Here is a 72,089-nt window from a genome sequence, read left to right on the forward strand (position 1 = left end):
TGATAAAATAAAGATATCATTGATTCATCTAGATGACATTCTACAAATTTTTGTATGGTTGTTTCTATTTGCATTTTACAAAATTTTAGTAAAATAATACATTTGATTTCATTTAATATAAGTTTAGCATTTGATTTTGTATTACAAGGTCAGAAAATAAATCATTTAATTCCTTTCCCTTTTCTCCAATGAATGTGTAACATTGATTATAGAGTTTAACCACAGGTATCATAATATGTATGAATTTTTATGCATTTCATGTTTATGATGTACAATTGACATCTCTACTTCTAAATATATATGTAGGCAGGCATTCATTTGTAAGTTAATATGTAATTTCTTTTTGTAAGGCTATGAATTGTAGTATTTGACAGACCTTAGCATGTGTACAAGTATATCTCTGGGCTTTTCTTCTCACTTAAAAAAACAAGAAAAATGCATCTAGGAAGCTTTTAGATATAATACAATCGTGAGAAATGATATAATGTACATTTCATATATGATCAAAAAATCATCCTAATAGAAATGCATTCAAAATTTTAATACCACTCTAGAGAAAAAATTTATGTTCAAAGTTATTGGATAGATAATTTTTGTAGATGTATTGTTGCCTGTATCAAAATTGGGTGGTGTGAGTGTCTATATTTTACAAAAATATTTTAAATTAATTTTATGGTAAAAAAATAATGCAAGGAAAAATGAAAAGTACCAAAAGATCTCCACCCTATGTTCTTCATCAGCCCCACCGCTATCCATCCCCTTCCAAACAATTCATGTTACTAGTACTAGTATCACCAATAGAACGGACACAACCCCCAAACATAAAGAAATATCAAAACATAGGAATTTTGTTTGGTTAGAAAAGAAACTAGGAAAGTTTCATGGGTTGGGTCATAGAAATTAAATAATAATATTTATTATTACAAATAGGTACCTTTTCTTTTGGGAAAGACGTGCAACCATCCTCTAGCTCCTTGAAATTACTAGTACTTGATGGACATCCACAAGCACCTTAACAAGATTAAGTACTTGTGGACGTCCCTAGCAGAGATATTTTTCCCTTTCTTGTGAGAGAATTTCTATTAATATTTGATTACATGGTTTACGTCCCCAACTCTTGTGAATGGCTACCCATCCCATATAGCACTGACATACAATAGATAGTACATGCTTGGAGTTGGGTATATAGTGAATATGACTATTATCTTTCTCCCTAGCACCTTCAAGTGACCCTTCCTATATTTTAGTGTTTGCAATAGAAATTTTAGGGGTAGCATATCCTTCTCGTCATAGAATAATATTGGGTTTCCTATGAAATAGTAGAGAGATGTACCTCCCACTCACAGTATGGAATCTATGCTATTGAGCATTTTCCTATACAACCATCCATCAATCCAAATTAAGAATCCTTACCCTCACCCATTTTATTGCAAAACCTTACTATTCTAAGGGAACTTGCCTACACCCCTAGGTTTTACATCTACTCATTATCCTTTTAAAGCATGAGCTATGTCCAATTTCTTTCCTTGAGTATCTTCCCATGCCTCCCTCCCAACCCCCCTATTACATATTTAAGTGATATCCCATCAAAAAAAATTCAAAAGTAGGATATATTAAAAAAATTAGAGATGATAAATAAACAATTACACAATGGTCAAGCCTTAATCATTCCACACCCTACTCATATAAACAATCCAAAAAACAAGTGACACAACTTGCATAGAAGAAGAATATTTTTTGTATAAATTACAAAACATAGCACTTGTTGTAAGGCAATCACGATAGACTTGGGAAAATAGGGCATATAGAAGTTGTTTAACTTCAAAAAAAAACTTGTGAATTCCTAAACATCCAATTTGGCACGAGAGGAGCCAACATGGGCATCATGTACAAAGTTAATAATATAAATAGGATCTCCCTTGAAAATGACATAGTTAATGCTTATGTGACCATAAATTAAGAAGATAAGCTTATAGAATTATTTTAACAACATTAAACTACAACATTTCTGGCTTTCATACATTCTTCTACTATTCATTCATATTACAACCACAAATGGAGAGAGAGAAAGAATTTAGAAGACCAAAAACAAAGCACAAAAAATGCAAACGTTGATTCTTTATTGAGGAGGACAACCTTCTTGATGTAGATATATTCTTATTTATACGAGTTGTGTAACTAAAGTGGAGCAATTTGACACAAATCTAGGTCACCAAGAATCACATTAGTTTTCTACTCTCATAACACATATATAGGTTACTTGCATATTCATACTTTGCATAAATCCTTCATTCTAGAAAGGTCTAGTTGCCTGCATCTCGTTCTAAGAGTACATAGGAAAAATCCTTCTAGCTAGAAGGGAACAGGTCACATTGTCAGACCTCTTGGATGAATTATCCCATATTCATTCCACGATGAATCCACTTACAATGAACATGTTGAAGTGTAGGTGAAAGATCTAAGGCCTCATTTTCATGTATACCATAGGTATGTCACATCATGACAATTCCTTTTGAGCTCATGGAAAGATTTGAGACCTCAGTCTTCATAGTGCATCTTTTTCCATTACATAATAGACCTCTAGTTTTTCATGTCCTCATAATGGTTTCCTCAATGACTACTCTGATGGATACCTCTATTTTTTCTTGCATATCCCAGTCCACTACTCTTAATTTCAATAACAATAACTTTCTTTTAGGATTATTGATTAATGTTCCATCATTTCAAAGCACTACTCTTGTCTCAAATAATTATCATTTTGTTAAAAATCACCATGTTAATAATCTTTAATCTATAATAGAAACCAACCATTTCTTTTGTGACAATTATCCACTTTGTCAATGCTAAAATGCTTCCTTGGTTATCACACTAATTGGTCTACATCAAGTGTCACATTGCCCTCTATCATTGTACTATGACTACCCATTTTGATCTAAATGATCTTCACACTTTGTCATAGGAAGAAAAACATCGTTCAATTGTTATTAAATTATGGATAAATCGTATTTCTTATTTAAGTCCTTGAAATGATAATATGAACATGGAGAAACTTCAAAATTCTGGGCACCAACTATGTCTCTGTGAAATAACATTTCATCCCAAACACTATTCTTTGATATCTTTAAAGTCAGTCTTAATGCATTAAGTGGTTAAACACTTGATGAAACACATGTAATAGTTCATTCATATTTATATTTATATTTTGTCGATTAGTGAGAAAATTCATTCTATTAATAGAGCTATAGAATTATGTAACATTATGAATAATAAAATCAGATAGAATAGCACAATATTTTTTGAGGTCAAAATTTGTACTTTTTGAACGTTTCTTGACAGGGTTCATTCCATGAATATCATTCTCTAACAAATGCTCAGAAATGTTCATAGCTATAGCCATTTTTACCAAAATGAATGATCTCATCCAATTGTGTTTTATACTAAAACATTGTGATACCTTATAGAATTTGCAAGACCATTACTCAAATTATTGATCATTTTTGTTATGGTACGTGGCTGAGGTAGTCCATTGCACATTATAGGATTACCCATTATCATAGATGATCATTCCCATATTGGCTAAAGCTAATGAAGGAGAGATGTCATTGATATTTTATATATCTACCTTAATCATAGGTTTTGCAGATGCCTCCTTTTTTCTTGTTGATATTGCATGCAAGAAACCTTTTTGCTAGTAAGAGTATCTAGACAATTTATTATCTTGAAATAATAGACCAAAGGGATGCACATCTACTGAATTTTTTTGTAGAATCTCATTTTTATGGGTTCCTTTTGAAACTGTCTTGGGAAACATTTTAATATTAATTGATTTAGTACCACTAGTACTATACTAGCACTAAAATTTGATCAAGATTTTTATGCATTTAATAAACATATTTAAGTTTATGCAACTCCTAATTTGTGTATTTTTTATTTACAAGAAATTTATTAAGTAACACATTTGAGTACGCATACTACTAGCATGCAAGATCCAACAATGTCCACCGATACAACTATTGTTATGCCAAAGGTAGGTGTCCATCATATTTATGTGTAAGATTGATTACATTATTTTTTCTTATTATATTGTATAAATATTTAAATTTTTACTTGTAGGATATATCAAGGATGACACCAAAAAGTGTACATTCAATTGGTGTAGAGGCTCATGGTATACCCTCTATATCTAGAAAAAAACACCTATAACAATAGTGGAATCAAGTGTGAAACCCCATACAATACCCTCTAAATCAAACAATAATGTTCCTAACATACCCATTGAATTGGAAATGAATGCCCCTATTAAGAGCACATCAAATAAGGGTCCAGTAAGAATTGTTCCACCAGTATTGGAACAAGTTTCCTTAAGGAGTAATATAGACTCACAATCAAGAATGCTAAGGCTTCTAGCAGAAACTTGTGAAAATGCTCAAATTAGACAAGAAATGATTAAACAAACTTAGTTATGGGAAAGGGCATTGCTGCAGATTGCATAGACTACCCCAGATGAATAGGTACAATTTCCTAGAGATATTATATTATTATTGTTCTTGTGAAGTTCATATATTTTGTTAGCAATATAGATCTATTTTTATTTTTTTAATTCGGTTGAAAAAGGCTTATGCTAGTTTTTTTAATCTTTTTTTGGGGATCTAAATAGACATTGGAAAGTAAAAGTTTTGTATCAATCTGTTAATTATTTTATATTGTAAAAATGAAACTAGAAAAATCGCCCAACCAAATCAAGGAAATCCCAATCATAAGTGGTGTCACCTATCTGCTCCATCTTCTGATTGGTTTTTCCGTTATAAAAAATATTTTTTTAGGATGAATAAATCCTCTCCCAATGGTTCTTGAAGATCTTTAAGGTAGTTTTGATCTACTATTATCGATAGAGAGCAAATTTTTCTTACCTAACATTGGAGTAATAGAATTATTTATTAAAATTTCCTCCTTGTTTGTAATTGTAATGCATTTTCTCTCCTTCCTATCCTTGGAAATATTTGACCATCTAAATAGGACATGTCCTAGGATCCCATTGTAGATTTAGTTTGCAAATTTAGACTAGGAAAATTAATATCACCTTGCTGAATTTGGTGGTCAATATTCTTATCCAAGAAAGTTGGCTCAAATATCTAGTTCTTTATAACCTGTAAATGAAGCAAAATAACTCTCCTCATTATAGAAGATGTGGTTTCCCATTGAACAATATTAGGGTTTCTCTCAAGTCACTCTCACAGGGGATAATTTGCATAAACATTTAATGTCTTCAAATTTCCTCTTCTAAAGAATTCTATAGTAGATGTGTGAGTTTGGAGTTCCTATAAGGAATATGTCTTCTTGTCTCTTACTTCCCACTAGATCACCAAGCCACAACTTTCTTTACCATCACACAAGTATTGTAGTGAGACCTACTGCTATGTTCATTAGCATTGGTAGAACCAATTTCTCTAGATTTTTTCTTAGTTTGCAACACTTTCCATACTTTACCCATTGTCTACACTTGTGCTTCAGCAAGTCCAAGAACATGATGAACACCTCTAGCTACCTATTTTATCTCAAGCTTCTTAACAATTTTCCATTGTTGAGATAGGGATTTGAGTATTTTTTTTGTACACTCTTATTTTTAATGTAATATCTTTAGCAATCATTGCCTTTGTATTTGTCAAAACAAGTGGGAACTTTTGAACCTATGTATATGTATATATCTAATTTTGACAAGATTTTATTTGTTGGAAATATAAGAGGAGTAATAGAGAGGGGAGGGGTGAATCAGTTACTACAAAAATAAATCCTAGATCCCTTAGATGTTATTACAAATCAAAACTCTGATTAACTTGTATGCTGCAGTAACTTAGTAAAGACACATGCACTCGGTTTACTCTAGAAAATACTGTATAACTCAAAAATAAATAAATATACTAAACTTAATGTAATTTACCTTAAGATTAATTTAGTTGCATACACATAAAAGAAATAGCATGAATACAAGTGAAACCAAGATTTAATGTGGAAATCCAATTTGGGAAAAACCACCAATTACAACTATTTACTAATTTTCACTCTTCTGAAGTGAGCCTTATTAGAAGCCAACCCTGTTAAAGGTTAAAAAACACACTGTTAGGTGTGACCCTATTAAAGGATTTAATCACCCTGTTAGGAGCCACATTGTTAGAGCTCTTTAGACACTTCAATCTAGAAATGCCACCTTGTTAGAGGACTTACAAATAACTATTAAGCCAACTTTGTTAAGAGATTTAGATTACTCCTAAAATGGTTAGAAAGTAGAAATGAGATGACCTTATTTTTGATACAACTAAATTGCTGATTACATATCTCAATTCTGGCTTGAATACTTTATCCTTCTTGATCGAATATATCTTTGCAACTCAACAAGGATATCCTGCTCATACTTCTAATTCACTCCTCTAAGCATCATCAAATCTTCTACTATGTTCTTTCACATTAAATCCTCAACTTGACCTCATATTTATATCTTACACATTGTCAAGCTAACTTGTATAGAACTCAGAATACTTAATATTCATCTTCTTAGTTGGCTAGAACCAATAACTAAATCAATTGAAGTCAATATGCCAAAACAATAAAATCCTTGACTAGCTAACCAAGCTCAATTTACACTAACTTAGAAATGATTTTCATGTGTTAACCAAGTTAACTCGATTAATATTGCATATTCACAAAGTTTCTTTGGTAATCAAGTGAGCTCAATTAACACTAGTTCCATCCAACATTTTTTTCATTAACCAAGTGAGCTCAGTTAAAACTCAACTTCTACAAACTTTCCTCTAACAACTAAGTGAACTTGATAGACACTATCTTCTAAACTTGATAAAATCTAGAATGCTCAATGGACACAAAAAACTATCTTCTAAACTTGATAAACTCTAGAATGCTCAATGGACACAAAAAACTATCTTTATCACTTGAGTGAGCTTGACATACATTGACTGACAATGATATGACATTTTGTGTAATATCAAAGACAATACACAATTAATCAATTATTTTTTATAATCTCCCTCTTTGGCATTGATGGAAACACACCATGTCATAATACAATAAAATTTTTAGAGAAAGAATAAAGTAACATATCCTTAGTTTCATTATGATTCTCATCCATGAGAACTCCCTCTATCAGTGTGAACTCCCTCTCCCTTTAGTTTCTCCCTCTGTCAGCAAAACTCTGTCTTCAACATCTTATTCTGATAGAAAACTTCCTCCTTTGATATCAGACCAAATTCTCATTCTTTGACATCTCTCAAGTAATAAACTTTATGTGAGATATGACAGGAAACTTCTCCCTCTTTTACATCTCCTGCCAAAGATAATATTTAGTGAATATTAATGTACCTAATGTATTGATTCATATGCAATGTGCCTTTGTCAATACTGCATCAATTGTTTGATCTTCAACTTGCATTGGTTGATGCATCACTAAACTACATTTAGTGAGCTTTATATAGGGGAATGACCCCTAACTTACCTCTTAAATACAAATATACATCCTTAGGTAATGGCTTACTGAATATATATCTGCAATTTGCTCTTTAGTATTCACATATTCTAATCTTACCTCTATATCTTGTACAAATTCTCTCAAAACATGATATTTTGTAGCAATGTGCTTGGTTTTAGTATGAATTATAAGATTCTTGGATATGCTAATTTCACTGGTGTTATCATAGAAGATAGCCACTAGATCCTTGATCTCTATCTTTATACCTACCATGAGTTGCTTGAACCAAACAACATTGGAACAATTAACTATTGCTACCACATATTTTGTTTCTATTCTGGACAAAGAAATACAATTATGCTTCTTACTTTTCCAAGATACTATTCTTTTACCAAGAAAGAATGCTCCACCGCTTGTTCTCTTTCTATCATCAACACTTCCTGGCTAATCAACATTTGTGAATGCTCTCAAATCTAGACTGCCTCTTTTTTTGTACCATAAGCCATAGTCTTTAGTACCTATTAGATATCTCATGATTATCTTGATTGTCATCATGTGATTTTCTTTGGGATTTTTTGAGAATATTGCCACCATACCAATTGCTAATACAATATCAAGCCTTATGTGTACTACATATTGTAATTTTCTAATCACTGATCTCTTTGTGTTTTGATCTACCTCTTTAGAATCATCATTTTTGGAAAGCTTATATCTAGTAGACATAGGTGTTTCAATATGTTTTGAATCTTCCATTCCAAACTTCTTTAGTATCTACTTGATATATTTGGATTAAGTAATATAAATTCTATCTTTCTTTTGTTGGATCTGCAATCCTACAAAGAATTTTATCTCTCCAAACATGGAATAACCATTCCTAATCCAAGGAATAACCATTCCTAATCCAAGGAATATGCTCAATATAAAACCATCTCCCAAATTCAACCAGCATAACAACATATGCACATGGAGATAACCAATGCTAAACCATCTCTCAAATGAACCCTCCAGAACTAACTCATGTACCATAGCTCAAGATCCATATCCATGAAAGATAAGCATAAATATAATGCAACTGAGAGAAACAATGGGCTATACCTCTCAAGTAGCAAACCGTCGAGTAGACCAAGAGTGGGGAATGAGAATGCTCATCAAGATACCCAAGTCTCCAACCAAGACTCATCTAAGAACAATCTCCTCTCAAGTCCATATCAAGTGACTGGCCCTCGGACTTCTTGCTGAAACCATCAACTATCCCAACAAATACTTCTCTAATCCAAGAGAAATCAGCATCACCACTATCTCTAAGTATCCATGAGCACCTGTAACCAATCAATCCATGCCAACTCCAAATACAACATATAAATATCATGAAGTATCCAACTTATGATCAGTGTACTCAATACCAAGAAACTAAACCAAGATCAATGTCAAAGTTCCAACCATGGCCTTAGGAACATAAACATGACAACATGATCTTACCATCTCAACTAAAGAGATAACATGCTCCACATGAACACACTATAACATGTCACAACTCTAAACGCGTATCAAGAGTATACCATGACATAATAATGAAACCATCCTTATACCAAGGATAACATGTCAAATAAAAACATAAAATGCACCTTTGCCAAGAACCCTATGAGTCCTCAAGATGCAACCATCTCCACACACCATGAAGAAAAAACATCTCCACGTACCATGAAGAACCATCTCCACATACTATGAAGATAACCAAGAACTCCATGAGTCCTCAAAATCTATCCATCTTCACACACCATGAAGATAACAAGTGCACCATGCAAATGTCAAAGATGCTTTTGCAGCAATAGGATCTAAGACAAACCTCCAACATCTGCAAACACTCAATAAATATATCAATGCCAACAACTCCCACTCAACCGTGGTACCAAGTCACCTATGGCATCATAAAATCCATCTCCTATATGAAGATCCAAACTAAACCAGGAACTAATCCTGCACTGTTACCCCATCACTGTCACAAGCTCCCACTAAACCGTGTATCCAAGCTATCCATCACATCATGATGAAAACCCATCCTGTAACCATGAGAATCAACCAAGACATCAAACTATCAAAGAACTCAAAGTGCACATCATGAGCTCCTCAAAAAGAAACCAAATAACCATGATCCTCAACCAAGAAGATATACCACCATAACTGAATCAAAAATTCTAAGCTAATGAACATCAAGGATGTACCTGTATAGCCAATCATGTCATGTCAAAATCCATGACACCATGATCACATCTGTGAACTAAGCATCTGGCTCTCAAAGTGTCCAACCTATCAGCATAGTTAACCACAATCCTCCACCATGACTGTACCTGGTAACAACATCTCATCCCTTCTACATGAAGAAAAAATCATAAAATCATGTGACTTAGGGCATAGAAAACCCAAATCCAAGCCACCAATCTGAATATGCATCAATAATGAAAGATCAATGGGCAAAGACAACCCATAACCAAGCTATAAATGCAACCTGTAAGTATAGACCGCTTACAACACTGCACAACTTGTAGATCCAACAAGTCATCATGCATATCCAAATCCAAACACTGATAACCATATCATCATGAGACTAATCTGAATAATGAACTGAGTATACAATGACATCAAAACTTAAATCTCCAATATCATAAACTCACAATGTTACCATAGTCAAAATATACCATAAACTATTCAGATCAATATATAAACAAATAAATCATGCCAAACCTGCACCAAATCTGAACCAATGTGTAGAGCTCTCCAAGAGCTTTCCGTTGACTACTCGAAGTCCAAAATTCGACTCCATATGCCCAAGTTATGCCCTAATCCATGCTCAAAATAAATAACATATGACTTTAGGGCTCTCAAAACTTGACAAAATTTCAAAATCATAGAACCAAACCTACACCATGTTGTAGTGCTCTGAATTAGCTTTCCAATGCCTATAAGAATTCTAAAATTCGATATTCTGAGAGAAAGTTATGGTCGTTTTACTAAGACAGTCTTTTTACAATTTTTAGTACGATTTTTCATTTTTTATTTTTTCAGTGACGAAAATTCCGACGGGTTTAAATTTGATGGCCATCATGGTCTAAAACCAAAAAACTCTTTCATTCTTTGAACATGGCCAAACTAGGGCATATTATATATCAAATTTTATGGAAATGTCGACCTGGATCCAATGGTGAGGTTTGTTTTTACCCAGGAGGTCATTTTTGCATGCTACCCCCCAAAACCCTCATTTAAATGAAACATCCGAAAAAATCCTTTTCTCCAACAATTTCGCATGCCCAAATCTTTTAAATTCCCATCATAACAGCAAATCCAAAACCCTCAGATCTACAATAAATCATTCATATATCTTGCCCTTTCTTTTATCCTCTCATGCATTCCCATGGATTCAATCTAGGGTTACAATAATAAAACCATAGCTCTGATACCACTTGTAAGGAAACTTGGCAACAAAGAATATAACTGTTTCCACATAACTCATAATAAATCTGAAATAAACACGGAATTAAAATCCACATGCAAGAGAATAGAAAACATACCCACAAAATTGTGACACAAGATATACCCTGGGAAACCCTTATTGAGGGAAAAACCCAGCCTCCAAAAGCATCCATCACCATGTATTATTCAACAAAAATACCATTGCCATACAACCATGGAAGCTTTCATGGCCATAGCCACAACCGAGAAAACTATGTGAACAAACATGAATCCACACATCCCATGCCATGCTTTCAACCTTCACAAATGCTCCCTTGGCTAACCTGTCAAGCCTTGTCCCGCTCGACTCTTGCCTTTTGTCTTTTCCTTGTCACTCTCTCTCTCTCTCTCTCTCTCTCTCTCTCTCTACAACAACTACCCTTGTGGCTGCTTATATAGTAGCAAGTCCCACAAAACCACTAAGTGGTATTACATAAACCATGTGGTACCTAACCCACTGACCCCACATTTAATATTGGGCATTTAATTCTTTTCCCCAATATTAAATAATTACATGAAATATTATCTCAATGTTACAATACAACTCATCAAGAATATTCTATGGGAATCTTTACATGTTGCACATCCATCTAGGCACAACATTACATAATAGAATAAAATAATAAAATATAACAAAATTATGCAATGTGTGCAACACCCATTATCTCAACAAAAAGATGTTGGCAATGGTTGTGTCAAAAACTCAAATTGATATCCTTCCCTAAGAATCTTTGGAATCATCTAAATATCTAGCCGAAAAATGGATGTTCAGAGATTTGCAACAACTTCTAGAAAATGTCTCCATCAATTCTCCTATGGGAATTATGGAAGGAAAGGAATAGAAAACATTTGATAACAAAGAAATGACATTATATTCCTTTCTTAACAAAGTGGAAGCCAAGATTATAGATGTGATAAATAATGATCTCAAAAAAACTATCAAAGAAGAAGGGTCATTCTTCGATTGGGATGCAAAAATCTAGAAAAATTAGAGTAATCTTATTAATCCTCTAATGATTTACTCCAAAGCTAGCAAACAAGCCAAATCAAATTGTAATTGGGAACCCCCACAAGCAGGATGTGCAAAATTGAAATTTGATAAAGCAACAAGAGGTAATCCTAGAAAAGAAGGAATAGGATCTATCATTTATTTTGATGAAGGTTCTAGGACTATTAAGCATGCCAAACCCTTAGGGAAAAATTTGAATAATCTAGCTAAGTTAGAAGCCCTAATTTAAGACCTAAGTCTTAGTTTGGATATGGGAATAAAAAACTTAATCATGGAAGGAGACTTGCAAATCCTAAATGGTATAATAAAAAGTAGACACAACTGGAAACTGAACTCCAAACTAGAATATGCCTTACTATTAGTTGATAAACTTGAAGAAACTAGAACCATGCACATATATTAGGAAGTGAACAACAAATATGTTAGCTAATAGAGGTACAGACAAAGAAGACATTCTTGATAAAAATGTCTAAAAGCAACACAAAAAAAAATCTAAATCAAATGACTTAGGGGAGGTCACCTTTTAAAACCTTTATACTAACTAAAAATAGATGAAATAAGGTATTAATACAATGGTAAAAACACAACATGTTAGCTTCTTTTGTTTCTTTAGGTATTTAGTATAATGTTTCCCTTTTTCTCCTTGTCCATGAAATGAATCTATATCTTCCCCCCTAATACTTCATTTATTTTTCTTTATATTCAGCCTGCTATTTTTATCTATGTATTATATTTTTCATATTGACCGATCATTGTTGGAAATACAATAGGGAAAGTAAACTCTAAGAGCAAGGGGAGTGAATCCATACTTCAAAACTTTAACCATAAATTCATTCACCACACATCCATGTTGCAATTTGCATGTAAACTGAAATAACTAGCTAAACATATTCATCCATAGTATGAAAGCAAATATCATTCAACACATGTATGACATGCAATATTTGGGTATGTGTAGGATCATGGTCAACCAAACTATGCTCTTAAGTGACAATATAAAATTAGAAAATCAAGGTTATGTCAACTTGACATGCAATTTTGTACTTGTTATTAAATTTATATCAAAAAGTTGAGAGAAAAGAATATCTAGAAAATTGAATCTAGTTTCTATACTACTAGGACTTTTCTCAAAAAAAAAAGAAATTGATTGGTCAAAATTTTGAATTTTAATGCAATATTATAAAAATTTCAGAACAAAAATAAAAAGTAGACATATGTCTGACCACCTTAATCAAAACCAAATGATAATATTTTATAATAATATTCTAGATATAAGTAGTAGACTCATGCCTGGATGTGACATATATTTTTGGCTATTTTTATTCTAAATAAATAATAATTAATTAATTTTTGACTTTAGTATTTTTGGAATAAAAAAACTCTGGTGTCTGGCCACCTTAACTAATTCAAAACTTTGCAAAATTCAATTTTTCATTTTTTCTTCCTTATAGTAGAAGAAACATAGAATGTGATGCATCTTTTGGATTTAAAAAATGTTGTATCATTTGAAAGTTATATTCTTTTCCAAGTAGTGTGTTAGTCAGCACTTTATATGTAACTCCATTAGAAAATAAGTAATAATTACTTACTAAACCCATAATTTGACAAACCTTAAATTTATGGAAAAATAAGAACATTCTTAAGAAACCCTTTTCATCTCATCAATTTTTGGTGAAAAAAATGTCGTCGGCTACATGTTTGAAGTAAAAATCACATAAAAACAAGCCAAAAACACATTTTTAGAATGTTTTAAAGTTGACCATATAGGTTTGGTATCAAAAGATATAGTAGACTTTATAAAGATATTAATTTTTTTCATTTAGTATCAAGGTGGATGGGAAAAAAGCTGGAATAGATTTTTAAATGGTTTGAGATATTTCAGAACTACAGATTTTTTAGATCGCCACTTTTTGGCACACCATGATCCTGCACATACCCATTTGGTTACCTAGACACTCTCCAATGAGAAGGTAAAACTGGGGTGGGGATTGTAGACACCTAAATTTGATTACACTGCTTTGGTAATCTAATTTAGCCATCTCTAAAGGCATCATTAATTAAATTCTTATTTAATTAATCCTTTGCCATCCCTAGTTGATTAATTTAATTAATCATCTATAGTCCCAATTCATAAATCAAATAATCTATTATTTATCAATTAAATCCTTTTCTCCTATCTAATTCCAAAAATCCCCATTTATTAAATAAATCTATTTGATAAATGAAATCCTCAAATTCAAAAACCCCTAACCTATCTCTAATCCTCCATTTAGCCTAATCCACCCCATCCACCCATACTAACCAAGCTTAGCCACTAACTCACCCACCCTCATTAAGGCCATCCACTTGCACATCTCTAACATCCCTAATCTAATCCTAAACCCAAGCTTAATCCACCCCCTAATGTTGTCACATTCCTTAAACAAGTTTAAGACTTTCCTAATCCAAACCAAAGTCTCCCCTCAAAAAACCCAACCACTAAGTCATGAGTGCTCTTACAAAACATAAAGACTCTTACAAGCCCACTCATGACTCTTACACCCATCTTCCACACTCTTCCCTCTTCCACACTCATTCCTCTTACATCCCTCTTACATACTCAACCCCACTCATCATGCCTTTAACCAACCCTTTACCCTACCCTCTCACACTCATCCTCCTTGTGACAAGTGTCACCTTCCCATTGGTGCTAAACAAGCACAATCCATGTGCTCTCCTTTGAGTGCATCCTAGCCCTCCTTAAGCCTTCATCCATCCTTGCATCTAAGCCCTCCATCCCTCTACCCCTTAGCCTATAAATTGAATCCCATCCCAAGCCATTTCATCAATAATCTTTGAGCTAAAGTTACCATGCTATTTTGAGAACCAAAGCCATCAACCATACCCTTATAATGCCAAATTGAGAGCTCACAAAGCTACCAATTTGCCATTACCCATCTCCATTGAAGCAGCTTTTGAGCATCTTGAGCATACATCCACAGCAAAAGGACACATCTACAGAATCAAGAAAGCATGGAGTGCTTTTTCTTGCGAGGTTTGCACTTCTTATTTTCTTTCTTTGTCTAAGCATATATGTGGATTTAGTTTTTGGTTTGTGAATGTTTACTTTATTTGTTAATGTTCTTTGCATACTAATTCTTGTTCTACAGGGATGACACCCACAAATCTCCACTACTGTAGTAATAAAATGTATCCAATGAAGGTTACAATGTCTGATCATGAAACATGATCTACCTTGTGAAAGGTCTGCCTTGTTAAAAGCTTGCAAAATTTTTAGATCTTACCCTATTAAAGGAATTCAACACCCTGTTGGAAGTGTTCTTAGTAAATGGACTTTAGCTTACAATGAAGTAAGCACCCTATTAAATATTTATAGCAACCTGTTAAGACTACTCTGTAAAGAGATTTAACTGATTCACCTGTTAGATTGTCTCAACAATGATCTTGTGGTTAGCACTCTACTGCTAGATAATAGATCACCTCTTTCCTGATGCATGTACTTGATCCTCACTGATTAGATATATCTCTTCTATCCTCTAACCTCTTTTCTCTGTTCTCCTCTAACTAATTCTGCAATGTATCTTAATTCATAATACCTTAGTCACCATGAATGCTCTATTTAACTTTTTTCTTTTCTGCTTCTAAATTAATAAAATTCTTCTTGACGGAGGATCACATCCCATTTCTAATCATGTTTCTTTGTTAGACACCTTAAAAGATTTCCTAATGATCTATTGATCGCTTCAGTCTACCCATTTGTTTATGGATGGTAGGCGGATTTGAAGGAGAGATTTGTGCCCAAATTCTTACATAAGGTCCTCCATAAGTGTCCAACTTCTTCATGCCACTTGGTGAAATGAAAGTTAGGAGGATGTACAATATGGTCCATGAAGGATGGGAGATGTAAAGAAAGGCTACTAATTTTTCTAGCAAGTCCTAGGCCAACCATTTTTATGTGTTTGGTGCAAGACAACAGGTGTTGAAGTGTTGCAGGCACTTGGGGGATGGATGAAACCAATCTAAGGGTGGATAATGATGTCTTATAGTTCATTACATGTTTTCTATTTGATCTCTTAACCTGTTCAATCACCTATTCAGTACTTCCTTCACAAAACCTAGCAATTAGGCCTAATAAAGGAAATTGTTGCATTTTTGGTAAGGGGGTCATCTAACTAGTCTAGAGTCTGAAAGTTTGGAATCTAAAGCTCCTTCCAAAATGGTATCCTATTATCAAATTTTTTTGTAGATCTTTTGGAGTAATTTCAAACTAAAACCTAATTACCTTGTTGATAGACTAATTGGGGCTCCTATGCCTAAAAGGCAATTTTGCTACCTATGATCTTTGGGAACAAGATAGTTAGGTCAAACCCACTAGTTTAAGTTGGTTAAGTATTTTGGAACCTTTCCACTCCCCCATACACTCATAGATTCTAATTTCAAGCCTAAACCCAATATTTGGAAATTTTGTGCTTTAAGACCTCTACTTGTACTCTTTTGGTGCCCAGGCCATGTTTTTTATTAGCTTTGTTCCAAAGGCATAGAGCCCTCTCTTGACTCCATTTTGGGGAGTTTGAAGTAGTTCAAGGTGACACCACAACATTGTTTCTTCTTTAAGGGAGAGCTCTGCATCAAAATGGAAGATAATATTGCTTGTTAGGATTGGGGAGATATTCTAGATTGTTAGTCTCAATTTGATTTAAATACCGTTTGACCAATTTTTTAAATTAGACTTCCAAATTAAGTCTTTTAAATCAAAGTACATATTTAATTAGGTTTAAATTAATTAAATATTCTCATATTTCAATATTTTCTTTTAAATCAAATAATATTTAATACTTCTCAACATTATTTAAGTAACCCAAATATTAAAATTAAATCATTTACCAAATAAATCAAATAGCTAAATCCAAATTAAAGCAACATTACCAAAACTGACCAAAACTCAAAATTAAACAACATATAAATATATAAACTCATGGGTTTAAAAATGGTGAAAAGTTAGATACGTGTCCCCCTTCTTGTGACAAGTAATTAGGCTATGGCTAGGATTGGACTTGAATATTATCTCCCCATTCTTACTATTGAGTTATTGTGATAGGTCACACTCATCCTTTCAATTCATGGAAGTTGATGCGTGGTACCTATGAATCTGTATAAAATATGAATATGTACATGTGCATATATATGTAAGTAAGTAGGCAATGGTGGTGAGTGGTACATCGTGTAAATCCTGACTAGTAGGTGACTACAACTCCCTCCCTCAACCATATCAGGCACATCAAACATAAATATAAAATAAACACACACACCATACACATGCAAGTATGGGTTACACATGCAAGTATGGGTTAAGTATAATAGTAAATCCTAAATATAGATAACATGATTTTATAACACAAATATCTCATCATCATGAGGACATAATAAAAATCTTTCTAAGACACACCACATGACATCATAAGATTCCCTTCTTCTATTTATGACTGCTTAAATACAACATTGCCTTGCTTGAATTAATATTTATTGATTTCTTAGTTGGAGTTTCTTATTCAGGTGCAAATTTCATAACTACTTAGATATCAACTTCCTCAATAAAAAAACCACTAAAAGGAATAGGCTTTGAGACGTATAAGACCAAGTCAAATCTTATAGTTCTTGTTGAGGAGTATCTAAGTAAGGTATACTCAATGATTTTATACAATTTTTGATTATTGAGTTGATAGAATCCTATTTATATAATAAAAGCTATGAATTTCCTTTATGATATACACATGACTCTTGAAAAATGATAGAATGCAAAAAATTTAAATTAATTGTGTCATGATTACAAATCTTCATATGTTTTTAATGCTCACACAATAATGTTCTTTTAGGAGATTGAAGTTCATTTCTCATGAAATCTTCTTTGGTGAGCTGAACAAGACATTTGAATACATGATGCATGGTAGGTGGTATCTCTCAAAAGAGAGAGCTTTTCATATGGATGCAACTCTTTGTTGATTAACGTAAATAATACTTTTTAAATTGATACATCATAGCTTTTTGTATATTTGATTTTCATATTAGTTTTGTTACCACTAATCATTATCATAATCACTCCAAGATACTTCTACGACTTTAAGGACCATTTACCGAATTGGACATTGAATTTCAAGAACATAGAAAATTGTTGTGGTTAGCTTTGTCCCACTAATGAAAAAAAATGATGAGGAGAAAAAGAAGGAAAAAGAAAAAGCGAATACATCCAACCCCCTTGTTCAATCCCTAGTATATTAACATGATGTATCTTACTATCGACGTGACCATTGCACCTCTTTAAGGTGCAAATGCTAGTTATATGATAAATTCTGCATTCAAGTATTTAATTAGAATTGGCACCAAAAAAATTGTTACCAGAAGGAAGACAAACATAAACATATGACAATTCTAATATTATTTATTTAAGATGTTGAAGGCAATAAGCAACATAAACAAATAACTCAATAATTTAAAATAGTAAAAATCATAATCATCATTAAATGTCTCATGATAAAAAATTGTGCAAACCCTTTAAGGATGTCTTTTTACCAACACATTGCATGATATGTCTTACAGGTAAAATTTTATTAGAAATAAATAAAATCCCCATTGTCTGTAATTTAGCCGATAGGCTATTTGTGGGAACTTTGTTCCTAGAAATTAAATTTTTGACGAAAAATTTACAAGTTGGTTGGGAAAGTTGTCAATTTGGCCGAAAAATTGAAAATCCTTCCCGTTAATTATTTACCGACCATTTTTTTTTTATCTCTCTCCACTTTTAACTCTTGTTTTGATATTTATTAGTTGTTATCTCCACTTTTAATTATTGGTTTTCTTTTTCTATTTATTAGTTGTGATCTCCATGATCTATTCATTTAACTTTTGATTTTTAAAATTGATTTAGATTTTGGTTTTTTAATTTCTAAATTTTTTTTTAATATTAGTTTAATTTTTTCTCTGAATATTATTTTTCAGTTTCTATAATTTATTTAGTCAAGAATATTTGTTAGACATATTATATTTTTTTATTTCTCTTATTAATTTTTCATAATAAATTTTTTAATGAGTTTTTTTAAATGATCTTTTTTTCATATTTGATAAATTTAATTTAAACAAATAATATTTATTAATCTATTTAAAAGATTTTAGTAAATATTATATTATTTAAATTAAAAAATATTAATAATCTAATTTGTTCACATAAGATTATATTTTAAATATTCACTTTTAACTATTGTTTTTCTTTTCGTATTTATTTAAAAAATAGTTAATTGTGATCTCCACATTATATTAGATTATGTTGTGATTTCTATTTATTAAACTTTTGATTTTTTAAATTGATTTAGATTTTACTATAAATTATTATTTTTATATTAGTTTAGTTTTTTCTTTAAATATTGTTTTTTCATTTCTATAATTTATTTAGTCAATAGAGATTAAATTATATTGTGATTTCTATTTATTAAACTTTTGATTTTTTAAATTGATTTAAATTTTAGTTTTTAAATTACTTTAAATTATTATTTTTATATTAATTTAGTTTTTTCTTTAAATATTGGTTTTTCATTTTTATAATTTATTTAGTCAATAGAACATTTGTTAGAGTATTTTTCATATTTTTTTTGGTATTTCTTCGTAATAAATTTTTTGCTGATTTTTTTTAGATGGATTGTTTTTCATATTTAATAAATTGATTTAATTGTAAAATATTGAAATTATTGAACACATTTCTTAAGCAATATTCAAATTTTCTAAACATTGTAAATTTTATATCTACGTTTTAATCTTAAACTTTTTTATTTTTGTATTTTTGTATTTTCATTTTTGAAAATCTTATATTTATATTATTTAATGTTCATTTTACATTTTCCTCTTAAATCTCATTTCCTATCGGCGCACTCCTTGCATGTACAAAAGCATGCGACTACTAGTAATATACCAAAGACCTATTGCCACTTCCATTATTCCAAGAATTGCTGCGATGGCGCAAGCAAATTACACAATAAAAAGAATCTATAAAAGAAACAAAAGAATAGCGGTAAGCAAATCTATGATCGTAGTAAAGGCCGCCTATAATCTAGAGGCCGGAAGTGTAAGCGACTCCCGTAGTTGGAATCCATGAAGCCCCCGAGATGAGCTGAGCTGAGCAACGGTGAACTTGGCTGCTTCGATGGCGTTGTTGATGATGTGAAACCTGAGCCAGCTCACACGCTTTGATGTTCACCTTATCACCACCGCAGCGTTGCCGAAGATGAAATCCACGGTGCCGTAGATGTCCACCTCGCGGTAGAATTGGCAGAGGGAGTAGACGTACAATGTGTCTTGGTACCCTTTTATGCCGCACCTGTACACAGCCGACCTGTCTGACCCCACTCGGAGTGCCACGACCTGGTGCTTCGCTGCGCCTGCGGTGTTCTCGAACGTCATATCCCTTGCGATGAATCTCTCAGAGTGTTAATTATTGTTAGTTAGACAGCTGTTATTTCTGACACGAAAATAGCAGTAGTATTTATGGGTGGTTTGGACAGCTGTTTGTCCACTTGCCAAGAATTAGTAAATAGTTATTGCAAGGATAATTATTTACTAATTTTAGTGATTCCCTTTTGGACACGTTGCAACCAATTCTATTGTTGGCTGTCGAGTTGTCTTAATTTCAACCGTCGATTGTAAATCAATCTCGGCCGTTGGTTTACCAACAGGAGTAGTATAAAGGAGGTCAGGGGGGCATTTGGAGAACATGAAGTTTTGGAGAAACGTTTGCAGTGTTAGTAAACAGTCTTGCAGTGTTAGCAAGGGCGCAGTGTTAGCGTGGGGATAGCAGTGGGGAATATCAGTGGGAGAAATTAGGAGGTTGTCAAAGTTCTGCTAGTAAGAGGCAAGGAATTTTGTATCTCTTGATTTGCTGAAGTTTAATATAATTTCTCATCTGTAGAACTGGTTTTCCCTTAGGAGTTTTTCCAGGAACAATTTGTCTGAAAATATTGTGTTCATTGTATTGCGCATTTCTTTCCGTATTTTATAAGTGAAGTTGCAGTTGTGTTATTTTTCGATATTAGTTAAAAATTTATTTTCAGCAATTTAATAATCATTTATGATAGAAGATTGATAATCAATGACTGCAATAGTTGATTTTTCACAGTATTGTCAAATTCAGCAGCCTAGAGAACCTTGCATTCGTCAGAGCCTCGTGCCGCTTACAATTAACACTAGCATTCAACGTTGATTTGTCATTGCCATTACATTGCAAATATGATTACATTTCGTCTTGTAATTCGTACGAGATTCTGAATAATTAAGATGATCGTAAAATTACGCATGTCAGTAGCCAGTTTAAAATCACGATTAGTGACAAAACGCCTTAATTAAGTCGTGGAAGGGCTAATCCATCTCAGCGTTCCATTTCTCGGTTTTATGAAGAACCGCGTATTCGCTTGGATCGGTCAGCCCACGACCCGTATAACAGTTTGTTTCGTTCGAAAAAATGTATTGAACGGTACAAATAAAATTCCTTTCCCGGTCCACACTACTAGATTCTGTTTACTTTTTGATCTCTATCCATTAGATTGAACAGGAAATTCTCTCGACTATGTTAGAAACGTAAATTATGTTTAACCACGTAACCTCTCATCACGAAGACACAGCTGTGATGTAAAGTCGTGTGGATCCATAAATTAGACACAATGTAAATCTATTCAAAACTCGTGCAATCCAAAGAATTTGCAGTACTACTTTTATCTTTAAGGTCACAGCTAAAATATAAAAATCAATAAATGTTTGTGAAATATTATTATTAAAGGCCTTTACATAATATAGAATTCTTGAATACTTTTTGATGGTTTGACGTTTATTTACTCACGGTTCAAAATATAAGACTAAATCCCTATTAAATTTTCTTAAGATTAAGATAAAATCATTATATAGGAGTTTTATACCAATTTTGATTTACTTGGCCATTAAGTATACTTAGATATATCCTAGGTTGATTTAGTGGTCATTATGTTTCATTAGCAGTGGCCTAAGAACTAGTTTCTTAATGGTCACAAAGGTGACACACCGAAACTTCACCTCTATGAGTATCCCTTAGATGAAATGAGTGCTAAGTGTTCAATTTATTCTGATCAGAAGGATTCTAAGGAATCACTACTCATGAAACATGGGTCAATGATTTTGACTCAAAATCTACATAATTGAATCATGACAACAATATCACAATGTTTGATCATTGTTAGATTTCATAAAAAATATCAATTTGATGATGAAGTCTTGTTAGAATGTATATTATGGCACAACACTCAAAACTAATTTATCTAAAAACCCATCTCTCATGAGGATGATAAGAACACATAGTAGTCATTACATCTAGGTCATGTTTAAATGGGTGAATCTCAGTGCTTCACCTCTATGAGCATCACCTAGATGCAATAAGTGCTAAGTGTTCCATTCACACTCGTGAGAGATGGGTACCTAGAAACCAATGTACACATGAAATGTGAGTCAATGATTTTGTCTCAAAGGCTACACGTTTTAATTTTGATAGCAATATCTTGACTTCAATTGTTGTGGAACGTATCTCCTACTTATCAATCTATCTCCTACTTATCAATGATCAAATATGTTCATCCACCTCTAGATTATCACACCCATAAAATCTACACACACACACACACACACACACACACACACACACACACACACACACACAACACACAAAACACAACACACACACAAATTGAACATTTTATTATTTTGTTCGCATAGTTGACTCAAAAGAAAGGTCATATTGATTATCAATATGAACAATTAGGAAAAAAAATAGAGAGTTAGAAAATCTATTTTTGGTGTAGAATTTTGGTATGCCTATGAAACAATGGTTGATGACTCAAGGATGGATGATTGCAATGAGCTTGAAAAATTAAGAGAATGCAATCATAGGTATACAAAAAATAAACAAAAAAATAGATTATCATTTCCCCTATTATCCTTATTGATCATATTTACAATCAATATGACCCTTTTTGAGTCAACAATGAGAGAAAAAAATTGAAATATACAATATACATTTTAATGTATAGGTGTAACGAGCATGACAATCTAGAGATAGATGAAAATGTCTAAGATTGATAAGTAGGGGACATTTTCTGTACCAAGTCACAATTAAAGATTCAACTCTGTAGTGTTTGAATCAAACTTATTGATCCATATTTCATAAGTAGTGATTCTTAAGAACTTATCTTTCATGAGAAAGAATGGAACACTTGGAACTCATAGCTTCTAAGTGATGCTCATAGAGATAAATCATTGATAATCACCTTTACAAGCATACCCTCAATGTAATAAGTACTTAATGTTCCATTCATTCTCATGAGAGAGGGGTTCTCGGAAACCACTACTCATTAAAGAAGGTTCAATGTGTTTCACTCAAAAACTACACAATTGAATCCTAATAGTAATATATAAATTTGGTTTACTATAGATAATATATCCTACTTATCAATGATCAAACATGTCCATCCACCTCTAGATTATCATACCCATATAACGTACACACTTATTTTCATATTGAACATTTCAAATGTGTAGTTTTTGAGTCAAACTCCTTGACCCATGTTTCATGAATAGTGGTCCCAAAGAACCCATCTCTCATGAGTTGAAAAGAACACTTAGCACTCATTGCATCTAGCTAATGCTAATAGAGTTGAAACATCGAAACTTCACCTCTAAGAGCATCATTGATCCATGTCTCATATAAGGATAATAGGGGATGTGGTACTACTTTTGTGTAAAATTTTATTACATCTATGATTGTAGGGTCTTGAGTTTTCAAGCTCATTGAGGTGACCTTTCTTGTGGACACAAATTTGATATTGAAAATTTCATTATTATTATTTGTCATAGTTGACTCAAGAAATCCCTTCTTAGTGAGCTTGAAAAATCAAGAGCCTACATTCATAATTGTAGTAAAATCCTACACAAAAATAGATTTTCCCTTTCCATATTAATTGTAATAGGGAATTGTGATAAATGATGATTAGAGAGATGAAGTCTTTATGCTTCACCTCTATGAGCATCTCTTAGATGTAATGAATAGTAATTGTTCCATTCATTCTAATGAGAGATGGGTTCTTAGGAGCCACTACTCATGAAACATGGGTCAATGCATTTGACTCAAAAACCTACACAATTGAATCCTGACAGTAATACTACAATATTTGATCATTTCTATATTTCATTAAAAATTATCAATTTGACGATTGCACCATACTCAGAGCTGATTTTTTTGAAGCATATGTTAATATTCTACAAAAATACATTCCAATAAAAAAGATGAGCTCATAGGATGACACCCTTACAAACGCACTCCTTAATAATTCCTTTTTTTTTAATTTTTAATTTTATTGTTGAACTAAATTTATGAGGATCATATTGAATTCATTACTATTACATCTAATGAATTATTCTTTCCTAGCGAACCAGATGGTAATACTCCCATAAAGTGAACTTAAATTATAATATGTAGATTAACAAATATTAGCACTAAGATTAATTTAATTTAATTTATATCAAGTAGAATAACAAACATTAGCACTAAAATGAACTGAATTTAATTTATCTAAATAGATTAACAAACATTGACAATTATATTAAGCTGATTATTAAACAAGTTTTGAGGAGATGTGATCTTAAGAGGGTTTTAGGTTTGACCATTTCTATATTTGAAAGTGAACGTCTAGCACTTTCAATAAAATAAGAAAAATGATTAAATTCCACGTATTTCTCGTACACACAACTTAATGCATGTGATCTATAAAATAGAGTTCCAAACTCTAGTCAATGCATTCCAAGCTCATTGGAATCAATCTACATCAAATGGGAAAGCAAACTCCTTTGAAATGGATTTTAAGGGTCCGTTTGGCCGCCGGCATAGCAATGGAGAATAGACATGTAATATTGGGAATAGGAATGGCTATTCTAATAACAGCTATTTTTTGGAATGGGTATAAGCTCATTTTAGAGGCGAAATGGGAATACATATTCCTATTCCCTATTCCAAGTGACAAAGCAAATAGAAAATAGAAAACGTATTCCAACTTTTCTATTCCTATTCCAACAACCAAACGGACCCTAAATATTTGATAGCAACTCTTAATTTTGATGAAGTTATTGCTGATTGGCTTGGTGGTGAGTGCAGAGATTTCCATGCATCGAACGACTTATTTGATTTCTGGTGCTTACAACAGTAGAAGACGTGGTTACAAGGATATCAACTTCTAAGGCATCTAGGCTTAAGAAGAATTAAGGTCTAGTCAAAACTATACAAAGCGGCTTTTAATGTTTGACCCGGGTAGTCATATGGCCACGAGTTATAAAAAGGGTGAAAAACAGTCCTTACAAAATACATTTAGACATCAGCTTCAAGAGCAATTTTTGATAAAAGAAAATACGGTATAATGAATGCGCTTACTTTAGTAACAGATGAATGTTTGTCGTGGACTTTCTCTATCCAAGCAAAAGTTTCCTTCCCTAACCCTTGAACTTTTTGGCGGTATACGAAATCTACGTCCTCCGAGCTGTTAAGTTTGACAATAGAGCTTGGGATTCAAGATACCTAAAATCTAGATGAAATGACAACACGAAATCTAGAGTTTTGAGAGAATGAGGATTTCGTGCCCTTCGAACTCTTGTGTGTGTGTTAATAGTGAGAGAAGTTCTTCAAACAAGATTAGTTCATTGAATAAAAGTCTGAGGGTCCAACAAAGAAGTTCAAACTTTTTGAATGTGCTTGAAGATCAATAACATTTATTTCATGGTCTTTTAGGGTTGGTTTGGTTGTGGGAATATGAATAGGGGAATAAGAATAGCTATTCCGGAATACTTATTATGGAATAGAAAATGGGGGTACATATTTCTATTCTCTATTTGGTTCAGCGAGAATTTGATAGAGAATTCACGGACCCAAAAATTTATGCTTTCTAAAATAAATAAAACTGAAATAGGATTATGTATTCCAATTCCACCTATTTGGGTGGGATTGCAAAACCTCATTTTTGGGCCAAAATTGGACTACGTATTCCTATTTTATTTTGTTTTCCAATTCTGATTTGGTGCATCCAAACGAAAAATTCAAAATTTTAAGAATTTACATATGCCTATTCCACTTGTATTGCCATTGCCAAACGGGCCCTTAGATAACTCAGATACTTTGTAATCAATAAAGTGAAGTTCAATGAAGTTAACTATGTAACAAAGCTCTAAGTATCTAACAAAGCTTTCTGCCTTAACACAATATTTAGGTACGTCATTTTTTTTTGGTTGAAAATAAGGCATGTGTTGATTAATGATGGGCTAGCCACAAAAAGGGTTGATAATTTTTATTTGATTAGCCCAAGAGTAATAAATAGAAAGTCTTGTTTTCAAGTTCTAACTTGTCTATATGAGTTGTATTCCATCAAGATATCAAAAGTACATTAAAAGCCTCAAGCAAGTGTGCTCATTATAAATTACACCTAATCTATTGGAGTGTCTAGCATCTCAATTTCTAAGATCACTTTAGTAGGAATTGGAAGGTTATATATCCATTTCTTAACTCCACATGTTGTACTAGATTTAGACTAGGAACCCCAAGCATCTATAATATGGCCAAAGGGAAATTTTAGAAATAAGATTATCCCACATTAATTATAGACTAGTCACAAAGGGACTAGCAACATAATTGATTAGAGCACTCTAGCAATATGTGGACAGTTCTATTGTAGAATCCTAGTTTACCTAAGATTTTCCATTTACCACTAGAGTGATCTACCAACTAAGCTATTGTCCTATACTTGGCCAACTAGGACTTGAGCCTAGGACCTTTTTCTTTCTATTAGAGTTATGTGCCAATCAAACAGTTTGTCCCTTTGTCGACAACCAATTATTAGTTTTGAATTGGCTTATTTCTAACTCGCCCTTTAAGCCACAATGTAGGTGCTTAAGGCTTCTACTCTAGAATTTATACCATATGTTGAGTTATGGTTTATACAAGGTAGGACTTGAACATTCTATTTGCTACTAGGGTTCCCACAAAACTAATTTATGAGATCTTTTGTGGTTACAACATTATTTGTTTACATGTGGCTTCATTCCAATAGTTTTATCCATCTTCACTACAACTTTGGAAAGATGTAGATAATTAAACTTTTAACCTGCAAGTCATAATTCAAAAATATGAGATAATTTCTATTAAATTTATATCTTAGATTTTTTCTATAAATATAACGTACAATTATTATTTTAATTTTTTTTTTGGTGTTTACTATCCACTTAAATTAATTGTGGGTTTATTCTAATTAATTTATTTCGAAATCACTTGAAAAAACTATATTTTATTGCAATAAATATATTTTTCCAAAGAAATTACCATCTTACATTGTTTTAAGTTTTCTTTTGTGTCTATCATCATGTGTTTGTGTTTGCCTCTTATATTGTGTTTGTCTAAATGATCTATATATATATATATATATATATATATATATATATATATATATATAGTGTTGCCTATTATATATCATACATTTTTAATCTTGTAGTACTTTCTTATGCCTGTCCAGATCTAAGATCATTTATTAAAAGAATAATTATTTGTTAACCATATGAATTGAATTTATATATTATTAAACAGATTAACAAACATTGACACTAATATTTAAGTAGATTAATAAACATTACCAATTGAATTTAAATATTAAGTAGACTAAGCCATGTTTTGAGGTGGAGAAGTAATCTTGAATATCAATGTGGAGGTTCTAGGGTCAGATAGGATATCGATAGTTTAGGGAGAGCTACATGGCAAAACAAATGGTTCCAGACTTAACCTTTTCTCTATTTGAAAGTGAACGGCCTTCACTTTCAACTTTCAACGGGCATCCAAATCAGGAAAAACAAAGCAAACAATTAGTTTCCATGTACCCTTTTGTACACAAAAAGAACTTTAAAAGTAGTTCCAAACTCTTTGCAATGCCTACCAAGCTCTCTGGAATCAATCTACATCAAATGTGAAAAGAAACCACTTTCAAATGGATGTTTAAATGTTTGGTAGGGCCAGCCTTAAACATCACACACTAACCAAGAAATTAAGCTTGGAAAAGTAAGTCAAACTTTGAATATTTAACACTTTTACTCTAGGAATGAAGCATTAGTGTGTGATGTTTAAGCCGTTCCGTCTGGTAGCAAGCCTTTTTGATAAAGGTGTGGTTGAATGGTTTGATGGTGGGTGCATGGATTTGCATGTATTGTCTTTATTTGAAACACGTGATAATTACAACGCTATTGATTACTTAGGTTGTCTAGACTAAAAAGAATTAAGGTTCGATCAAATCTAGACAAAGCGGCTATTAATGTTTGACCCGGGTAAGCATCTGGACATGAATAAAATGGGTGAAAACAAAGTCTTCTACGAAAACACATTTAAGTGACATCAATAACGAGAATAATTTGCAATAAAATAAGGTATAATGAATGGACTTAACTAGGTAACGGTGCATGCTTGACGTGGCTTTCTCAATCTAGCCAAAATTCAAAGTTAGAATTTCACGCCTTTCCAACTCTTTTATATCTTATCGTTGGACGAAATAAAATTATCCAGTAAAATTTGAATAACAAAGATTTTGGGTGTGACGAAAATGATAGCACAAATAAAATACAATCGTTAAAGTAAAAATGCAAAATTATTATTATTATTGTTTTTATTAATCTTTTCTGAAAATAATTTATGTTTGGATTGATGATGGGATCGTTATAAAGGGCTGGTCATTCCATCTATAGAGAAGGTCCTAAGTTTGATTCTTAGTTCATTCATATCAGGGGTATCTTAACATATGGTGTTACAAGTATGATAAGAGTCTTAAGTGCCTATAGTGTGGTTTAAGAGGAGTATTGCAAATAAGTCATATCTAGTAATCGATCGTGGACTAGCTGGTAGTTCAATTGGCAGAGAACTCTAGTAGCAATTTTAAAGGTCTTATGATCAATTAATTAATAGATCATTCTTGCATTAAAAGAGAGGTCCTAGATTAGAATATTAATTAGATGGCTCATATTGACTAGCTATGATTTGAACCTAAGACCTTTCATTTCCCACTAGATTTCTCTACTAATTCTATACCATGTTATTGCCCCATTTTGGACCATCTAGGACTCAAATTGGGGTCCTTCCATTTGCTATGAAAGTGCTCTACCAGCCAGATTGTTGGTGCATGTATAGACAATCCATCATCAATTTGGAATCGCATTATTTCTAATATCCCTATTAGGTCACACTATAAGTGTTTGGCATTAGTCCAACTCTAATATGATATGTGAGCAATGATTTATATGGACAAGCTAAGGCTTCAAACTAAGATTTTATCTCGTATCTTTATTCCAATTCTTCTATCAAAATTATTTATCGTTAAATATGATGGTATCCTCTTAAATGAAAAACATGTTACTAATAAAGAATAAACAAGTCACTATAACAAGCTTATGCAAAAGTTTCTAATGAGATAGTTAAATATATTTATATTGATCTATCTATGTTTTAATATTGAACTAATTGAACTACAATTGTTTGACGCAAAACTAAAATAAATGTAAAGCTATCCAAATGTATTCTTGAAATTTATATCATATAAAAATAACTTTAATGATATTATTTTCACAAAAAAAATATGACTTTTATATTTATTAATACTAAAACTTGAACAATTTATTTTAAATGATCTTAAAAATCAAGTCTATTATCTTATTCTAATATAAATTATTGAAATTGAAGCACTTTGAATAGATTTTATATTTTTAGAAGAAAATTTGAACTTAGCAACATCTAGATATCTAGACTTCTTGAATAAACTTAATAATTTTAACAATTTTAAATATATTTTTTTACCTCTAACTAATAAATCTATTCATCACTAGAAACAACAGATGTGCATTTATGAAAGGAGATACATTAAGAAATACGATCAAATAGATTTTATGTCGTTAACGTAGCCGAAAACTTTTTGCTTATACCATTCAACCTAATGAATAGAGATAGAAAAGTAAACAGAATCTAGAAGCGGGAGCTGCGAAAGCAAATTCGATAGTGTTCAATTTGCTTTCCTAATTTCTGCGGCTGAATATAAACTTTATACGCGGTAATGGGCTGACCAAGAAGTTAAATTTAGAAAAACAACTGTTTGAGAAGTGTTCCATAACCCGACCAAGGCTAATAATTGTGGAAGGAAAGCATGACTTTAAACTGGACGCTAATATGCTTAATCTAAGGTCAACTTAATTATATTGCAAGCTTGCGTTCGTGGAATATCAAAGTACAAGCGAATGCCGTCAGCGTGATGCAGTCTAATTGAAATGAGAAACCAACGTTCAATGCAATTGCCTTTATATTTGGCGGCACGAGATTCTGACGAATATGGTGTTCTCCGCGAGGCTGTTGAATTTGACAATAATAGTGTTGCGATTGAGGTTAAAAAGAAAAGGAGAAACAAATCCACGACAAGCATCAATTGGGAACGTTTCATGGCGGCACCCGCGGAGTAATCGTTTCAAAACTGTCCGCCGAGACAGACTGACCAATTTACGTAATCCCATCCTATAAATTGCGATGCTTTGCTCACTGGAGATTCAAACCGTCCATTGCAAAGCTCTAAGCAAGTACTTTTCCCCCTTGCAATCTAAAATCTATATATCCTCGCCTGAATTCAGCATTGGCTTGCCCCTGCAACATGAAGAATAGTCATGGTTATGCCAAAGTTGGAGTGGAGAAAGCAGAAACCTCGAGAAGCAGAGGTGTAGTAATTGCTCTGACATCAATTCTGGCTATTGCCGCACTGGTGTGTGTTGCCTCTGTAGCCTCAAACGACAGCAACCAACATCATGACAATCGTCATTCTTGGAGAAGTGTGTCCAAAGTGGCGAGCTCGGCGTGTAGCAAGGCCCGCTATCCCGAGCGATGCATCTCGTCCATGTCTTCGTATCCTGCTTATCACACCGCCAAGCTGGAGGATCTCACCAACCTCGCCTTCCAGGTGAGCCTGCAAAGAGCTCAAAAAGCCCACAACTTCACTCTCACTCTCCAAAACAACACGATGAACAAGAGAGAGCGCGCGGCGTGGAGCGATTGTCTGGAGCTCTTCGAAGACACCATCCATCGTCTCAACGTCTGCTCTCACAACGCCTCTGACTCCCCCGTTTGGCTCAGCGCTGCTCTCACAAATCAGGAGACCTGCTTGAACGGATTCCGTGATCTCAATTTGAGCGCCACAAATCCCATCAGGGCTCTCATGTCGTCCAGGGCTGTGAACTTGTCTGAGCTCGTCAGCAACTCGCTGTCCATGTACAAGCTCTCCAATTTGCCAGCCACCAAGACCATTAACAATCGCCGCCTGCTATCCTCAAACGCCAACGACAACGGAGATGGGTTTCCCGAATGGCTGTCGGGGGGAGATCGGAAGCTGTTGCAGGCGTCAAGCCCGGCCAGCCAAGCGAACGCGGTGGTCGCACAAGACGGTTCCGGCAATTACCGAACAATCGCCCAAGCAATCAGCGCCGCGCCTCAGAATAGCGGGACGAGATACATCCTCTACATCAAGGCGGGAACATACAAGGAGAACATCGACATATTGAAAAAGATCACGAATCTGATGTTGGTGGGAGACGGGAAGGATAAAACCGTGGTGAGTGGAAGCAAGAGCGTCCAAGACGGCTTCACCACCTTCAAATCTGCAACTGTCGGTAAGACTCCACTACCCACTCCATATTGAATAGATACAGTCTAAGATCAATTCACCCTTCAAATGATTGTATGTGATTGATTTTTATCCATATTGTGTGCAGCTGTTTCTGGCAACGGATTCATCGCAAGGGATATGACGTTCGAGAACACCGCGGGTGCAGCGAAGCACCAGGCCGTGGCACTCCGAGTGGGGTCAGACAGATCAGCGGTGTACAGGTGCGGCATAAAAGGGTACCAAGACACATTGTATGTCTACTCACTCCGCCAATTCTACCGCGAGGTGGACATCTACGGCACCGTGGATTTCATCTTCGGCAACGCTGCGGTGGTGATACAGAACAGCAACATCATCGCCCGGCGTCCCATGAGCGGCCAGAAGAACACGATTACCGCCCAGGGAAGAACCGACCCCAACGAGAACACGGGGATTTCCATCCAGAAATGCGCAGTGACGGCGTCTTCTGATCTGGAGGCAGTGAAAGGGTCCGTCCAGACGTTTCTGGGGAGGCCGTGGAAGGAATACTCTCGCACGGTGTTTATGCAGTCCACTCTCGGAGATCACATCGACCCTGCCGGATGGTTGGAGTGGGACGGGAACTTCGCGCTGAGCACATTGTACTACGGCGAATACGCCAACACCGGAGGCGGCGCGGGAACTGCGAAGCGTGTGAGCTGGCCCGGGTTTCACATCATCAGCAGCGCCACCGAAGCAGCCAAGTTCACCGTTGCTCAGCTCATCTCGGGGGCTTCATGGATTCCAGCTACGGGAGTCGCTTACACTTCCGGCCTCTAGATTATAGGCGGCCTTTACTACGATCATAGATCTGCTTACCGCTATTCTTTTGTTTCTTTTATATATTCTTTTTATGGTGTAAACCTCGCCCAATAATTTGCTCGCCCCATCGCAGCAATCAGCCACTTGTAAACAGTGTAATGAAACCTTCGTTCCCTGTTCTTGCGGCGGTTCGGGGAATAACATGGAAGGCACATCAATATGGAATTAATGAAAACGAATGTCTTTATTTTTTTCTAAATAGAAAATAAATGCTTTAATTACAATTTTCTACACGTTGTTCGGAAAGTACATATTCTTTATTTACGAAACATTGAAGAATGATTAAAACTTCATCTCTACTCCATTCATTGCTGGAATTCAGTGAAAATTTTGCTTTATTTACCATCTTCTAATTTAAATATATAATTAAAATTTGTTACATGTTTTTGTTTTCTTTCCCTATTCTAATTTGTAGAATTATGGATTGACAATCGGTCAAGCTTTGTAATTCTATTGTCAAATAAAAAATATGAATAGTCTTATTTATTTCTAATTAAAATTTATTTATATGATTTGTTACACAGTTAATCATGACAAAATGAAGTGATATAATTAGTATAATACATAGATTATGTAAGAAATATGTTACAAGGAAAATAAGAAAAATTAAATGTGATTCATTAATTGTTTCTAGATCAATGCTATGTTAATCTCTTTGAAAGACAAAAAAATTGATTAAGATATTTTACATCATTATTCATATATAAAGAATCATTTTGCACCTTAAAGGTGGTTTTTAGGAGGATCATTAGAGTCTTACAATGAAGCTATTGATCGTTGTGCGGGAAAAATAAGATTAAAACTTCCATTCCATATTATAAAAACATTGTCAATCTAACATTTTACCACTCAAGAAAATGTAAATAATCTACATGCATTTATTTTTGGTGGAGAGGGTATTTAAATTATGAGGGCTAGCATTGTGATATAATGTCCCATGACATAGCAATGATTGTTGCATATTTTTGATCAAAGCCTTACTATTTTCTTTTGTTTCAAGCCTTAGAAAGATTGCATCTTTTTTCCTTTGAAACTCATGATTTTGTTTTTATCTTCTTTTTACATTTATCCTTTCATCATTACAAGCTAAAAGTGACAACTTATTAAATTTCTTATTTTAGATAATTTCCCTCTCTATTATATTCCTATACTATATTATTTAAAATTATTATAAACATTATATTGTTAAAATGATTTCTTTGCATAATTTGTTCATTTTCCATATTTTTCTCATGAAATCTTAAAAGGAAAATAATTGAAGTAGAATAAAAGAAGACACCAGAATATTTTTTGTTGAAGTCTTACTATTTTCTTTAATTTCAAGCCTTAAAAAGATTTTATTTTTTTCCCTTGAAATTCATGATTTTTTTTCATATTGTTTTCACATTCATCTTGTCATCTTTAAAAGGTAAAAGTGCAAGCTCATTAAATTTTTAATTTAGAAGATTTCCTTCTCTATTATTGAATATGTTAACTTATGGCCCAGCGAAGAAGTCATAGGTTTTGGTAGACAAACATAAGACTATTAGCAAGGTGTCATGCGGAGATATGTAAGTTCTCGTGCGAAGATCTAGATAAACTATTGTGAAGAAGTGACAAGACAAATGGGGCTTGTGCAAAATCTTGCAAAATTCTGCGCAAAATTTGAGACTAGATAGATAATAGAATTAAACTTTGAAGAGAGTTTGATAGTTTCAGACTGTTTGGATAGATTGTTGGCATGTTTGAGAGGTATCAGATAGATTGCAAGGTTGATTTTTAGATTGTGAAATAGCATTGGGTTTCAAGTAAGACAAAGTGTTTTCAACATGACATGGGAAGCAAGCAATAGTTGAATACAATCCAACTGAGGGCAAAGCAACTCAGAGGGACAACAGAGTCTTGACTTTAATTTTGTTTAAGTAGGTTTGGACATCTTTAAGATTCAATAACAAACATGCTTTACCCCTAGAAATAGAAAATGTTAGAGAAGGAAAAACCTTTGTTCCACAACTTATACACATGTGTGCACCTGATACAGCCGTGTCACCCCGTAGAGGGTGCCCATGTTTTTGGTGTATTCAAAGGGCTCAATAACATATACGCTAAGTGAACACCCTTGTGGCAGGGGTCAAGCATGTATACCACCTTCCAACACCTAGTAGCATGCCTATGGTGAGTTCTATAGGAGAGATTCTTCCCCCTCCTTGCAGAAAGATTATGCCTCCTTTTAGAGGTGAACCGAGTAGCCTCTAACTAAAAGGTTTTTTACTTGGCTTCCTTTTGTATCAATCCCTGGTGGCTTTGCAAGCGAAGTTGAGACCAGTAGCCCACACCAGCATCTGAGAGTGCACACACTTGCTTAGCAAGACTTGGGTTGGGACTGACCAATGCAACAGACAGAGCTTCCCCTTGATATGTGATATCAAGAATCAAGAGGAATAAATTAATATAGCTTTGGAGTCTTTCGCTCTACAAAGCTTCTTTATTATAGTGAGTTGGAATCTTCAGCTAAAGGAGTGTGCTCAGTTGGGTCATTCCCAAAGGTTGGATCACTCCAGTAGGCCCTCTGAAGGATTGACTCGGACTAGTGGTTCGAACATAAGGGTCAAAGTTTTTGATTTCCCTCAAGGGGAAAGAGCATACTCCTCTACCTTAGTTTCTCACCCAAACACGTAGAACATGTTAATCACCGACTCAGCTTAATCAATCTAGACTCATCCTTTCTAAAGATATTGATCTCCTAAAAGGAAACCATCATCTCATCATAGAAATTAAGACAAATGAGGCCACAAAAATTGTTTTTATCGATCGCAAGGTGGGTGCCAAAAATGTATACGTGAAAATGAGGCCTTAGATCTTTCAACTACACTTCAATATGGTCATTTTATGTGGATTCATCCTGGAATGAATATGGGATAATTCATCCAAGAGGTCTGACAATGCAACCTATTTCCTTCTAACTAGAAGGATTTTTCCTATGTACTCTTAGAATGAGATGCAGGCAACTAGACCTTTCTAGAATGAAGGATTTATGCAAAGTATGAATATGCAAGTAACCTATATGATGTGCAATTTATTATATTAAACAATAAAAGAAATTAAGCTAGATATATGTAATATTAATCTAGATTCCATTAAAATACTAAGGAAAAGCATATATGAGAGCTATGAAAATGAGTATTCAATTTGACCACAATTCAATATCATCAAAACCTAACCTCTGTAATGAGGGATTGAGAGTCCCTTAAATAGAATCTAGGAATTGATCAATGGTCAGGATCAATTTAGATGGATGATTAAGACTAGAGAGAAGATTCATTTAAAATGGAAACTTCCTTGTTCAGGTGAAGTTAATTATTTTAGATCTGAGTGTGATGAGTAGTTAACTGAACTTTTTATGAGTGTAAGAACAAGTTAACTAGATTGCTTCCAATTCAAGAGGTAGTTCACTTAGAGTTTCCATTTTAGAACTTAAGAGAAGATTCTGAAGATATTATTTTATTTAATAAAGTGGGATATGACCTCATAAATGCTCTTTTCATTTAATTGAATAATTTCATTCAATTAATTAAAGTGGACATAGTTATTAAATTAAATATTTTTAATTCCTTAGTACATTAGCCTTAGGATATAATTTAATTAAAGTACAAAAACTTCAAATTAAATTAAATATTAATCAAATAGGTTTAATGTGACTAATACGAGTCAATCCTTAGGAATTAAATAGGTAGTCTGATTAATGCAGATTTAGGGTTTTCTGCATTTGGCAATTAAGTCAAGTAGCAAAAATCAGAAAAAGAATTTGCTTAGTAGAACATGACTTTAGATTTGATCAGAATAGATCGGAATTGGTTAACATGGCAATGAGCCAATTTTGGGGTATTACACCTATGAGGTTATTATAATAGTATTGAAGATTGGTATAGTGAGCATGGAAAGGGTCTAAAAGAGATGTATAAATAACAATGACAAAAAAATGATAACCACACTATTATGATGGTATTGAAGTATGTTAACAGTGTGAATTAACTTTAATCTAAATCAATGATGTAGTAGCATGTAAAGGACAATGATCAGTAAAGCATCAAGGTAGTTATTTTAACTGGTAGACATGAATGACCAGAAAAGACTGTAGCATTATTCTTAATAACCATATTCAGAGCCTTAAATTGGTTCATTATAAAGACTATCAAAGGTAAAACCACTATAACAGAGTAGTCAACAAGAAGTCGTGAAGGACTGCTAGAGCACAATACAAATATAAAGCACCATGCAAGTGAGGAGAAATGGAGGTACAAGGAACAATGATTCAAATCTATGAGAAAAATTTAAGAGTCCCATCATTTTTTTCAAACAAGGTCATAGCTAAGAAACAACTTTTCATGAGAACAAGATGGGTCAAGTGAACAACATGCCAAAAACACTAATTTGTGAATGTTAGAGGAGCAACAATTTGTAGGGCAACACAAAAACAATGTTTATGATAGTCATCTCAAAATGAGCATCACCTACAGGCTAAATAATCAGAGGCAGAGAAGATTGTTACATGACAATCATCTCAACACAAGCTTTAACTATAGGGTCAAATAGTCATAAAGGTAGAAAAGATTATCAATTGATGATAATGGTGACCATCTAATTAGTACTAGTGCATGAAATCAATAAGGAGTAGTCATCATGCTTTTAATACAATGAAAAAATATAGAAAAATAAGTAACAGACTTTTGTCAATGATGCATCAATTTATAATAGTGGCAAGCACTGTGATCGAGTGTCAGCAAAGGAGATAATTCAATAGGTAGATAAAAATTTATTGAGGTTGTGTATGAGCTTTGACAAGGTAAAAGAGAAACATCAACTGACATCCCTCAAAAAGAGATTTTTTAAGAGTGGTAGGTCATGTTTAGGGGATGTGGTAGACTTACAAGCAGTGGTGCCATTGAGAGTGCATAGTATATGACTAAATGCTAATATAAGCAATAGTTATTTTTTAGTATCTACAAGTTAGGTTTGTTATAGAATGAAGTTCATAAAAATATTCTAAGGACAAGTTTAGGGTGCAAATGTCAAGACTCAGCCAAAAAGCATGTGATGAAAGTCCCAGTAATAGTAGAGATTGTAGAACCACCAGATAATCACCATGAAGGGCATATTACAAACTAGAAAGAATGATTTAGTTATAGGTCAAAGCCATTATACAATAAAATGAAGATATTTGACATGCCAAGTTGACATGTGACAATCAAGAATATGATATATGAAGGTATCATGAGAAACAATCTTGAAGGAAACACTGACCTAATAAGTGTGATAGTCATGGTCTTATATCTTTGTTTAGCCTTTTCCAAAAATTAATAACAAAGTGTAAAGAATATACCAAACCCAATAAACAACAATGTCAAAGGTAGAGCAATAATCGACCTAATGAAATGGTTGATTGTCCATTGGGGGTAATATAGTCATGAACTGTATTCACTCTTAAAAATATTATAAGTGGTTATCAACATGAGGAGCTTTGTTATCATTGTGCAGAAATACAAGTAACTGATAATAAAATTATAGAGCAGTGTCATATCAGCTTAAGGGACTCTTTTTTATTTCCATGATTCAATTGTCAATGGAGCCTAGTTTTATGGTTCTTAAAGATTAGTATAAAGGTATTTAGATTTTGGGAATGCAAAAAATCCTAGATTTGAAATTTGAAATTTAAAATGTGATGGGTAGTTATTTTGTTAGAATCAAGTCCTAATTTTTAGGGAGCACAAAGTTAGAGTCAAATTTTTTGAATTCAGTAAGAAGCAGAAGTTTCCATTTCCTACTATTCATACAAGGAAACATCAAAGGAAATGACTAATTTGGCGAAGAAGCCAACTATGGACCTGATTTGAGGCATGTTTTTCCTTAAAAGAATATCAAAGGCCTTGTAACTTTTTGGTTCTTTAAACTTTTATCATGCATGCAACATAGAAAGGTTGTCTTGTAACTCATTTTGAGTTGATGTATAATATCCTTTCTAATTCAATAAGACAACAAACTTTTTTCCTTGTTTATGTTCTTGTTCATTATGGTACATAAATTTATAGTATAGGTCATACATTGTATTTTTCACTTAGTTTGGAGTTGTCAAAACATAGTTTTCCTTCATACAAGAAACAATACCTTTATATGAAATGCTCATGTAGTATTTGTACCACATGGGGTTGTGAAAAGTATAAATATTTTAGATTAGATTGTGACTAGATTATCAAATTTGATGATCCATGAATCACCTCATAAGCTAGTACTATTTTTCATTCCATTTCTTATCAAGAGTTAGTTTAAGACTTTGTTAAAGGGAACCAGCCTTGTAATTTGAAGGACTGCTTCCAATATAGATCACCCACATGACCATAAAGTAGTCCCATGTTACACAAGTTTGTTGAGTCTTACTTGGCATTTGGAGTGCACAAAAATAATTATCATTAAATGAGTTAATCATACAATATCCTAGAGTTTTCCCTTCCTTAATTGGATCCCCTAAAGTAGTTGCCACATGAAATGTGATGATATCTCTATAATATGCTAGCAAATGAAAAAAAGCTAATGAAACATTGAAGAGAAACAACAAACTGCACAATGAAGTCACAACATAACAAGTCTATCAAAGTCCTCTACTATACTTTATTGGTTTAAGTTGGTATTGGTTCTCTAGTAGACTTCTTGGACTAAATTTTCCATTGGACAAAATTTTTATGTCTTTTCCATTTTACCAATTATATTGCTCATCAAACTTTTCCTATTGAAAATATGTATGATAAATTAATTAGCAAACATTCATAACATACACCTCCATTTGATTTGTTAAGTTTTGGAAATTAATAATATCAAACTTATAGTTTCTACTATAAGCTTTATGCCAATAATAGGAGAGTAAACATTGAGTTTATAACAAATCAAAAGTTCACCACATTTCCACAAAATTGTGCTCATTAGTTATTTTAATTTTTTAGTGATGAGTTAGTAACAATGAGTTTTGATGCTACTATTGACATTAAGTGTGAATACTTTAGCAATTGACCAATGCAACTTACATGCTAGAGAATGATTGCAAACCTATTGCCCTTCAATGATAAAGTATGAAAAAGCATTTAGGAAAAATAATTTTAAATTAGAGTATCCATTTCTTAATTTTTTTTTCTGGAGCATGACACTATATTTAAATCAGCGACAGATGGGCCATATTTTGACATACCCTTCTTATTACCTTACAAAAAATCAAACATAATCATCATTGGATAACATAAAAACATGTCAAAGGAAATGTGTTCCTTTATCCACATTGCAATAGTGATAGTCTATATATTAGTAAATTCAAAAACACAAGAGATCTGACTCTACTTTCAAACATGATTGTTATAAGTTGCCTCATTGGAGTAATTACAGTCATTCCAAATAAATTGAGTGCAAGCACACAACATCATTGGATCTAGTTCCACATTGGACATAGGTGGTGCATGATAGCCTATGATTAATTTAGCATATGATACTCTTAGAGAGGTCTCTATTATTAACTACTTTGAAGAAGATTAAAAAAAATCAAATCTTGACTCTAATAGAGAAGACAATCAATTGAAATTGTGAACTTTATTTGGCACACTGAAATTGATCAATTTACTAATTATTTAGATAATAAATATGAGAAATAAGAATTCTAGTTAATTAAAAAATATTATTCAAACAAAAATGTCTCAGATGATCTGCTTCATATCCAAAGAGGATGCATAATAAAACTAGTTGGATTTAGGAGATCAAAAGTGAGAATAGATTTATCCTTGGGATCCTTAGAGGTGCTCATGTGAGATGATTAGAACTTATAAAGTAGGTAACAATTGTTGGTAAATCATAAACTAGTAGTGGATATGAAAAAGTAGATGACAACTCGAGTGAGTTTTTTGGATGCTAGTATATAGCCTTCAAGGGACAAGAAATTTGAGTAGATGTTATAGAAAAGAAAGTATTGACTAAGAATAGTAGCACAGTTAACAAGAATATCAAAGAATCAAAACATTTAAGTACTCCAAAAAATATTTGTTTAGCTCTATGTGATAAAATAAAGATATCATTGATTCATCTTGATGACATTCTACAAATTTTTGTATGGTTGTTTCAATTTGCATTTTACAAAATTTTAGTAAAATAATACATTTGATTTCATTTAATATAAGTTTAGCATTTGATTTTGTATTACAAGGTTAGAAAATAAATCATTTAATTCCTTTGCCTTTTCTCCAATGACTATGTGTAACATTGATTATAGAGTTCAACCACATGTATCTTAATATGTATGAATGTTTATGCATTTCATGTTTATGATGTACAATTGACATCTCTACTTCTAAATATATATGTAGGTGGGTATTCATTTATAAGTTAATATGTAAAAATTTGTTGTAATGAATTTTACTATTTGACATGCCTTAGCATGTGTACAAGTATATCTCTGGGCTTTTCTTCTCACTTTAACAAACAAGAAAAATGCATCTAGGAAGCTTCTAGATATAATACAATCATGAGAAATTACATAATGTACATTTCGTATATGATCAAAAAATCATCCTAATAGAAATGCATTCAAAATTTTAATACCACTCTAGAGAAAAAATTTATGTTCAAAGTTACTGGATAGATAATTTTTATAGACATATTATTGCCTGTATCAAAATTTGGTGGTGTGAGTGTCTATATTTTACAAAAATATTTTAAATTAATTTTGTGGTTAAAAAATAATGCAAGGAAAAATGAAAAGTACCAAAAGATCTCCACCCTATGTTCTTCATCAGCCCCACCACTATTCATCCCCTTCCAAACAATTCATGTTACTAGTACTAGTATCACCCATAGAACAGACACAACCCCCAAACATAAAGAAATATCAAAACATAGGAATTTTGTTTGGTTAGAAAAGAAACTAGGAAAGTTTCATGGGCTAGGCCACAGAAATTAAATAATAATATTTATTATTACAAATAGGTACCTTTTTGTTTGGGAAAGGCATGCAACCATCCTCTAGCTCCTTGAAAGTACCAGGTACTTGATGGACATCCACAAGCACCTTAACATGATTAAGTACTTGTGGACATCCCTAGTAGAGACATTTTCCCCTTTCTTGTGAGAGAATTTCTATTAATATTTGATTACATGGTTTACATCCCCAACTCTTGTGAATGGCTACCCATCCCATATAGTATTGACATACGATAGATAGTACATGCTTGGAGTTGGGTATATAGTGAATATGACTGTTATCTTTCTCCCTGGCACCTTCAAGTGGCCCTTCCTATATTTTAGTGTTTGCAATTGAAATTTTAGGGGTAGCATATCGTTCTCATCATAGAATAATATTGGGTCTCTTATGAAATAGTAGAGAGATGTACCTCCCACTCATAGTATGGAATCTATGCTATTGAGCATTTTCCTATATAACCATCCATAAATCCAAATTAAGAATCCTTACCCTCACCCATTTTATTGCAACATCTTACTATTCTAAGGGAACTCACCTACACCCCCAAGTTTTACATATGCTCATAATCCTTTTAAAGCATGAGCTATGTCCAATTTCTTTCCCCAAGTATCTTCCCATGCCTCCCTCCCAACCCCGCTATTACATATTTAAGGGATCTCCCATCAAAAAAGAATTCAAAAGTAGGATATATTAAAAAAATTAGAGATGATAAATAAACAATTATGCAATAGTCAAGCCTTAATCATTCCACACCCTACTCATATCAAAAATCCAAAAAACAAGTGACACAACTTGCATAGAAGAAGAATATTTTTTGTATACATTACAAAACATAGCACTTATTGTAAGGTAATCATGATAAACTTGGGAAAATAGGGCATATAGAAGTTGTTTAACTTCAAAAAAAAACTTGTGAATTCCTAAACATGCGATTTGGCATGAGAGGAGCCAACATGGGCATCTTGTACAAAGTTAATAATATAAATAGGATCTCCCTTGAAAATGACATAGTTAATGCTTATGTGACCATAAATTAAGAAGATAAGCTTATAAAATTATTTTCACAACATTACACTACAACATTTCTAGCTTAAATACATTCTTTTACTATTCATTCATATTACAACCACAAATGGAGAGAGAGAAAGAATTCAAAAGACCAAAAACAAAGCACCAAAAATGCAAACGTTGATTCTTTATTGAGGAGGACAACCATCTTGATGTAGATATATTCTTATTTATAAGAGCTATGTAACTAAAGTGGAGCAATTTGACACAAATCTGGGTCACCAAGAATCACATTAGTTTTCTACTCTCATAATACATATATAGGTTACTTGCATATTCATACTTTGCATAAATCCTTCATTCTAGAAAGGTCTAGTTACCTGCATCTCATTCGATAGAGGTGATTGATAGGCCTTTAGTTCAATAGAGGTGCTCCTAGTATTTTATTTTAATATATATATATATATATATATTCAATTTATGGTGTAAACCTCGCCCAATAATTTTCTTGCCCCATCGCAACAATCAACCACTTGTAAACAGTGTAATGAAACCATCGTTTCCTGTTCTTGTGGTGGCTCGGGGAATAACATGGAAGGCACATCAATATGGAATTAATGAAAATGAATGTCTTTATTTTTTTATAAATAGAAAATAAATGCTTTAATTATAATTTTCTACACGTTGTTCGAAAAGTACATATTCTTTATCTACAAAACATTGAAGAATGATTAAAACTTTATTTCTAGTGAAAATTTTTCTTTATTTTCCATTTTCTAATTTAAATATATAATTTAAATTTGTTACATGTTTTTGGTTTCTTTCCCTATTCTAATTTGTAGAATTATGGATTGACAATAGGTCAAGCTTTTTAATTCTACTGTCAAATAAAAAATATGAATAGTCTTATTTATTATGAAATATTCTTTATTACGAAACATTGAAGAATGATTAATACTTTATTTCTACTCCATAATTTTTTTGCTTTATCGCTAATTTAAATAAATAATTTAAAATTGTTACATGTTTTTGTTTATTGTTGGAATTTAGTGAAAATTTTGCTCTATTACCATCTTATAATTTAAATAGATAATTTAAAATTGTTACATATTTTTGTTTTCTTTCGCTATTCTAATTTATAGAATTATGGATTGATAATAGGTCAAGTTTTGTAATTCTAATGTGAAATAAAAAATTAACGATGATAAGGAGTTTTATTTATTTCTAATTATTATTTTTATATATGATTTATCATAAAATTTACCATACAAAATTAAGTGGTATATTAGTATAATTCATAGATTTTGTAAGAATAATTTTACAAGGAAAATGCATGCAACACATGATAAAAGAGACTAACTGTGATTCATTCTAATACTAATATTCTTCGAAGACTTACTTTTCTACTATACAATATTATGTTTCATATGTTGTTTCTACATGCAATCTCCTTGCAAGACTTAAAAAAATTATTTAATAGATTTTAAATCATTATTAGTACTTACCAGTAGGCTAAGTACTATTACATCACTTTTTGGAATTACTATGTTAACTAGTGATCAAATTGAAGTATGCAGACCAATGAAAATATGCCAACTTGTTAATTTTGTTACTTAGTTTATATTTTTTTTATAGTTAAATGTAATATTTTTAAGTTTGTAATTTCTCTAAACAATTTATTTATCATTCGATTGGATAAACTTGTTAGACACTTATATAGTGAATCTTTGTAACTTTTTCTAGGAGCTTTTTCAGCTATGTGGCATGATTGTAGGGACTTAACAATTGATTGAGATTTTAATGTGCAACTAAGAAGAATTAGAAATATCAAAATCTAAAAAATAGGTGAACTATTAAGGAGGGCTTTTAAAATTAGTTGTAATGGATATGAAAATAATGCACTGTCTTTATAAATTGATATATTTAATGTTGTAGGGTTTGGTTCTTATCTTTCCTTTTGAATTGTTTCGTATTCTTTTTTCATTTTTCTCTTATTTGTTTTAATGTTTTGTAGGATTAGACTATTTCTAGTATCTTACAAAATAAAATATCCAACATGCTTGTAATAACCTATTTAAATATTTTTCATAAATACATAAAATTTAATTGATTGTTAGTATTTTTATTTATTATTTTTTCATTTGTTACATGTATGAATATAATGCTTTGGGGTTGGTTCTTATCTTTCCCTTTGAATTGCCTCATTTTTATTTTTATTTTTTCTTATTTATTTTAGTGTTTTGGAGCATTAGGACTATTTCTAATATCTTGCAAAGTAAAATATCCAATTTGCTTGTAATAACATATTTAAATAATGCTAAAATATTACAATATTAGTTTTTATCAATATTTGCACTACAAAATTACAATGACAAGTATTTAGCCACTATGTGGCACTTGTTCATATAGAAAGAATCACTGTGTACTTTAAAGGTGGTTTTTAGGAGGATCATTAAAGTCCTACAATGAACCTATTGATCACTATTAGGGAAAATTAAAATTAAAAATTTCCTTCCATATCATCAAAAAATTCTTAAACTAACATTATACTACTCAAGGACTGATGTAAACTACTTACATGCATTTATTTTGGTTGACGGGGGTCTAGTAAATATGAGGGTCAACATTGTGATAATGTCCTATGACCTAACAAGGATTGGTGGATATTTTTGGTTGAAGCCTTACTATTTTCTTTAATTTCAAACCTTACAAAGATTGTATATATTTTCCCTTGAAATTCATGATTCCATTTTCATATTGTTATCACATTTATCTTTTCATCTTTAAAGAGTAAAAGTGAGAGCTTTAAATTTTTAATTTAGAGGATTTCCTTCTCTATTATTGAATATCTTAGCTTCTAACAAAAACAATTTCATTTTGATCTAATAGTGCATGGGGTTAAAGTCAAGAGCTTCCCATCTAGGAGGTCTTTGATTGGGTTCTACTCAAGCTTAACATAAAATAATAATTTGTTTTGAGTAACAAAAATAAAAATTTAATAATAAATAATATAGACTTCAACCCAATATGTATAAATAAATTAAAAATAGATAGAGGTAAAATTATTCTATTCCTATACTAGAATATTTAAAAGTATTAAAAATAATACTCTTCTCATAATGATTCTTTGTATAATGTTCCTTCAAATTCTCATGAAGTGTTAAAAGGAAAAATAATTTAAGTAAAATAAAAGCATCACCAATGAAAATATGATTTGATTTTTTACATACTCAAAACTTCCTACCATTAAAATAGTTTTATAGATATCCTTTATAAATTTAATTATATCAAGTTATCATTGTGATGCATTTTATTACCCATAATGATATTTGTGGTTAGTTATATGGTAATAATTTGATCCACAATTTTCTAATATAATAATTATAAAATCAAACAAATTTTTATTATATTTTTACATTTCTATAATGCCATACAATCATATAATTTGTTAAGTTGAACAATATAATTAAAATAGAAATGCTACCTAATAAATACGAAATTTGATGTGCTAATATTGATGAATAAAATATGAGTATTATTTTATCAATTTAGTAAATAAAACATTCAATAGTGTCATCCTCTTTCTTATATCATATGCTATCTAATTATTTTGGTTAAGTAAAAATAAATAAAAATTAGGACCCGAAACCTTATATAAAGTATCAGATAGAAGAACTATGCATCAGCACAAAAGCTACAAAACAAACTAAGACATAAGCCTTAAAACAACAAATAGGAAAAAATAACAAAAAGCCAACAAAAGGACAACACCTAGAGAACTAGGTATGTGCAGGATCATGGTGTGCCAAAAAGTGGCGATTTAAAAAATCTATAGTTCTAAAATATTTCAAACCATTTCAAAATATATTCCAACTTTTTTTCTAGCCACCCTAATATTAAATGAAAACAATTAATATATTTATAAGGTCTACTATATCTTTTGATACCAAACCTATATGGTCAACTTTAAAAAATCCTAAAAATGTGCTTTTGGCCTATTTTTATGAGATTTTTACTTCAAACATGTAGCTGGCAACTTTTTTTTTCACCAAAATTTGATGAAATGAAAAGGGTTACTTAAGAATATTCTTATCTTTCTATAAATTTAAGGTTTTTCAAATTATGAGTTTAGTAAGTAATTATTACTTATTTTCTAATAGAGTTACATATAAAGTGCAGATTGACACACTACTTGAAAAACAACTATAACTTTCAAATGGTACAACATTTTTGAAATCCAAAAGATGCATCACATTCTATGTTTCTTCTATTATAAGGGAAAAGAAATGAAAAATTGAATTTTGTAGAGTTTTGAATTAGTTAAGGTGGTCAGACACTAGAGCTTTTTTATTCCAAAAATACTAAAGTCAAAAATTAATTATTAATTATTCATTTAGAATAAAAATACCCAAAAGTATGTGTCACATCCAGTCATGAGTCTACTACTTATATTTAAAATATTATAAAAAAAAATTATCATTTGTTTTTTATTAAGGTGGTCAGACATACATCTACTTTTGATTTTTGTTCTAAATTTTTTGTAATATTGCATTAAAATTCAAAATTTTGACCAATCATTTTTTACTTTTTTGAGATAAGTCCTAGTAGTTTAGAAACTAGATTCAATTTGTTAGAGATTCTTTTCTCTCAAATTTTTGATATAAAATTAATAACAAGTAGAAAATTGCACATCAAGTTGACATAACCCTGATTTTCTAATTTTTTATTGCCACTTAAGAGCATAGTTTGGTTGACCATGATCTTGCACATACCTAGCTATAGGTTCTTCAGAATATCAACAACCCGATCAATAAGTATATTCATGTTCATTGCAAAGGCCTTCAACTCTTTGATTTCTTTGTCTTTCACCACCTTTGTCTTCTTACAATTAGCTTTGATGCATTTATTGAGGCCTTGATCCTCAATCCTATCCCTAGAACCATGAATACTCCCCTAATCTAGTTTGTCCAATAGAGTATTGATGTTGTCTACAATAGTCTTCAATATGGAGCAATTCTGGTCAGCCAGTTTGATTGAAGGAAGTACAAAATTCTTATTTTTTGTTACTTGAAGTTTGAAGAAGAGGAAAATTGAAAGTGGTGTTATCATATGTTATTTTTAATCCACTTTTAATACTTGATGCAAAGTAGTTTGTGTGGTATTAGATAAATAATCTAATTTGTATACTTGTAGCATCTCCTTAGTAGATTTTTTATGTTTTTTTACACTAGCACTATGAATGTTAGTTTTGTATTCTTGAAACTACCATACACATAAGGTATGAATTGCTAGAAGGATTTATGCATGATTGTTATAATTCATTATTTTTCTTATGATTAGTTAGAAGAAATATGCTCAAATTTTGACAATCAATTATTGTAGAAATAAATTAAAATGATAATAGGACTTCTACTATAAAAATCTGATTTTTAAAAATTCTTGATAATTTGTGTTTACTAAAGATTTTATGTTCTTATACTAAGATTGTTAAATAATTAAAATTGATTTTTCCAATGTCTAACCCTCTCATCACTTTCCCTGAAATTTCTTTTTAGTTAAATCACTTTAATCACAAGTCGCTCATAGTCAAACTTGGCTGCTATGAAAATGTGGAATGCCAATGTCACATAAATTTTCTGATGACTAATGCAATAGCGTTTGATGTTGACTATACATATCAGTTGTTATACATCTTTCAGTTACTTTGGTTGACAAGGTATATGTCAAACATTTAAGCTTATTTACGACATATTTTTCATTTTATGAAGATCGTTTAAATCATTTTTATTTTGACTTCATGCTTTCTCCAAGCTTTTGATCATGGCCAGATAATTACTTAGGTGAAACATCACTAGCCATCTTGTATAATCTAGACTAGGTAGTCTTAAGAATCCATTATCATGCTATTCATGTCTTATATATTGTAATCAACATATTTAAACATATATGTAACATTGTAATGCCCCACCACAAATTATTTAGCCATAATTATCTTCCATAAGGGTCTGTTTGGTGGCAAGAATAGGAATACATATTCTAGATTTGTTATTCCAGGAATAGAAAATGGGACTACATATTCCTCTTCTATGTTTGATTTATCTAGAATTTGATTGGGATTATGTTTATTCTATGTTTGGTTGTGCAAAACTGAAATTGGGATAAGTTTTTTTTTTTAATTAAAAAAATTCTATAATATTTTTTCCCTTACATTTTATTGAGTTGTTGTTTTTTTCTTTTTTTTTTAAAGATAATTTTTCATATTTTTCATTTTATGGAGTGGAGCTAAATTATTGGAAATTTATTTTTAAAAAACATTACACACAATCATGATAATTAGTCATGAAACTCGTAGAATGGATTCATTATTTATAGAATTAGTCACCACAATCATAAATTAGTTACCATGATCATAAATAAGTTCTAAAAACTGAAATAGTCAAATCATTGTTAAATATGTCCATTGTTTCTATAAAAAATCATAAAATAAATTATAGCCTACAATAGTCGCTCTGACTTTTAACTATATTTATGCACATGTGTTAGAATATTCAAATGGGAAAAGTACTTATGAGAGGGGGGGGGGGGGGAGGGGGTGAATTAGAAGTACCAATTGTTATCGTTTCAAACTCATAATAACATATAACTGAAATTAACATGCATGCAATAAAACAAACATAAAATGAGAGCATGCATCAACACATAACACAAGAGATTTTGGTGACCCAAAAACCCTCTAGGAATAAGAAGATAAAATTGGGGTGCGGATGACACCCACAAAATTACTGTAACAATGAATTCAACCACTTCTAATGGTTTTCCCTGTTAACAGCTTTACACTATGTCAATAGTAACCTATTGAAAGGATTTACAAACACTTTACAAGAAGTGTCACCTTGTTAAAGGATTTACATAAAGGTTGTGAAACCTACCTAATACATAGGATTTTCTTGTCCTTCTCAAAAGACTTTCCTATCTAGCTATTAATCTAACCTATCACCATAGGATTTCAACCTCTAATACAATTGTGAGAGAGTATTAGAACTTTTGACCTGATTGAGTGTAATCTTGAATTGCTAGGTTCAAGCACTTGATGTGCTCTTTCTCTTTTGATCCTTGCTTGATCTGATCTCTGAATATTTCCCCTATTCTGCTATGGTCAACTAGATATAAATGTTATCCCTTTCACTAAGTCTTTTCTCTTTATACTGAAATTTCACTATAATCTCCCCTTATGCAACTTTTCTTCCATTCATACAATGGTGCATTCATCTTCCTTATAAAGAATGCGAAGACTTAGGGTTAGGTATGGATCTACAATCCAAATTGAATCTCAAATTCTCACTCATATTTTGCATTTTTCTCATTGGTTGCATGCCTTCACCATTTTTCTGATTGGTGGCATGAAGATTTCAAATGGAATACAAATGACTCGTCCTTATCCTCTTTCTCCTTTGAAATTTCTCTAAGTCAGCTCCAAAATGGTTTACATCTTTGTTAGTGCAAGTACAAACTCTTATGTTGATCCTACGTTGCTCAGCACATGAAGTACTACTGGTGCTCGATACATACTATTTCTGGGTTGCTCGACATATACTATGTTTCCTAGTTTTCTTGGCACCTGTTGTATCCTATATCACTCGACATATGTTGTTCTGAGTTGCTCAGCATCTAAATGATTCTATTACTTGACACATGAACAATTCCTGTATTGCTCGGCACATACTGTAATCTGCTCGACACTAATTGTGACTCGGCACCTATTGAAATTATGGCTCAACATCTATTGTGTACTCGGCATGTATGATGAAAATGGTTAAGTGTGTTGACACTCATTTGTCAATATTATTTATTTGACCAACAATCTCCCCCTTTGACATGAGTGTCAAAAACACTTAACTAAGCATTGATGATCCTAACCTTATTGAGTACATTCTTTACTCACTCAACTTTTATGCAAAATTTGGAAAAAATTCAAAAAAAAAGTCAGTGGAAATATACCTTATAGCTCCCTCTGAGTTGATTATGCCTTTGAAATTTGAAATTCTGTACCAATATGCTTGATCCCCTCTGTTCTTTGATCTGTTTCTGCATTTTGACCCTGTATGTTGTATCTGACTTGTGTGATGTGTCTGTATTCCATGTGATTACCAAAAGTTTACATCTCTTCTTCACTCCTTTATTCCTAGTTTCCCATTTTTGGCTATTTAGAATCATTTCACTTTATTCTTAGAATGAAAGAATGATCAAAATTTGTCAAAAGAAATGAAGTTGTGGAACTGGAGAATGTGGAGAAGCATTGGCTGCCGGCTGGGCTAGGGTTTTTCCCCTAGCCTGCTCTTGGTGTTTGATCTTTACTATTTTTCTATTCTGTTTGGATTGCTAGCTACTGGACATAATTTGTGTCGGTGTTTTTGGAAATCTTCTGCAGTCAATTTTGGATTGGGGTTTTATTGTTTGCATGGCAGGGCCTGGGATTTCTTCTCCATTGGTGAGAACAGATGGTTCTTCTCCAACTATGCATGCAATGCGATCTGAATCATTTTATTCAGGGGAGAGCTCCAAGCTGAAAAAAGTTAATGGTTGTTTTCTGCGTAGCCATGATCGCTCTGTTCTGGTTATTCCTCCAATGGCTGTAACGGAGGACATTGATTATTGGACCAAGCATGCTTTGATATGCAAATTTCTTGGAATTTAGATTTCCCTATCCGCTCTTGAGGCATGGATCCACCGCTTATGGCAGGTGGAAGGTGATATGGAGATTATGTTGGCAGGGAATAGTTATTTTTTTGTTGTATTCTCTTGCATGTCTGATCGGGATCGTGTTTTTGAAGGAGGCCCTTATTTCTACAACCATGTGGGGTTATTTGTCAAACATTGGCATTTAGGTTTTAATTCTGCTGATGATCTCCCTTCAACAGTGCCAGTTTGGGTTCGCTTGCCTCATCTTCCCTTGGAATTTTGGCGTGAAGACATCCTTCGACAAATTGCTACTTTGTTGGGGAAGCTGGCTGCAATCGCACATCAATCCCTCGATAAAAAGGTTATTTCTTATGCTAGAATTTGTGTTGAAATTAATTTGAATAACCCATTACCAAATTCTTTGGAAATTTGTATGGGGGATTCTTCTTGGGTGCAGCAGTTAGATTATGAATCCCTCCCTTTCCGTTGCCACATTTTTCATGAGTATGGTCATTTACAACATCAGTGCCCTCGTAACTCGAGTTTCAAAGGAGTGGATGGTTCTACAGCTGGCAATGCTGGTGGTTTGGCAGATACTACAGGGAAAGGACAATCTCAAATGGCTAATACTACCAAGGGGATGAATTCGCAAGATGCTACAGGTAAGGGTAAGGCTCAAATGCAGGATAAGGATGGATTTAACCCTATTCACCCTCGAGCTAAGGGACATGGTCAAAAGAGGCCTTTGAAAGAAAGATTATCTGATTCAAGTTTTAACCGCTTTGAGGTGCTGGATAGTATGGTTCTAGAGGAGGGTATTCCTCCTCCTATCTCTTCTGATCCAGTTTGCCTAGATGAGAGATCTATTCCTAATGATGCTTATGGGGCATCCCAAGTTGTAGTATATTAGAACTGTGAGGTCCCTGTAGCTCCTGTGACAGAGGCTCTGGTGACTCCTACAGTGTTGGAGGATAATGATGTTGTTTTAGCTGACTTGGTTAAGGATGTGCTACCATCAGGTAAGGGCAAGGGATCTCCTCTCCCCTTGGGGTTGATGCCTCGACCCTTTAAGCGGGCTTCTTCTACTCCCCCTCTAAGGAGTGGGCGCAAAACAGACCAAGAGAAGATTAAACTCACAAGAGATATATTGATTGAGTCTAGTTCAGTGAAACCTTTGGATTCTCATTTTCCTAATTCTACCCAATGATGATTATTCTCTCATGGAATGTAAGGGGGTTGAATAGCATCCCTAGACAAAAGGCTATTCATAACTTGGTGGTTGATCATAGTCTTGATGTTTTTTGTATCCAAGAGACTAAGCTCTCTGTGGAGTCTATGGTCCAACATGCCTCTAGTATTTGGTCTCGTGGCCAATGCCAATGTGTTGGGGCAATAGGTAGTGCAGGTGGTTTAGCTATATTTTGGGATCCTCAAAAAATTTCTCCTCTTGGCTGGATGTCTTCTCGCTCAGCTCTCTCTATGGTAGCTTCTGCTCTAGACTCAGGAGAGGTAATCATGGTTACTAATGTGTATGCACCTGTTGATCTTGTGGGAAAGGAGGAACTTTGGGAACATATTCAATATGTTAGAAATTGTCATCCTTATCATCCTTGGGTGTTAGCAGGGGACTTCAATTCAGTTTTAAGTCTGGACGAGAAGCATGGTGGTTTGGCTAGATTGGGGCCTTCTTCTGCTCTTCTTCGGCAACACATATCTCTTTTGCATCTCTCTGATGTTAAGCCTTCTAATGGTCTCTATACCTGGAATAATCGCAGGACTGGTGTTGCTACTATCTCAGAACGTCTGGATAGATTTCTTGTTTCTTGCTTCTGGGTTATTGGCACCCTTACTATCTCTTTAGAAATCCTTGATTGGAGGGGTTCAGATGATTGGCCAATCAAATTTTCTGCTATAGGGGCTTATGTTCTGAAGCATCCTCCTTTTAAGTTCTAGTTGATGTGGCTTCGTGACTCCTCTCTTCATGATTTTGCTTTTTGTTGGTGGAAAGATGGTGCTCCTGCATATGGTACTGCAATGTTCTCATTTTCTAAAAGGCTTCAATATGTTAAAAGGTAGCTCAAGATATGGAATAGAGAATGCTTTGGGAACCTTCACTTTATGAAGAGGCTTGCTCAAGAAGATCTTGATGTCATCACAAGGGAGATTAGAGATCGAAGTTTCTCAGAGGATCTTGGCAAGGCTGAATCCCTTACTTCTAGAGCTCTAGAAGAATGGGAACTTCGAGAGGAAATTTTTTGGAAGCAAAAGGCTAGAGTTGATTGGCTCCAAGAAGGTGATCGAAACACTGACTTTTTCCATAAAACAGTGCAATCTCACCAGAATCAAAGCACTATCTCTTCTTTGGTTAATTCTCAAGGTATCCAACTAAATTTCTTGCTAGCTTTGTTCTAGGAGGCTATTTGGAACTTCTCTACCCTCTTCTTTGAGGACTCTCCTCTTGCTAATAATGAAGAAAATCTTATTTTGTCCTGTATTCCTTCCCTTATCACTCAGGAAATGAATGATTATCTCATGCGTCCTATCTCTTTGGAAGAGCTAGAGGAGGTGGCCTTTGGCATGCCTAAGGGGAAGGCTCCTGGTCCTGATGGCTTTCCAGTTGAATTCTTTCAGGAATTTTGGGACATCATTAATAATGATTTGTTGGAGGTGGTTAAAGAATCCTATGCTAGCAAGCAGATGCTTCGAGATTTGAACTCTACATTCTTGACTCTTATTCCTAAGAGAGAGGGTGCTAATCAATTAGAGTTTTTTAGACCAATTGCCTTATGTAATGTGGTTTACAAAGTTATTACTAAGTTGATTGCTGAGAGACTGAAAAGGTGGCTTCCCATTATTATCTCAGAAGAACAAGGTGGTTTTGTTGCTGGCAGACAAATTTTGGATGGGGTGGTTATTGCTACTGAGGCTATTCACTCTATGGCTACTTCAAGGGAGAGATCCATGTTTGTTAAGCTGGATATGGCTAAGGCCTACAATAGAGTTAAATGGAGCTTCCTAAGGAGTATTCTTCTTTCTTTTGGATTTAGCTCTGACTGGGTGAGTTGGATTATGAGTTGTGTTACTTCTGCCTCTTTTTCTGTTCTTATTAATGGTCAACCTTCTCAACTATTTAGTGCTTCTAGAGGCCTCCGCCAGGGTGACCCTCTCGCCCCATATCTATTCATCATCATGGCTGAAGGCTTGGGCAGATTCATTAAGCATCAGGTGTCCCAGAATTCTATTCAAGGCTGGCGGTGGGGTAATGGCTTACCTTCTCTTTCCCATCTTCAATTTGTTGATGATTCTGCTCTTGCCGATCTTGCTAGGATCAAGGAAGCTGAAGCCTTTTGACATGCTTTGGATGTTTATTTGGCAGCTTCAGGCCAAAAATTTAATGAGCACAAATCTTTCATTTACTTTTTTAACACTCCTGATTCTATTCAGCAAGGATTGTTGGTATCCTACGGTTTCAGATAGGATCACTTCCTTTGACTTATCTTGGCATTCCTATTGCTATTTCTAGGCAGCCACGTCTCTTCTGGAAAAATTTGATTACCAAGCTTCAGGATAAGGTAAATCATTGGACTCATAGATGGCTTTCTACTGCTACCCGAGTTACTCTTCTTCAAGCTGTTATCCAAGCTCTTCCTACTTATAGAAGCATGGTTCACGCTGCACCTATTTACTTTCTCAAGGAGTTTGATGCTCTTTCTCGACAATTCCTTTGGAGTGGTAATTTGCATAGTACCAAATGGAGCTTGGTTAATTGGGCAACTGTTTTTAGGCCTAAAAAGGAGGGTGGTCTTGGTCTTCGATCTGCTCTATTGAGTAGTCAAGCTTTGGCTGCTAAACTTTATTGGCGATGGTGCTCTGGACAACATCAACTTTGGGCTCATATTATCACTCATAAATATTTTCATGGTGCTGATCCTTGCTCTGTTTTTGCACTTCCTCTTGAAGTTTGTGGCTCAATGGTTTGGCATACTTTGGAGACAGGTGCGATGTTGGTGAAGAGGGGTCTGTTCTGGATATGTAAAGGAGGTTCTCAGGCTTTGTTTTGGTCTAATGCTTGGGATGGATTTCCTTCCATTTTATCCATATACCCTCATCTTCAGCCTCTTTGTGACTCTTTTCTTGCCACTGGATGGGATAAAGTGGCTCATTACAAGACTCCTTATCAATTGGGACCTGTTGTTGGTTACAGATGGAAGCATTCTTCTGATTGGCCTCCTGGAGGTACAGACATGGATCGTCAGGAGCATTCTCAAATTCTGGCCTCTAGAGAGTGTTCTTCTTTGCTTGGTCTAGATGTTTTGGCTTGGGGCGGTACCTTGTCTGGTAAATATCATGTCTCTGCTGGGTATCAGGAGATAACTAGACAATTATTTGGGGATGCTGAGGTCCCTTGGTAGAAGCAAGTTTGGAATAAAGTTTCTTGGTCCAAGTGAAATTTTTTCATGTGGCTAGTGGCTCACAACCGTTGTCTTACCTGGGATAATCTTTGTAAATGTGGATTTCAAGGCCCCTCTTATTATGTTTTGTGTGGTAATGGAGAGGAGTCTATCTCCCATCTGTTCTTCCATTGCTCCTATTCTACTCAGATATGGCACCTTTGGTGGAGCACTTGGGGTTGCTCTTGTCAGCATGCTTCCTCTTTGCCTGAGTTCTGGGCCCGCTTGGGTAGTGCTCCCTCAAAGTCTTCTTCTCTCCATGCTGCTTGGATTGCTGGCCCATCTTTCATGCTTTGGCATATCTGGTTGGAGAGGAATCGTCGCATATTCCAAGATGTTCATCTTGGTGTTTTGCATCTTTGGTGGAAAATATCACATTCTCTTCAAGAAACTATTCTTGTGAAGTGTGAGCTTGATGGGGGTATGGATCCGGTTGATCTTGCTATTTGTAATCGCCTCAATTTTCATCTGTAGGATGGGGCTGTAGCTCATAGGTTTCCTTCTATGTCCAGGCAGCTTCACCATCAGAGAAAGGGTTAGGTTAACTGGGATGGGCACTGGACTCCTCCTCCTTGTGGAGTTCTAAAAATTAACACTGATGGTTCTTCCCGTGGGAATCCTGGTCCAGCTGGTATTGGCGGAGTGGCTCGTTGTAGTTCTGGGGATGTTAAATTTTTCTTCTCAGTTCATAAGGGTGATTATACTAACAATCTCATGGAAGCTCAGGCTATTTTATATGCTTGGAACAGTGTTGCTTGCGGGGATGGAGTAAGATTATCTGTGAGTCTGATTCCCAAGTGGTGGTGAACATGCTTTCTTCGCAAGAGCTTGAGGATGTTAGTTGGAAGATGGCCACTGTTGTTAAGCAGATTCTTTTCTTCTCTTCCTCTTTTCAGTTCATTAGGTTCACGTATATTCCTCGTGAATGGAATAGAACTGTTGATTATTTAGCCAAATGGGCTTCTAGTCATGATCTGGGTTGGAATATTAGGGATAGGAGGCAACTGTCCTTTGAGATGGTGCAAGAATTTGATGATCTTGTCGCTCAGGATTGAGCTCCTTGTTGAGCTCTCCTTGTTGTATTCCTTTCTGTCTTAATAAATTTTTACCCCTCTTTTTGTCAAAATTTGTCAAAATTTGGTAATTACCCATAGTATTTACATATCTCCTTCTTTTCTTATTACTCCCCCTATAATATATATCTCCCCCTTTATTCATTCTCCCCCTTTTTTGACACTAATGTCAAAGGGTTCTATGGAGTAATACCATATTTAGCCAAAAAAAAGCTATTTACCTCCATTATTATTTTCAGAGCTGCATCCCAATTCTCCAAACCAATGCCCAATGACTTGTGCTGGATAGCAGTCTATGTAGCAAGGTGTACAAGTCCATCAAGAGTAGAAAGATTGGGGTCTTTCTTTAATACTGTCTCAACATAAATTTTTTCCTTGTGGAGAACTTCTAAATGAGGGGTTATAGAGGACTGGATCTGCATCAATTTAGCCTTTATATTTGTCTCCTCTACTATTAGCACAACTAACTCCCTTTGTGTGTGAAGCATCTATGAAAAATGCTTCTCACTTTGAGCTGGATCTCTAGGTAATTGCATACTAGAGATTTTCAAATTCCTTTCCAAGCTCATTATTTGTTGATTAGTTCCTTGTGTAAAATTTGATAAATCACACAACTTCCTATATAATGAAAAAATATTTTTAAGAACAATTTTGGCCTTATCAATTGTCTTGGCCAAGTCTACCTATTCAAGTGCAATGCCACTTGATATCTTATCATTAACCTTACCTTGAAACTTTCTTTTAGACCATTACATTAGTTTAACATTGGTGTCCCGTTCCTCATTTGTCACCTATTCAACTATGTCTGATAGTTGCTCAATTATTGGTTTTCCTTCATCTAGTGACTGCAAGCTGAAGGAATCCATGCAGATGTCCTTGATATCATGAAGTGCTTGCTTTTGTTTAAACTCTTTTCTCAGAATTTCTTGCCTCATCCTTCTAGCCAATGCATTTTGCATTTCAATCATTTGTGCCATTGTGATAGTTTTGGAATCATAGGAGGGTATCTCAATTTCTTCATCTAGTTCAGGGTTTCCATAGTGAAGTACCCTAGCCACTCTTGTTAAACTTGAGCCTAGCATGGAAAATTGCAATGGAATAGCTTTAGTGCTCGGTTCCTAAATAGTCTTAGTAGGAGTGCCAATCTTTGGTAATTCTACCAATGTTTGAATGGTGGCCTGCTCCTTTTCTTTTGCTGCATCATCCTTCTCATCTAATTTCCTCTCCTTTGTAATCGTCATCTAAAAATTATCCATAATTACACTTGGCGGAGGTGGTGGTGGTAGCATAAAAACTTTAGTTTTAGTGTATGTAAAAGGTTGTACCTTTGGCTTCACCTTCTATATTTGTGGTGCTGCTACTGCTCTTTGTATTTCATCTACACTCACCAATATAAGATTTATGCATAATTGTGTCTGTAGAGTAGATTGGTGAAGGATCTCTGAGAGATCCTCTACAGTGAGTGGGTTGATGTTTTGAGTTGTTTTGTTAGTAACATCCTTTATAATGACGATCTCTGCAGGTGTGGTAGTTGAGTGAGGAGGGTTGGGAGGTGGCAATTATGTGTCTTGCACACTCTGTTCTTGTTGCTCACCTATCCCCTTTTCTTCTTCTTTACTTATTTCCTCCTCCTTTTCTTCTTCATCCTTCTTTTCTTCCTCCACTTTCTTCTCTTCTACCTTCTTTCTTCTTGCTTCTTTTATTTCCTTTGTTTTGGCACTTGCTTCTGCCTTGTATTCTTCATCAAATACATCATCAATTTTCTTGTAGATAATTTTTCACACTTTTGTGGTTTTGCTCACAAACTCTTCAATTTTATTTTGTAGAATACTAAATGCCCTATATTTGGGAGTAAATCTACTATTGTGCCTTTTGACTGCATTTTTTATTTGACTTTTAGTCAAAGTAGGCAACATCCTTGCTAAGGTAGACTCCCTTATTTATTTCTTAGTTTGCAGAAAAAAATGCCATTTTCCCCCAACAATCTTGTATAATTCCTTTGGCAATGAACTATCCAGTTCAAGAGGTGTATGTTTATATTCTGCCATCATATTATAGATAGATATCTCTATTTTATTTTGCTCATCTTTTGTGAGCTTATTAAAATTTACATTCTTCAAATCATTTAAGTCTTCATTCCTAATCTTATCACATAATTTATCAATAGAAGACTTTGGTAGATGACTTACCACTTTAAATTGACTTATATCTTCAGATTCCATCCTTTCATCATCTATGTCTAGTTGAGCCACATATCTTCATCTTTTCTTGGGCTCTTCTACTGGCTGTGTAGTAGCTTTCTTCTTTTCTTTTACTGCCTCTTTGGCCTTTTGAGTTGATGCTCTTGTTGTGACCCTTTTTGCTATTGGCTTAGTTGGAGGTAGCTTGGTTGGGGCTGATTTTGTTACCTTCTTGGGCTTTGACTAAGCTGCAGGCTATGTTTTTACCTTTCTCTTCTTCTGCTCGATAGGTGTAGGTGCTTCCTCAGCTTCGTCTTCCTTGACACCTTCCTCTTTGTCTTCTTCTTTCCCTTGTGTCATCTCTTCTATCTCTTTCCCTTTCTCTTCTTCTTCTTCTTCACTATCTCCTTCCACTTCTTCCACTTCTTCTACTTTACCTTCAATATTTTCTCCAAATGTCTTCTTTATTTTCCTCACCATTTTATCCTTCTTCTTAATAACTGAAGCAATTTTTAGTTCAGTCTCAATTTTGGACTTAATAGCATCATACGTTCCAAAGTGAGGAGTTTCTTTATCAATTCCTTTTGCTAACAACACTATGATTGCTACTAAGGCTTCATCAATATCCAATTCATATCCTAATGGCCTTAGCCATCTTACCCTTGGTATTGCAGCTTGAATGTATGTAAATTCAATATCAACCAAAAAACATATGTCATTAACATGTTTCTCAACTAATGAGATTGGTATCCTCATCCTTTGCTTCATAGACTTCCTAAAGTCTTCAAAATAGCCAGTCATCTAGGCTTCAAAATTGTCTCCCATTTGATCAATGAACTCATTAATTTGAGTGACTGTTCTCTTGTTAGAATTCTAGTTTAGCTTACCAATTGAAGGGAATTCTTCCATTACATAAAAGAATATGCACATGAGAACTAAGCCAAATTTACACTATGCACCTTTTGATCTCCTTATGGATCCTAAGTTCTTATTGATTTGTTGCAACATGAGTTCAACTAGATCATAGGTGTGATCTTTCTTTACCAACTTGTATGCCACATCAACAACTATGCAGGCAACATTGTTTAGTCTGCTAGATTGATAAAATTTATGTGAAATTATCCTCATAACAAAGTCAAGTAGGGGGTCATTCACAGTATCAATAGTCATTCCCCTATTGTTCCATTTTGTGCCTATGTTCTTCTCAATTACCTCCTTTCTGTCACTTCTCAATGTTTTCGGTCGATCTAGGGTTGGAAAACTAGTAACCCTATGCACCATCCTCTTAGTAATATTGACTAGTCTTGACTCTAGCCACAAACATCCATCATGAATTTGGCTCAAAACAATGTGAATCCATTCTGTTTTAAATACTATGGGAAAAACTAGGGTTTTAGTTAAACCCTTCTTCTCAACAATTGAAAACTCCTCCTTCAATATCTTATTCTCACATAACTTATCATAGGCATTAAATATTTCTAGGTCACCTATGGCACTGATTTTACAATTGTAGCATTTCCTTATGTCTTGAACCATGATGACTTTGGGTGGAATGACAGATAGTGCACCAACTGGGTCATTTTTATAGGCTACTTCGGGGATTGGTCTAAATTTAGGCTATTTAACTTCATTGCTAACCAGTTGAATCTCATGATCTCCCTTAGCCTTAGGGTTTCTTGAGCTAGAGGCCATATTACCAAACTAGGGCTATAAAATGTATTAAAAATTAAAACTCTGCGTAGCTCAGTACTTAATAAATACCTTCAGATCGATGAGTTCATGTTGAAACTCTGTTGTACTTGACGCAAATGACTGTAAGATAGCTACTTAATCGCCTCTTAGCTCTTCCAATTTTTTCTCTTTGTTTGAATGCCGTGAAAATGAACAATCTTCACTTTTATTGGGCTTAAAACCTAGCACTTATTGCATTCGTGCTTTACAGCTGTACACTTAGCTTCCAAAGGATTTTTCAACTTGGCATCAACTATATTTCACTCACTCAACAACTACTATTATCTCTTTACTCAGCATCCACTAGACTATTTAACTCGGCCTGTACTAGAGTTTTACTCAGCAACCAAAAATAGCTCGACATCATTTTCCAACTTTTATCCTGGCATCTCAACTTATGCAGATTTCTTCTTTGCAGTGTTCCAATATTCTTTTTGGGCTGATGTATGATACATCTTTATATGTATCAGCTCTGTGTGCCTTTCTAGTGCTTAATTTGATGAGGTGTGATCACTTGATCTCTTAGGTGAAGTGATCTCTCCATTTGATGTGTTGCATTCACCTTTTTTCTACCATGTCTTCTTCATATCTTCCTTGATGTGTTCCTCATTAACTTTTTCTTTTCCCTTATTAACTTCAATCTTGGGTGCTTTGACTTTTGTTGGATAGTTCTTGCTAATATGACCAGTCCTTAAGCATCTAGAACAAGTAGTTTGATTTAACCATGTACTGTAATTTTCCTTAAAATGTGTTCTTATGCAATTTTTAGGAATGTGTCCATACTCTTGGCAATAGTGACAACAATACCTGTTGTTGTAATCCCAATTGTAGTGATGTACATGATTGGTTCTTCTTGCAAGCTAATTAGGTGTCCACATAGGCTTTGATCTGCACTCAAAGGCTCTATTTCCATATTTTTTGCAATTGTAGTAGTGACCTTCAAATCTTAGTGTCCTTATAATCTTGGTTCTACATTCATGTGCTTGATGTCCTTGCTTTTTGCACTTGTGACAAAAACTTGCATTTGTGGGCTTAACATGCTGATGTCTATTCTTGCTTCTGCACATATTAGAGGTATGTCCCTTTTTACCACATAAATGACAAGTGGGTTTAGTGTTCTTACCTTTGTTTATTCTTTCTTCTACAGTCTTAGATGATTCTCCTTGTTTAGTGGTGATGTAGCCAAGTCCTGAAGTATCATTACTAGCTTTGGTGATTTCAGCAATTGCTCAAAATACTTGATGGCCTCATTGGGTTTGTTGTATCTTTCTTCTATTTCCTTTTCTCTCTTCAATTCATTTTGTAATTGTTCATTCTGCATCTTCAAGGTGGAGATCTCAATGTCCTTCATGTTCAGCTCATGATGAGCATTCATCATCTGGCTTAAGGTGTCTAGTTGCATATTTGAAATCTTTTCAAATTCAATTGTCTTCTCTTTCAGTCTATTGATGAGATTTCTCTTGTCATCTTCTACCATGACCTTGTCTTCAATAGCTCTTTTCTTTTGTTTAGTTACTCCACAAAGAATTATGGCTTGTGATTCTTGTTCAAGCTTAAGTAATTTGATTTCTTTAGCTTGTTCTATGCTTTTCTCCATTAATTTTGCTATTCATGCATCAAATTCCTTGGAATCTCCATTGAAAAATACATGTGTGGTATCAATCTCCTTGTAATGTATGTCATTTTCAGCTATGGCTATCTCCTTTCTTCTTTTCAAAGATTTTCTCAGTTCCTCCCTGGCTTCCTCTACTTTGTGTAGAGCTAGTTGCACATCAATCACCTAATTGTCAATGATCTTCCCAAGTTTGAAGACTTCCATCTTATGACCTTTTTCTCCAAGTTGTTAGGCTTCTCCTTATGAGAACCAGAGCTCTGATACCAATTGTTGGAATATTCAAATGGGAAGAGTACTTCTTAGGGTGGGGGGGCACAGGTGAATTAGAAGTACCAATTGTTATCCTTTCAAACTCCTAATAACATATAACTAAAATTAACATGCATGCAAGTAAACAAACATAAAATGAGAGCATGCATCAACACATAACACAAGAGATTTTGGTGACCCAAAAACCCTCCAAGAATAAGAAGGTAAAACTGGGGTGGGGATGACACCCACAAAATTACTACAACAATAAATTCAACCACTTCTGATGGTTTTCCCTATTAAAGGCCTACTCTATTAAAGGCTTTACACTATGTCAATAGTGACCTGTTGAAAGGATTTACAAATACTTTACAAGAAGTGTCACCCTATTAAAGGATTGACATAAAGGTTGTTAAACCTACCTAATACATAGGATTTTCTTGTCCTTCTCTAAAGACTTTCCTATCTAGCTATTAAGCTAACCTATCACCATAGGATTTCAACCTCTAATACAATTGTGAGAGAGTATTAGAAATTTTGACCTGATTGAGTGCAATCTCAAATTTTTGGGTTCAGGCACTTGATATGCTCTTTCTCTTTTGATCCTTGCTTGATTTGATCTCTAAATATGTCCCCTATTTTGCTATGGTCAACTAGATATAAATGCTATCCATTTCACTAAATCTTTTCTCTTTATACTAAAATTTCACTATAATCTCCCCTTATGCAACTTTCCTTCCATTCATACAATGCTGCATTCATCCTCCTTATAAAGAATGCAAAGACTTAGGGTTAGGTATGGATCTACAATCCAAATTGTATCTCAAATTCTCGCTCATATTTTGCATTTTTCTCATTGGTTTCATGCCTTCACCATTTTTATGATTGGTTGCATGCAAATTTCATAGGGAATACAAATAACTCATCTTTATCCTCTTTCTCCTTCAAAATTTCTCTAAGTCAGCTCCAAAACAGTTTACATCTTAGTTTGTGCAAGTAAAAACTCTTATGCTAATCCTACGTTGCTCGGCACATAAAGTACTACTGATTCTCAACACATAGTATTTTTGGATTGTTCAGCATCTACTATGTTTCCTAGTTTGCTCAACACCTGTTGTATCATGTATCACTCAACATATGTTGTATTGAGTTGCTCAGCATATGAATGATTCTGTTACTTGGCACATGAACAATTCCTATATTGCTCGGCACATACTATAATCTTCTCAGCACTAACTGTGACTTGACACCTATTAAAATTCTGGCTCGGCATCTATTGTCTACTTGGCATGTATGATGAAACTGGTTAAGTGTGTTGACACTCATTTGTCAATACTATTTATTTGACCAACAAACATGGTCCCAATATACTAGCAAGATTGAAATAATTACAATGCACAATACGTCTTGGAGAAACATGTATTTACCTCTCATACTTTGCATAACTTACAATCATTACTTTAATGTGGCATAATTTTAGCTACGATGGATGTGGGTGGGACATCATCAACCTACTAAAAGTAATAACAATCACTTCCCCCCTACAATACCAAATCTGAATTAGTGGTTGCCACAATAATTAGTTGTTACATAAAATGTTTAAACATACAAAAAAAAATAGTAACAACCTTTCTTGCATCTGGACAACACAATAATTTATGTTCTGGATTATTCATTTGGTGTGAGGTCTTCAGTACTACAGGGCCAATGCCACACTCACACATTGATAAATTAAAATCCATCAACCTTGTATAAATATTGAACATGTAAAACATTAATGATTACATTTAATTAGGAAGATGATATAATTTTACACAAATTCATTAAAGCACCAAAACTAGTAGAGTGTAATGTTACTCCATATTTCATACCATTAAAACCCTCTACAATGTTTACAGATGCTAGACTAGATTATGAAAAAATAAGAAATTTTGAGATGAAAATCATTAATAGCAACAAATCAAATGACCATATGAGAAAAATTCACTCATAAAACTGTAATTTTTTAACAACTATTTAGATTTCTTTAGAATTCTTCATATAATACCCCAAGTAATCAGCACCTAAAAAAAGAAGAAAATTGTCCCATTAAATGAATATCTTCATCTTAAAAAACCATGCATAAGAAAACCCACAAATTTGGGCTATAACCATGGCTGTATGCAAGAATATTTGGCATAAAATGGTACAAAAAGTTTTGCTACATCCAAATTTTTTGTTTCAAATTAGAGATATAATAGAAAGAATCAATATTGATACCAAACAAAAGAAACCCTCAAATGCTCAAAATATCCACCATGAGTTCTATGCAATATTAAATGAGAAGAAGTTAATTTGTTATAATAATTTTTTATGCAATACTTGTATATTTCAACCTATGCATTTCAAATAGAAATTTCTGAAAAGCAAGACCAAGTCGATCCATTTGGATTAATTCAAAATATTGAATTATTGAATTAAAAGGACACATAGATCCAATGGAATGGATACCCAATTCTAAACCAAGCAGTAGATTCCCTTGTAGATTATTTGTATCCAGTCCATTATCACATGAAATTTAAAACAATCTAACCCAGTATTAAATAGAGATTTCATTGCATGGGATACAAAATGGTACTTAGAATATCAAATTCAAGTTTCTCATGAATACTATTGTATTAATAATATGGAAATAAAGTGATTACACAATATTAGAACAAACTCATCTCACTAATTGATAAGCATATCACTTATTTTAGTGCCTCTCCGCAACTCCCATCCAAGAATATCTAAATATCTATTATTCAACTATCCTACTATGTAGGTACAAAATTTAGTAATTTGTGTTTTGGAATGGTGCAAGGAGGGATAGAATAACTAGGGAAAAAAGTACACCTAACTATTCAAATACCTCAGTGACTAAACACAACAAGAATAACACCAAAGAGAGAGAGAATGAGGAATTTTATTGATTCATCAAATTTTCAGCATGCACGCCCAACTGTAAGGCATTCTAGGTTATGACTGCAGAAGTTGAGAAAACCAACTTCACAGATCCTCAAGAACACCTACATGCAAATATCTTGCAATGAAGAGAAACTAGAAAATGGAAAAATTAGAGCTTAGAAGTTCTAAAAAATGTGAGAGTGAAAATGTATTCTAAGTTGTAAAAACAAAATACAAAAGTTCAACCTTTTAAGGTGAACGAAACCCTAAAGGAAAGAAAGCTAGGTTTGCACATTATAATTAATATAAAATATTAATTATATGCACCTAAGAGAGCTAAAGCACCTAGAGTAATAAATAAATTACTCTAACACCCCCCCTTAAGCGAAGCATAGGAGGAAGCTAACCTAGCAAAGCTATGAAAGCAGGAAAATGGGTCCTGGCAATAAGGCCTGACTAGGTACCCAAAACAAGGAAATCTCTGTAAATTGGATACGAAGGAGAAAACCCAATGGGAAAAACCCCTCTCCAAAAAGAGATAGAAAAAACATGCTGATAAAGAACATGAATGAAGGAAAGCCTCAAGAAGACCCCCCAAGGACAACTTCCATAATCCCAAGCATAGACCGCAGCTAAAGATAGCGAGGTGATGCAAATGAATTGGTGAAGATGTCAACAACCTGTGCATCAATGGAAATGTACTCCAAAGAGAGAACACCATCTTGGATCAAATGATGAATGAAATGCATATGAAGCTCAATGTTTTTAGTGTGTTGATGCTCCACCGGGTTGCAAGATATATGAGTAACACTCTGATTATCACACCACAGAACAGTGGGATGATTAGGAGGAAAACCAAACTCAGTCATCAACTACCAAAGCCATAAAATCTCCTGACTAGCAAGCACTGTGGCTCGATACTCAACCTCTATAGATGAAAGTGTGTGAGCCTACTTCTTCTTGCATGACCATGTGATAGGACTAGAGCCAAGACATAAAACAAAGCTAGAAGTAGACTTTTGATCATCGACATCACTGGCCCAATCTAAATCAGTGTAGCCAACAATGTGAGGAGTTCCTACTGTGTAATGAATGCCATACATCAAGGTGCCCTAAATGTATCTCAAAATATGCTTGGCAACTTTCCAATGACTCTCATGAGGCTCATGTGAAAATTGAGAGACAAGACCCACTGTGAAGGAGAGATCAGGACGAGTGTGTGTTAGGTACAACAAGTTGCCAACCAACTACTGGTACAATGTGGGATCCACTAAAGGTGAAGTGCAAGAGGTAGACAAAGTAACACTTGACTAAAAAGATGTAGGAGCAGGCTTGCAATCAAGCATATCAAAGCATCGAAGCATGTCAAGAGCATACTTCTACTACTAAAAAAAGATTCGAGCAGGGGACTGAACAATCTAGAGACCAAGAAAATAGTGTAGCAGGCCAAGATCAGTCATCTCAAACTATTCCATGAATACTCTCTAAACATCCTTAATCATAGAGGATGAGCTACCTGTGATAAGAAGATCATCAACATATAGCACAAGGATTAAAAACTCAGCCTCAAGATGTTGAATGTACATTGTAGGATCAGAATGGCAATGGATGAAGCCTGTAGAAAGTAGAAAAGAGTCCATCTTCTCATACCAAGCCGAAGGGGCCTGTTTGAGACCATATAATGAGCATCAAAGTCTACAAACCAAGGTGGAATCTTGAACAAATCCCTAAGGCTGCTCCATGTAAATCTCCTTAGTAAGATCACCGTGCAAGAATGCACTCTTCACATCCATCTAAAAAATGGGCCATCCCTATGAAGCTGCGAGGGATAAGACAAGGTGAATAGAGTTCATCTTGGCGATAGGGGACAATGTCTCAGTGTAATCAATACCCTAAACTTGTGAAAAACCCTTTGCAATAAGATGAGCCTTGCACTTATCAATGGAACCATTAGTAGAAAACTTAGTACGATACAACCATCGCACAACCTTTCTTCCCTTAGGAAGAGAACAAAGATTCCAAGTATGATTCTTCATCAAAGAAGAATACTCCTCCTCCATTGCACTATCCCACTCAGGATGTCTTGTCGCTACTACAAAAGTCTGAGGGTCATCACAAATAGCATGACTGAGAAGACTAGAACCGACAGTATGTGAACAAGTGTGACATGAAGTGGTAGGGTCACCAGCTAGTGATCCTGTAGCCTCAACTATAGCTCAAGCCCATTTAGGCATCTGGGGAGGATCCTGTGGTGGAGGTAAATGGGAATCAACATGATCATCATCCTCATCATTTGAAAAAGAGACTAGAAAGGATGAGGGAGTGGTGGTAAGTGAAGTAGACTCTAGATGTGGGGTATCTACTACAGGAAGACACTCATCAAATTGGACATCCCGTCAAAATAGGACCTCGTAGGAATCAGGATCAAACAATCTCTAGGCCTTAACATCCTCATAGTAGCCAACAAAAATGAGGTGTTAGCTCTTCTGCTCCATTGCTCTCCTCTAAGAATTAGGTATAAATGCCCATGCTTCACTACCAAAAACTTGGAATGAAGATACATCAAGCTTGACATGAGACCAAGCCTCCTTAGGAGTCATATTTTGAACTGCCTTGTGAGGCATCCGATTCTAAATGTAGTTGGCACAATTGACAATCTCTTCCAAAAAACATGAATCCATGGACCTGGACTGAATCATACAATTAGCCATCTCCCAAAGGGTTCTATTCTTCCTCTCGGCCACACCATTCTACTGAGGGGTGTAGGGCACTGAAAATTGATGCTGAAGACCATGTTTAGAGAAAAAATCCTTGAAAGCTTGGTTTACATACTCCCCCCATTATCTTTGTGTATCCACTGAATAGAAAGACTAGACTACTTCTCAACAAATATCTTGAAGACTCAAAATGAATCGAAGAAATCAAACTTGTACTTCAAAAAGTACACCCATGCATGTCTAGAGAAGTCATTAATGAAAGTAAGCACATATTTGGCACCTAAAAAAGGAGTGGGAAATGACATGAGGTCACGGTGAATCAACTCTAGTAGTGCCAAAGCACAAGTGGCTCATCCATGTGGAAAAAGATCCCTTTGTTGTTTGCTAAGAGCACAACCCTGACAAACACCATCTGTACAAGAAATCTAGGGAAGCCCAAGAACAAGTGCCTATGTGCTCATCTGCTAAAGATATCTATAATTGACATGGCCAAAATGCTCATGCCAAAGTCTTCTTACTAAATTTTCATGTGCAACAAGACATGAACCTGTGTCATCAAAAGACTCAAATCCATCAAATCTGTAGAGGCAAGATGCAGAATCAACACTCCCAGTAGCCACAATCATCTCAGATTCATGTAAGTCCTGGATAACCACATCATGTGGTGAGAACTCAACTGTCTTACCAAAGCTAGAGTAGCAAATCTGATATATAGAAAATAAGTTCATCAAAATGTAAAGGACAAGAAGAAAATCCTGAAGAGAGCCCCCAGCTAATGCAATAGAACCATAACCCATGACAGAAAGATGTGATGAGTTCCTAGTAGCAATCTAGGTTGTAGGAGAAGGGGCAAGTAAGGTGACAAATTGCTGAGTGTTTTTCATATGGTGAGAGGCACCAGAATCAAGAATCCAAGTAGGCCTAGAAGTCATAGCTCATGCAATAAGAGCGTGACTTTTCCCTGCAAGGGGGGATGTAGACTTAAGAGCTGAAATGTGATGCTCCTACATGGCTTCCTCTAAAGCCTCCAAACATTTTGAACACCTAGAAATGGGATGTTCATCCTTTCCACAAAAACTATAGGTCTCAGTTGATTTCTTCTTAGTCTTGGAGGTAGACTCAATAGACTTCAAAGCAGATTTACCCTTAGAAGGGTTAGCTAGAGGTTTGGCATTAGTTTTTGGTGCATCTTTCTTTGGTTTGGCTTTCTGTTTTGGTTTCCCCTTAGAAGTCTGAGCAACCAATGCTTGGCTGGAAGAGCCAGAGGCATCCACCTGTTAGATCTTAGCCTGTTCCCATGTCAACCAATCACAAAATGTCTCAAATGAGGGCATCTAATGTCTATTACCTAAGGCATCCATGGTGGAGTAGAAAGTGGAAGAAAAGATCTAATACTGTCCTCACAACTTTGAGAGTATCAAAAAAATACACTCATCATCAGTTTTGTTTTTATCACATCTCTACAAGACTGTACACAGAGATTTGAACTTCATCGAGAAGTCTTCAATGGTGGGAAAGTTGGTTGGTGTCAAAGAAGTCAACTCTACATCAAGCTATAGTGCCTATAACTCACTCACTGTGCCAAACAATGTGTGAAATTTGGTCCAAACAGCCCATGGAGTGGTCAAACCATCCAAATGAAATAGTAGACTATTGAAGATGTTCAGTGAAATCAGTCCCATGGCTTCATCCATTTTGTTTTTGTACTGAAGAACCTCATAAGGGAACTGGAGAGTAGGTTGGTTCCCATCTAGGCATGACCATAAGCCTCTTGACATGAGAATTTTAGTCATTTGTGTCTTCTAGGTGTGATAGTTGTGCAGTGTGAGCCAGATCATAGAAGGATATGACATTGAGAGAAAGAAAAAATAGAAGTAGAAGGGTCTGATTCTAAAGCAAATTACAAAATACAAAATGTTCTCTCCCACAATGAATAAAAATATCCCCCAAAACCAAAGCAACAACTATGGAAAAACACAAAAACTAAGAAAGAAACTTGGAATTCAGATGTAGAGAAGAGGAAAATAGAAGTCTCTACTTTAACACCAAATTTGGAAGCTTAAATAAACTCAAAATCAAATGAAACCAACACCACTATCTCCATCTCTGAGTCAGCTTTTTAGTGCTTCTTTTGGATTGCAAAAATACATCTGTATGCTCAAGTTATGAGCAAAAAATCAACTACAAGTCTAGAAAAAGAGCTCTGTGGAAAATTACAGAGACGGGCCTAAATTTGACAGTCATACAACCATCACAGGCTATTGCCGAAAAAAATTGGCGGTCAATTTTCTGATGTTAGCAGCTAGAATATGATGTCAACCTATTAGAATATGACATCAGTCATTGGCAAATGACATCATGTGGTTAGAAAGTGACATCATCTAGGGGTTAGTAGAAAGTGACATCAGCTGACGAAATGATGATGTCAGCTGATGAATTGTTGACATGGCTTGATTGAAAATGACATCAGGATGACATCATTCATTAGAATTGTGGAAAGGCTGAGACTATCGGTGGTGCTGGCACTCAAGAGAAGAACTCGGTGGCACCGCTGTCAGAGGCAAAGTGGAGGAGGCGCTCGGGTGGCGGCGAAGCTAGAGTGGAGTGCTGATGGTGGAGCTAGCCATGGTGGGCACTCGGTGGGGTCGTAATGGATGCTAAGCAGACTACTGGCGGCACATTTTTTTAAATGCAAATTTTGATTTGTTTTTTATTTTTTCGTCTATACTACCATACGATAGCATGCAAGGGGGCAAAATTTTTTTCCCAAAAGCCAAAAACTACAAATTTTATATGTTTCTTGATTGCAAACAGCCTTTCAGATCTAATGGTAGTGTTTGTTCGAGCCCAAAGTGCCCTGAAAATTTTTCCTTCACCCTTTTGAAGAAAAAAACTCTAAAAAGTTGGGGTCATAGATCCTTAAGAACACCTACATGCAAATATCCTACAATGAAGAGAAACTAGAAAACGGAAAAAGAAAAGCTTAGAAGTTCTCAAAAATGTGAGAGTGAAAATGTATTCTAAGTTGTAAAAACAAAATACAAAAGTTCAACCTTTTAAGATGAATGAAACCCTAAAGGAAAGAAGGCTAGGTTTGCACATTATAATTAATATAAAATATTAATTATATGCACCTAAGAGAGCTAAAGTACCTAGAGTAATAAATAACTTACTCTAACAACAACAAGATAAAAATATACAACTTTAAGATCTATAATATAACTTCAAATTCACAACATCTACTCTGAACCCTCTAAGTGCCCCAACCTCCTAAGTTCTTCCCTAGACTAAACCAAATACCTCTACTTATACTTTCCAAAATGGCTTACAAAAGATTCTAGAATATTACATAAAGAAAGGTTGACCTCAAAATGGTTAAACTCATCCCTAGACAAGGTCCTATCTTTAAATTCATGATCTAAATTAAATACAAGAATCAGCTCAAACTAAGAACCAAAACATAGATAACTCAGTCAAAGAAGGACCCAAGCATCAAAAATATAGTTTCACTTGGTAGACAAAGAAATGCTTGACCAACACATGAAGAGCTCAGTTCATACTAAAGGAATTTGATTGACTCTTGAAGAGCTCAATTCACATTGAACTACTCGGTCAACACTGTAACTCGGCAAGGCCTAAAAGAATTCAGTCAAAACAACAACTTGATAGGGTATGAAAGAACTTGGTCAGAATTGCAACTCAGCAAGGTCTAAAAGAACTCATTTAAACTTATAGAATTAACAAAAAGTGGAGAATTACAAGGCAACCCAGGATGATCCTGCATCAAACAACTATGGTTGAAAGAAATGATTCTCCTAAATCATACAAATGTAACAACCTAAGCTAAATCCAACTCAAATTGATAAATCTACGTAGCAT

At 34.0% G+C, this 72,089-nt stretch overlaps 1 protein-coding gene across 1 annotated transcript; it reads left to right on the forward strand.

Moving 5' to 3' along the window:
- The first annotated feature begins 30,643 nt into the window (after positions 1-30,643).
- Positions 30,644-32,827, forward strand: LOC149553463 (pectinesterase-like). Its single transcript, XM_089788912.1, has 2 exons — positions 30,644-31,760; positions 31,863-32,827. The coding sequence occupies exons 1-2, from the start codon at positions 30,752-30,754 to the stop codon at positions 32,552-32,554; spliced, it is 1,701 nt and encodes a 566-aa protein (XP_089645038.1). The 5' UTR covers positions 30,644-30,751; the 3' UTR covers positions 32,555-32,827.
- The last annotated feature ends 39,262 nt before the right edge of the window (positions 32,828-72,089 follow it).

The sequence above is a fragment of the Cupressus sempervirens genome, chromosome 6 (genome assembly GCF_028749045.1).
Source record: "Cupressus sempervirens isolate cs-2001-9-10 chromosome 6, ASM2874904v1, whole genome shotgun sequence".
Taxonomy (NCBI): domain Eukaryota; kingdom Viridiplantae; phylum Streptophyta; class Pinopsida; order Cupressales; family Cupressaceae; genus Cupressus; species Cupressus sempervirens.

Bases quoted from the DNA above. Each gene is read 5' to 3' on its own strand.
- LOC149553463 (XM_089788912.1), top strand. From the start codon at position 30,752: ATGAAGAATAGTCATGGTTATGCCAAAGTTGGAGTGGAGAAAGCAGAA. The intron at 31,761-31,862 runs GTAAGACTCCAC...TATTGTGTGCAG, and splicing joins CTTCAAATCTGCAACTGTCG to CTGTTTCTGGCAACGGATTC.